We start from the raw sequence: 69,504 nt of genomic DNA on the forward strand, positions 1-69,504 counted from the left end.
GGGTGGCGCGCTGCGCCGCTCGCGCTGCCGGGCGCCGGTCCCGCGCCTTCGCGGGACCTCCCGCAGACGTGCCACTGGTCCCGCGCCTACGGTGGAGCTTCCGCAGTCATGCCTGCGGGAGGTCCACACGAGCCGCGGGACCAGCGCACCCGCCGCAGTCATGCCTGCGGGAGGTCCGGTCATCCCGCGGCTCCGTTGGACCTCCTGCAGGCATGACTGCGGAAGGTCCGCCGGACCCGCCTGCCGCCCTCCCGTTAAAATGCCGCCCCACGCACGCGCTTGGCGCGCTGGGGTCTGTAGCCTGCCCTGCGTGAACAGCAACAAAGCAGCACGTGTGGCTCTGTACAGAGGAAAGAACCCATTTGGAAGCATGTGGCTGCAGATGGGCACAGAATTTTGCTCCTTTGAACATAATTTGCCGTGATTCTCAACTTCCTGGCTTAGAACCTGCCTATGCAGTAGCTAGCACATTCTTTGCACTGGACAAATACTAAATAACAAAGCCAATACAATGCTAATGAATAACAGTGCACAGATATTGCAGTGATGGAAATGTAGATAGAGAAACTGATTCAGTCTGTGGCCCCAATCCTACAAGGAACTGCACTTGGGAGGGGCCCTGTGCCCATGTGAAGCATAAATAAAAGTGGATGGGGCTTTGCATCGGCTTGTGGATTTGCTTGCCAGGAGTGACTTTGCAGAACCAGGGCCCAACTCTTTATCCAACTTCCAAGCAGGTTCTAATGAAGAACCATGCAGGGAAAATTACTTTAAAATTGATGCAAATTACTCTGACTATATCTTTCCAAACAGTAAGAGAAGCTGGGACAGTGCCAAGAAGGGTGTCTTTCATCAGGACTAAAACAGGCAGCATTTTCTCATTTTTCAAATAGAGCTGGGGAATACGGGGCAGAACACCTGGGTTCTATTCCCAACGTTGCCACTGACTCCCTGTGGAGAAAGCGCTTCAGTGCCTCAGTGTCTGCATCTGAAAAATGGGGATACGAATTATTATTGTATATACTGGTGATTGACCAGGACCCCATTATGCTAGGTGCTGTACAACACATCACAAAGAGTGTGTCTGCTTCCTCCCTTTGGGGAAGCCCTTTAAGCTCTGCAGAAAAGAGGGGCTATTGTCATGCAAAGTGTAGTTATCATGCTATATCAAGAGAAGAGTGGAGAACAGGGTACAATCTCGGCTTCCCAAGGCTCTGGGGGTGGGGTGACAGACCAGAGCTCCTGTGTGGCTCGGCTTTGGCTCTAGGGCCAGGAAGGGAAACACTGGGAAACTTTTTTTTTTGGGGGGGGGGGGAGGAGGGGATAATGAAGGAGAGTCAAGAGACTGTGAGGGGGACCCACAGCCCTGCAAACTCTGCCTGGGCATTGCTCGGCGGCAGTCCCGCTCCTCTGGGCACACAGCAGCAGCTCTCCCCCTCGGTTTTCTTCTCCAAAGGCTCCCTCCCCCATCTCTTAGTAGAATATTGTGTCTGCCCATTTTTGGGAGCTCTTTCCCAGACTCCGGAAGGAGGCATGGGGGGGAGGGGGAGAAAAGGAGGTTCCCAGACACCAGCGAAGAGGGAGGAGGAAAAGAACCCCCCGAAACCTCCCTTCCAAAGGAGGTTCATGCACTTCCTACCGCCTCGGCTCTAGCTGTGCTGCTTTGGTGCTTGCAGAACCCAGAAGTGAACAGCAGGCGACCCGGAAGGTTTGAACTAAGCCTTTAACACACAGCAAAGCCAGAAAGACCATCCCAACCTCGGCTTTGGGGCGGGGGGTGGACTGGGGTTTCTTTTTTTTATGTCTATTTGCCAAAAAAACAAAACAAAATCCAAAAAACCTGCAGTTAAGGCAAACCAAGGTCTGTATGCAACAACCCTCCCCCCAGGAGAGCAGTGGTGGTGGTGGTTGGGGGCTCCCTGCTCCCAGCAAAGAAAGGAGCATGGAAGGGGGAGCCGCAAAGAGAGGGGGATTTTTTTTTAAGATGGGGTCGCAAGAAAAAGTTGCATGTAGTTTTCTATCGCTCTTGGTCTCCTTTGCAAATTGCAATCGCATGTCAGTTTCCAGCGAGCGCTGCTGGGTTCGGGCTCCGGCTGCTGGAGTCTAGCGAGAGGAGGGTTTTAGGGGCTTCCCCCCCTTTTCTTAAAATCCGATGCCTGCATTTGATCCCGATGAGTGTCGGCTGCGTGGGGGGCTCTGTCTTTTCAGTGCCCCCCAATACACTAAAGCCTGGGCGGGTTGAGGAGGAGGAGGAGGAAGAGAGGAAGCTAAAGGGGGGAGCCCATTTTCTTCCTTGCAGACGGATCGCTGGCTGGATTGCAATTTGCAAAGGGAGCATGATTGTTGGTATAGGAAGTGTCTGCTTTTTTTTTTTTTTTAAAGCCGGGTTATTCAAAAAACCCCTTTGGTGCAATTCTCCGGTAAACAATGATTCATGGGGCTTAATGCAAATAAACTGATTGCAAATGGAGCTTTCCCTTTGCACTTTGCAGCTGCCTGATTTTTTTTGAGTGGCCAAGCCTCAGATTTCTGTCTTTTTTTGCAGATCTGCAGAATATGGCGTCCCTGTCCTGTTTTAAAAATAAGCCAGGCTGCCATTTTTGTTTTCCTTTTGTCTGAAAATTTTAATAAAACTGTCTGAGAATGTGGGAGAGGCAGCTGAAAGGCAAAAGGGGCACCTAACGGGGTGGTTTTTTCTTTGCTTTGCGTTTTTGTGTTGTTGCAAAGATCTTGCGTGCACGGGGGGGATACAATGTAATTGGACTTTAAAAAAGGAAACAGTCAAACATTTCTGTGGGAGGGGGGTTAAGATTTAAAGTTAACTTATGCAAAAGTTTTTTTAAACAGCCTTTTTAAAACAAAAACGCAATGAAAAACCCTGCTCTTTATTTTCTCTTTCTCCCTTTGGATTATTTAATGGAAAAGTTAATTGAATCTGAATGTAGCTATTTTTAAAAAACAGACGGTTGTGAATGTTGCATGTTGGTTAAAAGGGATTCAGGGTTTTTTTGGGGTGGTGGTGGTGGTGAAAATGTGTTCTTTTATTTTGATAGAAAGCAGTATTATAAACGGAATGTTTAACCCGGAATATTTTGCAATTGCACTTTAGCAGGAATGTAGTGTTTTCAGAGTGTGGAATCTGCAGTTTTAGAAACTGACACAATTTTTCGTGCCGTTGTATAGAGAGGTCTGTGCATATGTGAACATGTATTTAGTGTGTGCTATCTATGTGCATCGGGTGTACATGCATTTACTATTTATTCATGCATAATGTTAAGTACATGTTGGATTGTACATACAGTCTGTTCTAGAATATTTAAAAGAGAGTCAGACTAAGAGAGGAGTATTGTAGGCTAGAAATGGTTTATTTTTAGAAAAGCTGCTCATTCACTAGTATTGTACAGAGTGTAGTCAAGAGCACACATCCTTTCAGATGCTATTGTATGGTTGGTGTTGCACTTTTATTTGCTGCCTGTCTTGGAAAAGTGAAGGACAATTTCTCAAATGCCTGTTTGAGCTGCTCTGTGACTGATAGCAGATGGGTCAGCCCGAGCCTCTTAAACAAAAGTCACATTTTGGGGAAGAGGCAAAAGGTTTTTAAATCCCGATTTAGAAGATTGGAGGAGGGTGGATGGAATCTGGCCCAGCCCTACAGCTGGTTCTGCTTTTGTCCAAATATTCCTAAATAGTTTAGTCCAACCCTGTTCCTGGGATAACTCCTCGAACTTCCATGGGCTACTACAGGAAGAAATTTGGCCCTTTGTTTATTTTCTGTAAAGAGAATGTGGCATTCCCACGGATGTGTTAGTTTGGAGGCAGTATCTGTTGCCCCCAGGTGTGTCTTCCTGGGCTCATTTTGGGGGTGTTTTCTGTGTATTTGGGATGTGTGTATTGGGGTGTGTGTGAAGTTGTCCTCCTTGTCCCCTATAGAACAACACCTTGCGTGCAACATCTGTGCTCTGCTAGCTCTGGAGATGGACAGATGTCAGGGGAAGCACCGACAGTACATACAGAGGTGGGCGCTCTGAGTTATGCTCAATGACAGATTTCTGTGTGTCTTAGTAACCCACCAAAGTGCATGAAGCTGTTCAAAAGTAGGGCTGTAACAAGTCAGACCCCATGTCCATGCTGGAGATCTTCCCAAGCCACCCACATGTGGACCTTGGTGAATGTCCATTGAGGGCTTCCTGCCGCTTGCTGGATCCAGCCCCTCTAGGAAACCTTTTCATTGTAAGTCTGTGGCTTTTCAAATCTTGATCCCAAAACAGTCTGAAAAACTTACTTGGAATGAAACGAAACAACAGCTTCCTCAGTAGCAGAAGTACATCAAACTGCAAGTTAGCCATCAGCACGTCTAAACATTACCCACAAGTGCATGTGTGTGTAATGTCTGTCGGACCGTCATAGAGCTGGGAATCAGTGGACATGGGTTCTAGTCCCAGTTCTGCTACCAACTTCCCGTGGGACCTGAGCAAGTCACTTAACTTCTCTGTGTCTCAATTTCCCCACGTGTAAGACTGATACAGTAATACTTACTTGTCTTTTTGTAAATTGCCTCGAGCTCTCTGGATGAAAAGGGCCCCTACAAGTGCTATGTGTTGGTGTTCCTATCTATACACTGTGCAGCTGTGGGAAAACTACTGTGCTGCGTCTACACACCCTGGTGCTAGATAACATGGCACCGTAACATCACCCGCTGTCCTGATTTCTGCTGTCTCAGCAGTGAGCATTTGGAATCTGATGTGTCCAAAAGACGCTTTCCTAATTAGCACAAAAACTCTGCGTATAGGGAAGTTTTTGTGGTGATCCAAATGGCTAACGAGGCCTGGTGCCCAGAGCTAGACACTAACGTGGTGTGGACTTCTTAGATGGCTTTGTTGTTGTAATGTTCAGGGCTTAGGCAGGAGTTCTGCCTTCACAGGAGTGTGATAGAAATGCCTGTGTGTGTGTGGGAGCACCCGAGGGAGAGAACAGGGCCGAACTGGAGGTTTGCTTTGGCAGAGACCTGCTTTGGCTGTAATGAAGGTTTCCCTTTGGCCTGTGCACTCTGATTACGCTGCTTTTACGCGTCATTGTTGGCGTGGGGTGGCAGCATTATTTATTTCTGTTACAGTAGCACAGAAATAATAACACCTTGAGCATGATACACCCTTGCTCTGCCATTCTGCTCCGAGTGTTTTACACCCATGTTGTAGTATAAATAAATCTATAAATCACAGCTCACTGGGGGGCAGCTTTGCTGATAGTAGCAGTGATGGAAGCACCAGCGTAGACAGGGCTTGGGTGCTTTTAGTGGCCTATTGTCTGACCTTGACAGTACGGCGGTAGCCAACCTTACCCTCTTCGTACCAGTGTCTGCTCTTGCCAGTGGAGATGCACCAGCAGTAATTGGTGCTGCAGCCAGGGGAGTTGGGTGAGGACTGGGATTAGGACGCAGTGGTTCTTGGATCCTTGCTTTGTGACCTGCCGGTCTGGGGTGGACAGGCACTGAATTCCAGTAACAGCTCTCCTGGTGTATGTCACTTCCACTCTATAAACCTTCCCTGGTGTGGACTGTGCCTCCAGCAGAGCTCGTTGGGGCCGTGCCCTGATCTTGTTAGCGGACATGCAAGTCGGCTTTGGGGCCTAGAGCTGAGACGGAGCTGGGCAAATGCTCTGAGCTTTGTGCCTTTGCTTTTATTTTAGTCTGATCCTCAGGTCTCGGGTTCCCCGCAGTGGTTGCTGAGTCTTGTGGCTATTGCAGGTCACCCCTGCCAGCCTTGCTCTGTCTGCTGGTACAAAGGGTCTAGTTAGTCCTCTGCTTTCTCCTAACTATTCACCACCTGTTGGGTGCCTCCTTCTGCCAACCCCAGTGCTTTGACACTGGCGAATTCAAGCCAGAGCGTGATGCGGCCGGTAAATGGATTTTAAACACAAGACCTCGCCATTCAGTTGTCTCTTGCGCGCTGAGCCTCTGCATTAGAAACCCCGCAGCTGCGTCAGCTCTTAGGATGGTCGCCCTGAACTGCGCCCTTGCCCTGTGTGCCTCCATAGCTCTGCTAACTAACCAGCTTCAGCCTCTGGCTGCAGATTTTCCCCGTCTTTTGAACGTCTCAGAAGCAAATGCAGGAATCATTTCCCTGGGCTTTGATTTTCCTAATACACAGTGTGGGCAGAGACCTGGCTGTTTCGCCCTGGGATTATTGTAATGTGCTGGATAGTCTCATTTTCCCAGTGCAGGCGCTGACACAATTTTCTATATACATGTTGTAAGGGAGGCTGTTCGCCTCAATTGCACCTTATTGTCTCATGTCCCCTTTGCTCCTCGGGGTGTGTGTTTGTTTTCTCTCTTTACAAAGGGTGAGAAAAGAAGAACTCGTGCTGACGGGGTGGGAGGGGGTCTGGTCACTCGCACCTTGTAAGATTCACAAGTCATCCTGGAGATTGCTGGGAGCCAGTCTTCTGCACAGCAGGCATCCCCTGTGGTTGTGGTGGAGGTGTTCCTGTATTAGCCAAAGAGGGAAGGATTGGTTCCTGCTCTAGAGGGTGCTCTTAGTCTCTCAGAGATTTGCGAGGTGGGCACGTGGAGAGGGAAGCTCTTCCAAGGCTCTGGAATTAGAGGTGTCAGGGCTGGTGTGACCCAGGATTAACACAACCATCAGTGATGGATGTAGCGTGGGCAATGCTGTGCAAGCTCCTCCAGAGTCCTTCAGTCCTGATCTGCAGCCTCTGCAGCTGTCCCAGCCTGGGCGCTTCCCGCTGCCTTGGGAACGTGGGCCTCTGCCTGCCAAAGGGGCATTGGTGGCTGGAGCTGGAGTATGGCCCGGTGGTGAGGGGGCCAGCCTGGGGCTTGAGAGACACGAGTTTGATTCCTGGCACTGCCACAGACTCCCTGGGTGGTCTTGAGCCTCTTTGTGCCTATTATCAGAGGGGTTGTCGTGTTAGTCTGGATCTGTAAAAAGTGACAGATCCTGTGGCACCTTATAGACTAACAGACGTATTGGAGCATGAGCTTTCGTGGGTGATGCATGTGTCTGACGAAGTGGGTATTCACCCACGAAAGCTCCTGCTCCAATACGTCTGTTAGTCTATAAGGTGCCACAGGACTCTGTTGCTTTGTGCCTATATTCCCCTCTCTGCAGCAGGGAGGGTGATAGTGGCCTGGCCCTGCCTCCCAGGGGGTGTGAGAACAAATCCACTAACGCTTGTGAGGTGCTCAGGGATTGCAGTGATGGGGGGGCCATGGGAGTGCCCAAGACAGACAAAATCAGTGCCTTTTCCTAGTCCTGAGGGGCCATCTGCAGCAGGTGAGTTTTCTCACTAGCCGGTGTTTGTGCTGTGGCTGTTAGGGTTGTGGAAGGCCTCACGTCTGGTCTTTTTTTTCCCCCCCCCCCCCCCCGAGCTGCCCTGTGTGTGTTTGTTTTTAAAAACTCTCCCCAGAGGTGCTGGAGGGCTCTGGCAAGGACTTGAGGAGCCAGTATGCTGGCAGCAGGCTCACGGCTGCCCAAGGAGATGGCTCCAGCTTTGGGCTTTCCTGATCTTGTATGGTCCACTTGTGGTGGTGGCCTCCAGAAGTAGAGGAGGGAGGGTGGGTGACAGGGTCCCCTTGCTCCTTGTAGGGGAGCTGCTGAAGACCTCTACATTGCCCAGGGGCTGGGAATGCCCCCAGCTGTCAGGGAGGAGGTGGGCACATGACAGGGGGAGGGAGTTTGTTTTGGGGCTTTTGTCAGTTTTGATCAGGAAAGGAAATTGGAATGAAAACATCTTCAGGAGGCAGAAACACAGGCCTTAATTTGGTTCCATCTTCCATGAATTCTTCTGGTGCAGGATCCCCACGATTGTTCTTTCCAAAAAGTAAGATCTTGAGGCTGGGTTTCTAGACTTGCCCTCCCGGGTTTTCTGGCTGGGATTCTATTTTTGGTTTTGGGGTGGTTGTTTTTTGCCTCTGTGGCTGTTATTCTTTCTGGTGTCTCTGCCTTGGTATAAATTCCTTCTGCATGGGAGAAGTAGGGTTGGGGTGTGTGTGTGTGTGTAGGAAGAGGACCTCACATGTGATTTCACAGCCATTGCCATGGAGAGCCGCACGGTGTCCCTCATCAGCTGCTTTCAGGAGGCCACGAGTTCCCATTGCAGAAAGGGCTTCCCAGTGCCAAGGCCACCATAGCTGAAGGCTCCCTTGGGAAGGCCACTTCACTCCCAAGGTGAACCATTCCTCCCTGTGCCTGTCCGCAGGGACCGTGCAGCCTTGTCAAATGCTGACTGCCAAAATCATGGCGCTGTGCAAAAAATTAAAACCCTGATACAAATCCCCATCAGGAGAGTAGGCCAATTCCCCCTCCACTCCCCATCCCACTCACGTCTCACTGGGGCAGAACTCTCAACGGGGCAAGCGGGGCGGAGAGTGATATTCAGCCCATTCTTCCTGAGGTTCCCCTAGTGCTTTTCATGGAGTGAGGAGCTGGAGCCCCACAACGGGGTACGGTCACAAGCGTTATCCCCATTTTATCAATGGGGAAACTGAGGCACGGAGCAGGACAGTGACTTGCCCATAGTCGCACAGTGAGTCAGTGGGAGAGCCGGGAATGGAACGAGGAGTCCTGATGTCATAACCACTGGATCAGTCTCTTCTTGGGTAGGGTGAGAACTTGTGGGGGGGAGAGAGAAGGGACTGAGCTGATGGATGGAGTGCAGAGAAAGGTGTTGGCAGCGCCAGGGGGACACCAGCTTTGGGATATTCGGAGGCCTGGCTCTGGCTGGGAGCCCAGTGCTGCTGTGGAGGGGACTGGGGCGGTAGCCCGCTTGGCTGCCCACTTGGCTGTGGTATTGCTGCTGGCTTCTGGGGCTCTTCTTCACCCAGCTGTGCCCACAGCAGGGGGCAAACAGGAGCATCTTTGGGAGCTGGCGGGTGGTGCTTTGGGCACGTGGCATTTTAATGGAGCATGATCAGTGAGTTAGCCCAGTTCCGAGTCCCAGAGAGAAGCCGGACCAGTGCTTGTTCGGACCAGTGCTTGTTCAGACCTGGCATCTCAACGTCTCCACAGATGGGAGTCCAGATTCCATTCCCCCAGCCCTACAGTTTTACATCCTCCCTTCTTTCCCTGGATTGGCTGTGGCCTGGGGTTGCTGCTCTCTAGCAACTCAGTAGGTGGCTCACCCCCTCCCCTCCGGAGCGCTGTGCCGCAGGAAATCGCGTTGGCTTCTCTGAGTCCGTGATGACCAGCTCCTGCATGGTGCACGGGGATGCTCTGTTAGCACAGGGCTGTCTTTTGCATGGCAGGCTAAGTTCTGACTCCTTCTGCCTGTCAAAGATCCCATGGCACTTTCCTCAAGAGTCCAGGTGTCCTGGCCAGACTGCAGCTGGGATAGTTTCTCCCTGCCTCCCTAGATCCCCCTGCAGTTTAAAACAGATACAGTCCCTTCCTTCCTTGCCCCAAACTGTAGTGTAGGGCTACTGGGTGCTGTTAATCAGCTGCCACATTCCACCCCAGAGGTGGCTGCATGGGTCAGTGGTACTGGTGTCTCGGCCTCTACTGATGTGATGACTCTGCTGGCCAGGAGCGTACGCAGCCACGTGCTGCCTTGCCGTTTCCATGAAAAGAATCTCTTGTTTCTTTTTATTTCAGCAAAGACGAGACAGAGGGGGCTGCCAAAGTAGAGGAGTCCCCGATAGAAGTGTAGCTTGTGTTAACGGCAGTGGTAGGAATTGGTGAAGGCTAGTGTGCTTCTGGGACTGGGGCTTTTGCCCGCCTGCACCAGGAGGGATCGTCCACCTCCGCCAGCCTGGAGCATCATCTACACGTCTCCCCAGGCAGCTGCGGCCACCTGGCTTCTGAGGCCAGCCTGTGAGTACTGAAACGCGAGTGCACATAACGTCTTCCCTTTGCGAGGCCGTGACAGGTCCCTCTGCTGCAGCTGCCTTCTGAACCCCTTACCGGGGCTCCATCCCCTGCCCTCCCCTGGGGCCGTGCAGATCCCCTTGTGCCAGCTGCTTTCCACGCGCTCTTGCCTTGGGGCTTCTAGTCATACCAGCACCCTAGGGCTGCAACAGGCTGAACTCCCCTCCCACCCAGGCTCCATAGCCTGGGGCCACCACGGGCCCTCTCCTCCGCCCTGCCTACAAACCATGCTCCTATCTCCGGGCCTTGTCAATGCTGTTCTCCACGCCCCTTTTCCCTGCCACCCAGAGTGCTTCCAAACTCCCTGCGGCTACCCTAGGCTCCCTCTCCCCAGCTGTTGCCCTGTCCTGAGGGCTGGTTTTGCTCTGTCTGTTATCCCTGATCCTGGTGATGCAGGTAACAACCTTGGGCTTGGGGTCGTTAGCTCCCGGGGTGTTTCCCCTATCAGGGTCCAGGCCCCTTTGCACCAGATTCCCCTCTGATGAGATGGAGCCTGACACACGCCCCCCCCACCCCTCCAGTCACTGATTGAAGACCCGGGAGCAGGTCTGTGCCCTTGTCCCCCTGGGTGTCTGGGTGAGGCACAGGGAGGCGAGATCTCCTGTGCCCACCTGTGCCAGGCTTGGGGCAAGAATCCATGCTCTGGACTCTGGGCTTGAATGTGTTTTCATCCAGCGATTTCTACTGGCCCCCTGCTTCAGGAGCATCCCGTCCCCAGCTTCCCTCTGTGCTCAGCAGAAAGATCAGCCTCTTTCTCTGAGGAGCAATGCTGGGCCCACTTCCCCCATAGGCTAGAGCCTGCAGCCTCCACCCCAGCATGAGCTCACATCTCCCCTGCACTGCAGCTCTCAGGAGCCCCTTCCCCTGCCACTGGAGAGTGCCGGCCTTGCCCGTGGCCCCTGTCTGGGAGCATCTCACTGGCAGCAAGGACTCCAGGGCCCCTCCTCCTGTGTGTAGGGAGGGGCAGGAGCTGAGCTCATAGATGAGCCATGGGTGAGGGACAGCTCAGGTATCCCTGGTACCCAGGACTCCCCCGCAGGCAGTCCCCATGTGGCTCTCTTCTGCCCTGGCTGTGCCTTCCGTGAGGGTAGTGTCCTGCGCTGCTCTCTCCTTTATTCCTGCCTCCCGCTCTGGGGAACCCTGGGGCAGCCGACAGCCAGCAACCCCGGGGAAAGAACCGCTCGGCACCAGCGTTGGCCTTTCCAGCAGCAGGGCTGTTTCCTTCTGTGCCTGGCTCAGATGCAGGCTATGGGCGGTGGGGATGGCTCGGGGTTGGGACTCCAGTTGGGAGTGAGGAGGCGAGAGCCAGGGTCCTATTGGGTGCGCTGAGGTGTCAGCAATGCTCTGTCTGCCTTGAGAACAGGCAGGGTGAGGAGCTGATCGCTCGGTGGGTGTGAGCTTGCACGCCTGTCCAGGCCTCGCTGTGCACACCTAAGTGTGTGCGTGCTTGTGTCTGCTTTGTGTTGTGCGTGACTCTGCCTGACTCTGTGCCTGATTGCCTGGACTGGGCCCTGCGTGTGTCTCCCTGCCTGCCCGCTCCCCTGCGCATGGTGTAGGCAGAGCGGACTTGGTGCCGGGCGCGGGCCATGCCAGGCATTTGGGGCTCTCTTGTGGAAAGACGCCGCCTTAGCCCATCTCTCCTGACTGCCAGTGGCAGGAGTCGCTTTTCAGGTTTTTATCTGAACCTGTGGCCCGGAGCTGGTGGCTGGTGTGCCCTGCCTGCGTGGTGCTGCCAGCGGCGGCGCTGGGTGTGGGCGAGAGAGGCCGACGGGGCGCTGTGAGCCGCGGCATCTCCCGCAGGCCTGGGGGAGGTATCCGCTGCAGTGCTTCCCACCCTTCATCATTGCCGTTTTAATGGCTTTTTTTGCTGTGTGTCAGCTTCCATTTTTCATATTTAGCTGGAAGTATAAAGAGGGAATTCATATATTTTCCATCTGTTTTATTTCCCTCTAGCCCCCCCAAATTGCCCCCTCTCCCCCAAACCTAAGCTGAGCCTGAATCTTTTCAGCCTGTGGGGGAGGGAGGGCAATCCCATCTGTTCCAAATGAAATACTGTCAAATAGAGCTGGGACAGAAATAGATTGCTTGACATCCTTGTTCTTTTCTTCTTCTTCTAGGCAGGTTTGTAGATCTCCAACCATTGCAGGTTTGGCCATTGTAGCAGCAACACTATTAAAGAGACCTGCCTTCTGGTGTCAGGCCCGTACAGCAGCCCTTCTGGAGGGTCTTTCTCTGTTTGCAAAGGCTCTGGCTTTCTTTCTGTGGATTTTTTTTTTTTAAAGTTGCATTTTAATCTTTAAAAAGCTGCCACCAACCCCAGTGTTTACAACCAACCCTACAATAATAAATGCCAGTCTGTGCAGCCTGGAGGTCATTGGTCACCCCACAGTAACATACTGGTACGCTCACTACCAGCTGCCTTGAGAGATCCTGCACAGCCAAGCCAGTGTTTTGCAGCTTGACTCCTGCGAGCCACCCTGCAGTAATAGATTGGTGGAGGTGGGGGAGCGGGTCTTGGTGATGGAGACAAGTTTCCATGTCAGGGTTGTATGGTGGTGGGAGTATGTGAGTGTGCAGATCAGATCCTGTAGTGTGAGCCTTTCCATTCTGACGGGCTGATGCTGTCCTCAGCCATTCACTGTCTGCCCAAAGGTGATTTTTATTGTGGTTGAAAGTTTGGGCAAAAATGGTTTAGCTGTTTCTGAGTCATGGAAAAATTATACAGTTTGATCCTTGTTTTTAAGAGGCTGTAATGATGTTTATTTCTGAACAGTGTTGGCACATGAGCAGATTGGGATGAAAAAGTGAAATTTGACCGGGAGAGAGTCCCTAGGTCTGACTTGTGCCTTTCAGAGGTGTGATGAAAATCCATTTTGATTTGGCTCAGTTATAAAGCATTGAAAATACACATGACGCATGCGTGGCAATCTTTTAAAAACAAGGGTGGTTTGACAGTTGTCCTCTCTTGGCCCTGTGCATTGCAAAGCGGAGTGAACTCTCTTAGGTCTGGGAAGGTGCGGATGGCATAAGGCAGCATGATGTGAACGTGTGCCGAATGAGATGCAGCTCTTATTAGTATTATGGTGCCACCTAGAGGTAGCAATTGAGATCAAAGCCGTGTTGTGCTAGGTGCTGCATAAAGTACATGGTGGTCTTGGCTCCCATGAGCTTATAGTCCATACAGACAAAACAGGCAAAGGAGAGAGGAAGGAGTAGTATTCCTGTTGTGTACATGGGAATGAAGGCACAAAGCCCTTATTCTGCAAAGAATTTAAACACGTGTTTAAAGTTAAGCCAAGAGATTGAAGACTTGATCCTGTGCTCATTGAACTCACTGAGAAAGCTCCTATTGACTTAGGTGGATCAGGATCAGGGTCTAAGTGACTTTCCCAAGGTCATTAAGTCTGTGGCAGAGCCAGGAGTTGTGCCCAGGTTTTTGGAGTCCTAGGCTAGTGCTTTAACCAAGATAGTCCTCTTTTTGAATTGTGCCGCGATTCCCAGAATGTAAATGTCCTTCGGTGGTGAATGCACATCTTGTGCTAAGCAGAATCTCCTGCTGCTCACTCGCAAATCCTCCTACACTGTAGACTTCTTTGAGTGGGCAGGATCAGGATGGGGCGGGGGTGTCCTTTTGGAGGCAGAGAGCTAGGAAATTGACTAAATGAAAATCTGTTTGGAGGATGTTAAGATTGTAAAGCGAGGCCTCAGCAGTCAGGGAATGTCATTGTAAAGGTTGTCCCTGCTCCCTAAACTCTGCCCGTTATGATAAAGGCTTTAATCGCATAACCACGTGCCATTAATTCCTCAGGACCCCGGCACAGGGAATGAAGGAGGACACGGAGGGAATGAAGCACAGGGGGGCAGTGGATCTGTGCCTTATTTTGGGCCAAATTCTGTGTAACAATCTGGAGTCAAGGTAGCAAAGCTAAATGCTGGTATAACTGAGAGTGCATCAGGGCCCTCTGCAGACAGGGTGAGCAATGTGTTTGGGGTCTGGCTAAGTATTCATCAGCTGTTCCATTCGGTGCCTCTCCTTCCCTGCTGAGCCCCGAACGGTGATGTCGGCTTTCTGCCTGAGGTACAGCATAGACCATTTCAGCTCCCGATAGGGCTTTCTGAAAAGTCGTGCCCAGGATTGAAAAAAGTGCACCAACTATCCCAAAGGCTGAGGGTACGTCTGCACTGCAGTCGGGGATGTGACTGCAGCATGTATAGACATACCCGAGCCAGCTTTCATCTAGCGCGCGGGACTTCAGCATGGGACCCTGGGTACCTTCCCAGGCAGGCAGCCTCTGCTGTCCTGGCTTCACTGCTGTCAGTACCCAAGCTAGCTAGATCAGGTCTATTGCCTGTGCTGCAGTGACACTGCTGATTGCTGTGTAGACATAGCCAGAGTCTACTAGCCAGGGTGAAAAGTACCCGTGAGGCCACTCCCCTGCAATCAAAAGGAACAAGGGTCTAGCCCACAACTTCCCTTGCATGAGCTGTCCCATCGAAGCAAATGGGCCTAACTCACGTAATTAGTTGCTCTGGTGCACGGGTGTTTGCAGAATCAGGCTAGGGAGAGCTGTGCACTGAGCTGTAAGAGTGTTTAATAATTCCTGTTACAAAGCGTAACCCCTGGGAGGGTGGGTTGGACAGTCGGCCGACGTGTTCCCAGTACAGGGGCTGAGCGATGTGCTGATGAGCTGCAGAGCTGATGGAATCCCTATTTTGCCAAGTAGATTATTTGCTAATAACAGTGCAATTGGCTGAGTAATATATGAGAGCACTGCTGGGCCATCCCCCTGTCCTGTGTCCTCTTCTGGCTTCACTCCATTCTCTCCTGTGAGTATCTTCCAGCGGTGCCCTCAGTGTCTCTGCTTTTCCATCTCTCTCCTGCTGATCCCTTATGGGCCAGTTTCTTAGAGCCCCAACCAGGTGTGCCCGGAGCAGCGAGGCATTAGCTTCTGTCGTGGGGCCCTGGGCACTCTCATAGAATCATAGAATCTCAGGGTTGGAAGGGACCTCAGGAGGTATCTAGTCCAACCCCCTGCTCAAAGCAGGACCAAACCCAACTAACTAAATCTCTGCTTGCCTGTTGTATATTACACTGGCTGCCCGGGCCCCCAGGGCCATTTCTTGTGGAAACGAGATTGCCAGTGGTGTAGGGAAATGGTAACTGGGCTGCCTCTCCTTTGGCTACATCTCCTGCCTGGAGCCCAGGAGTGGGGTTGGCATAGGAAACACTGTGCAGCCTTTGTGAAACTCAGGATCTGCTCCCCTGTTTCCCTCTCTGCCTTTTCCCTTCTCTACATTGTGCATGTTCCCTCCTCCCTTAGTGGTAGTGTTACTTGCTTGTGTTACGGTTGCACCTAGCGGGCCCAGTCGGGATCAGGTCTCATTGTGCTGGATGCTGAACAGACACAGGGTACATTGGAGTTACCAGACTGGATCAAACCCAGGGTTCCACCTAGCCCAGGAGCCTGGCTCTGAGAGTGGCCAGCACCAGCTGCTTCAGAGGGAAGAAACTTTGCAGTAGCAGCTATGGAGTAACCTGCCCCCAGGGGAAGCTTCCTCCTGACCCCCAGTAGCTCATACCCCAAGGAAGGAGTGTTTGTGTCCCTTCCAAGCATTTTTTAGTATTTTTGGTTCTAACTCTGATTGTCCTTTTATCCCTATAAATGTCTAGTCCCTTTCTGAAGCCTTCTAAGCAACTGACCTTGACAATATCTAGTAGCAGTGAGTTCCACGGGCTAATTGTGTGTTTGCAAATATGGTCCCCGCCCCACAGCAGTTGAGTTACGACAAGTCAAACAAATGGGCTAAAGAAAAGCAGAGCAGAGTGATTATGGTCACTAGGGGACAAGATGAGACCCAGTCCATTTTTTTAAAAAGTCTTTTTTTTTTTTCGTATTCCAACACCCTCTGTTTCTCTGCTGTTCTTCTGTCTGCTTTATCCTGCCTGTCTCTCCCTCCCACTCTCATGCCCACTCACGCAGAGGACTGGGAAATGTTACCAGACACCCAGTAGCCACAGGATTAAACCTGCCACCCTCCCGTTCCAGGCCCTTTTCGCTGTTGTGAGGTTAGGGTGGTGGCTTTCTGGTGGCTGCTTAGGGCAGGTAGTAGAGTGCCTGTGTCCCTAGTACTCCCTGCCCCTCCCAAGCAGAGTGAAATTGACCTGATTTCTGTCAGTTTCACAGCTGCCCAAGCTGCCTGCCCAGTTCTTCTTCGAGTGATTGCTCCAATGCATTCCAGTTAGGTGTGCGCGCCGCGCATGCACGGCATCTCGGAACTTTTTACCCTAGCAACCCCGGCGGGCCGGCTGGCGCCCCCTGGAGTGGCGCCGCTATGGCGCTAAATATATACCCCAGCCGGCCCGTCCGCTCCTCAGTTCCTTCTTACCGCCCGTGACGGCCAGTTGGAACTGTGGAGTGCTCTCTGTCCTCCACAACCCTAGCTCTCGCTACTTCTTGTTGTACATAGTTTATTTAGTGTTAGTATAGTTAGTTCAGTAGTTAGTTAGTTAGTATTTTAGGTAAGGATAAGGGGGGTATTTCCTCCCTTCCCTTCCCCGGTGCGGGCTCATGCCCAAGGCACCGGGCTTTAAGCCCTGCGCAGCGTGCCAGAGGCCTATGCCGGTTGGTGACCCCCACGGCTCCTGCCTCCGTTGCCTGGGCGAAGGACACCGCACGGACAAGTGTGCTATCTGTTCAGCATTCAAGCCGCGGACCCGTAAGGAGCGAGACATTCGCCTAAAACAGCTCCTTATGGAGGCGTCCCTCCAACCCCCGGCACCGTCCGCGCCGGCACCGAGGGCTTCATCGGTGCAGAGTGCACCCGCGGCACCGAGCTGTTCCGGCACCGCGGCCCCGGTACCTAAGCCTGCGGCTAAGAAGACCCGGCACCGCTCGCTTTCGCCCTCCGACAAGCAACAGCTGCTGAAAGCAGTGGCAAAAGCCCGCACGGAGGACGCCGCGAGAGTGGCTGCGGCCGTTCGTAAAGCGTGCCCTGGGCCCTCGACTCCGGCACCGCAAGCGCCGTCGAGTCCGGCATCGCCGCGCTCCCCGGCACCGTGGTTGAGCCAAGGCTGCCATCGACGCCGGAGACATTCACCTCCGCGCGTGAGCTAATCCGGCTCATAGAGGCACCGAGCCTCCGGCCCCCGGCACCGCCGGTGCGGGCTGTCGCCTCAGTGGGGAAACCGGCCAGAATGACGCGGCCGCCCTCTCTGGACGAACGGCACGGAAGGCGCTCCCGGTCCCGGTCCCGGTCCCGGCGCAGGTCGCCGTCCCGTCGCTCGGGATCTCGACGCCGCTCCTCATCCCGGCACCGAGCACCATCCCGACGCCGGTCTGAGTCCCGGTACCGCTCTCAATCTCGGTACCGGTCGTACTCCCGGCACCGATCCAGGTCCCGGTCACCGTACCGTCGGTACCGCCGGAGGTCTCCATCCCGGCACCGTTCACGGCACCGCGACTCTCGAAGTCATTCCCGGCACCGCAGATCCCGGTCCCGGTCGAGCTCCCGGCACCGGTCGAGCTCCCGGCACCGCGGTGGCCGACGGTCACGATCGCCGTCCCGCCGGCGATACTCCTATCGACCCTCGGCGCCGTCGGCAGAGGGACTCCCGTCTTCAGCGGTTCAATCCCTCGGCGCCTCGGCACCGCCTTGGCCATCCCGCCCAGCATCGGTGGCCTCCGGTGCGGATGATACCGCCCACCCGTTGCCGACCCCGCAAGGACTCCATCATGAACAGTGGGGCTACTGGGTCCCCTGGGCGCATCATGAGGCGCAGGGCATCCCATTTCCCTTGCGGGATGTGACCACCGGGACTAGGGTCCCCGAGGCGACAGTTAGCCAGCCGCCTCCCTCTCCTCCGCACGAGCCCTCCGCTCCTCCGGATCGCCATTCAGCCGCACCGCACGCCTCAGCGGAGGCTCAACCACCAGCCCCGGTGCCGGAGCCAATAGCGCAGGGCACATCTTCATCGTCCTCGCCGGACGAGGCGGTGGCAGGTGCTGCGGCCAACGAACCCCCGCCCATTGACCTTCGGGCCTTCCAGGACCTGCTTCGCCGAGTGGCGACGGCCATGGGTCTCCCCGTCGCGGAGGTCCAAGAGGACGAGGACCCGATCACCAATGTGGTCGGCGCGGACACTCCCGTCCGAGTGGCATTGCCCTTTGTAAGGACAATTCAAAAAAATGCCACTACACTCTGGCAGACCCCCGCTTCCATTCAGCCCACAGCACGCGGGGTCGAGCGTAAGTACTCAGCCCCCCCAACGGGCTATGAGTACCTCTACTCCCATCCAACCCCGGACTCCCTGGTCGTTCAATCCGTCAACGACCGCGAGAGGCACGGCCAACCTGCCCCTGCGCCCAAGTCCAAGGACGCCCGACGCATGGACCTGCTCGGCCGTAAGGTCTACTCCGCAGGGGGCTTACAAATGCGGATTGCAAACATCATGGTCCTTCTCGCCAGGTACGTCTTTGACATCCTGACGTCCCTGGCGAAGTTCACGGAGCTCCTGCCATCAACATCTCGCCAGGAGTTCTCGGCCTTGTTGGACGAGGGGAAAAAGGCCTCCAGGTCCTCTATCACGGCCGCCCTCGACGCCGCGGACTCCGGGGCTCGCACCTTGGCATCCGGCGTGACGATGAGGCGCATATCCTGGCTGCAATCCTCCACCCTGCCGCCGGAGGTGCAGTATACTCTCCAGGACCTCCCCTTCGACACCCAGGGTCTGTTTTCCGAAAAGACGGATTCTCGGATCCAGACCCTGAAGGACGGTCGCATCGCCATCCGTACGCTCGGGATGCACACGCCGGCGACACAGCGCAGACCCTTCCGGCCGCAACCCTCCCGCTACCAACAGCGCTATCGGCCGTATGCTAGCCGGCGACCGGCCCAAAACCGCCGTCGCCCGTCAGGCAATCGGCGGAACAAGGGGCAGGCCTCGTCCAAGGCTCCCCAGGGGGCCAAGTCTGCTTTTTGATGGGACGCTCGAGGACGGCCCATCACTCTCCCTACCAGATCCTTCCCTGTTATTTTACAACCGCCTTTCCCATTTCTTTTCGGCGTGGTCCCAATTGACAACGGACAACTGGGTGCTTCAAACAGTCCAGTCGGGATACCGCCTGCAATTTGTTTCGCCCCCTCCTTCCCACCCACCCTCCCTGTCCCTCTTCAGGGACCCCTCTCACGAGCAAGTCCTCTTACAAGAGGTCCAGACTCTGTTGAGCGTGGGTGCCATAGAAGCAGTGCCTCAAGACAGGCGGGGCAGGGGATTCTACTCCCGTTATTTCCTTATCCCCAAAGTGAAAGGCGGGCTGCGTCCTATCCTGGACCTTCGCGAGCTGAACAAGTTCCTGCTCAAGCCCAAGTTTTGCATGGTCACTTTGGGGACCATCATTCCCTCTCTGGATCCGGGAGACTGGTTTGCCGCCCTCGACATGAAGGACGCTTACTTCCATGTCGCCATCTATCCTCCTCATCGACGTTACCTCCGATTTGTGGTCGGCAGCACCCACTACCAGTTTGCTGTGTTGCCATTCGGTCTCTCCACCGCACCGAGGGTCTTTACCAAATGCATGGCGGTGGTCGCCGCAGCCCTCCACCGTCGTCAGATCCACGTGTACCCGTATCTAGACGACTGGCTGGTTCGCGGACAATCTCGACAACTCGTGATGGGCCAGATGGCAGAGATCCGGTCCCTCTTCCGGCGGCTCGGCCTCCTCATCAACGTCGAGAAGTCCACTTTGATCCCTTCTCAGCGCGTGGAGTTCATCGGAGCGGTCCTCGGTTCCTCTCACACGAGTGGTCCCTCCGTCCAGATGTCGTCCACACAATCTTCCGGAGGTGGGGGTTTCCCCAGATAGACCTATTCGCCTCCAGGGAGAACAGGAAGTGCCACCGGTTTTGTTCATTCCAGGGTCGCTCGCCAGGCTCCCTGTCCGACGCCTTTCTCTACCCCTGGACGGATCGCCTCCTCTACGCCTTCCCTCCAGTTCCGCTCGTGCACCGAGTGCTCCTGAAGCCTCGGAGGGACAGTGCCCACGTCATTCTCATAGCGCCGGCCTGGCCGAGGCAGCACTGGTACACCCTGCTGCTCGAGCTCTCCATTTGGGACCCCATCCCCCTCCCGTTGTGGTCGGACCTCATCACCCAGGACTTCGGCAGACTCCGCCATCCGAACCTGCAGTCCCTCCATCTTACAGCTTGGTACCTGAGTGGTTGACCCACGCAGAGAGGGGCTGTTCCGTGGCAGTTCAGCAAGTCCTACTTGAAAGTCGAAAGCCTTCCACTCGCTCCACTTACCTTGCGAAGTGGAAGAGGTTCGCGCTTTGGTGCGATCAGCGATCTCTGAATCCATTCGTAGTTCCGGTACCTACCATCCTCGACTACCTTTGGTACCTTAAGGAGCAAGGTCTTGCAGTCTCCTCATTGAAGGTTCACCTGGCAGCAGTGTCCGCCTTTCGTCCATCGCTGGAAGGTCGGTCCATCTTCTCCAACCAGATGGTTTCCCGCTTCCTTAAAGGCCTGGACCGCTTGTACCCGCCGGTGCGGCATCCTGCCCCGTCCTGGGATTTGAACCTCATCCTGGCCAAGCTGATGGGTCCCCCCTTCGAGCCCTTAGCCACGTGTTCGCTACTCTACCTCTCCTGGAAGACAGCTTTCCTCGTCGCCATCACATCCGCGAGACGAGTTTCTGAGCTTCGCGCACTAACGGTGGGCCCACCTTACACCGTCTTCCATGCAGACAAGGTACAGCTTCGGCCACATCCGGCCTTCCTCCCTAAGGTGGTATCGGCCTTCCACCTCAACCAGGAGATCTTCCTCCCGGTCTTCTTCCCGAAGCCGCATGCCTCGCCTCGGGAACAACAGCTTCACACCCTGGACGTCCGCAGGGCGCTTGCCCTTTACGTCGAGCGGACGAAGCCTTTCCAGCGTTCGACCCAGTTGTTTGTCGCCGTCGCCGACCGCATGAAGGGTGAGCCGGTCTCCTCCCAGAGAATTTCGTCCTGGGTCACTGCATATATTCGGACCTGTTACGAGCTTGCTCGCGTGCCGCCATGCCGCCTCACCGCTCACTCGACGAGGGCGCACGCCTCATCGGTTGCCTTCCTGGCCAATGTTCCGCTCCAGGACATCTGTCGAGCGGCCACCTGGTCTTCGGTCCACACCTTCGCCTCCCACTTCGCGTTGGTGCAGCAGTCTCGAGACGACGCAGCCTTCGGCTCTGCGGTTTTACACTCCGCCACGTCTCACTCCGACCCCACCGCCTAGGTAAGGCTTGGGAATCACCTAACTGGAATGCATTGGAGCAATCACTCGAAGAAGAAAAGACGGTTACTCACCTGTAGTAACTGTTGTTCTTCGAGATGTGTTGCTCCTATCCATTCCAGACCCGCCCTCCTTCCCCACTGTCGGAGTAGCCGGCAAGAAGGAACTGAGGAGTGGACGGGCCGGCTGAGGTATATATTTAGCGCCATAGCGGTGCCACTCCATGGGGCGCCAGCCGGCCCGCCGGGGTTGCTAGGGTAAAAAGTTCCGAGATGCCGTGCACGCGCGGCGCGCACACCTAACTGGAATGGATTGGAGCAACACATCTCGAAGAACAACAGTTACTACAGGTGAGTAACCGTCTTTTCTGAATAGCGGTGCAGCTTTGGTTCGTTTGCAGTCAGCTGTAACTTGGCAGAGTTCTGAGCAACTGCAGAGGAACTGGAGCTGTCTGTCCAGGGCCGTCCTCGGGATTTATGGGGCCCTATGCAGTAGTATTAAACTGCTGCCTCTGTGCTCCACTGAAAGTGGTCCCCAGCCGGCACTGCTGACCCCAGTGTGTGGAGTGGGCCACCTCCCCTGCCTGCGGCCCCCCAGAATCCCCCACCCCAATGCTGACACACACCGGCAGTGGCTCAAGGCAGGCTTCACCCTGTCACATGGGGGCTGCATCTTGCCATAGCCCACTGGCTTCCTGCAGCCCCTCGCCACTCCTGGCTCACCGCGAGCATTTTGACAGGAAGTACCAAGCAGTAATAGCAACAACAACAATACAAGTGTGTGTGTCTATGTATGTGCGAGAGAGAGCCAGTGCGTGTGATAGAGACAGTGTGTATGTGTGTGTGACAATCTGTGTTGGGGGAGTGTGTGACCGAGTGTGTGTTGGGGGAGTGTGAGACCGTGTGTGTGTGATAACCTGTGTTGGGGGACTGTGGGAGGCAGTGTGTATGTGTGTGTGAGAGAGACAGTGTGTGTTAGGAAAGTGTGAGAGACAGAGCACTGTCACTTTAAGCCCCTCCCCTCCCCTCGGCCCAGCTCGTGCCCCCACCCCCATTCACGTGAAAGTTTTGCTCCTGTCCTGGCCCCGGGCCCCGCCAGAGACCAGGTGGGGCAGGCAGGCAGGGTCCAGGGAGGGACTCTGCTTTGGGCAGCTGTGGGCCTGGCTATCGCGCCGCTCTAGGCTCCCTGGACTGGGGCGACAGAGCCAGAGGAGTGTGTGTGTGGGAGGGTGTTGGGGGGGGGGGGGGGGGAACCCCACCGCCACCGTGGGGGGAGGGGCAGGAGAAGAGAGGAGTCCAGCCGCGGCCAGTGAGGGGAATGATGCCCCAAATTTTTGGGTGCCCTACACAGCCGTGTGTGCTGCGTATGCTTAAGGGCGGCCCTGTATCTGTCTGCACACTCAGGCAGACATGGCTGGATTGGTTGGATTTGGTTCAAATTTGGCAGGTTTTCTTCACAACCACAAAGAGTAATTTTCATAATGGAATCTGAAGTTCTGCAGCAGTTTATGGTATTGCCTGGGAAAGCTTCTGACTCAGTCTGTCTAAGCGTCTGAAAACACTCTGTGTGCGTCCGTGTGTGTGTGTGTGTTGGGGGGTGTTTGTCTTAGTAATTTTTAGCTGTTGCCTGGCCACCAAGCAAACGTTACAGTTATAATGAGTGGGCCTGGTTCTGTGATCCTGGTCTGAAAGCAACTCCTGTGGCAATGTTGAAAATCACTTGATAAGCTCAGGCCCAGTGGGGCAAATACATTGGTGTCAGCTCAGAGTAGCGCCACTGAAATCAAAGCCAGGATCTGGCCCAGAAAGTCTGGTTCCCCCTTGTGGGGCCCGATACCTGCAGCCCCCAGTGCCCTAGGTGGGAGCTGCACGTAGAGGGTGAAGCTGAGCAGGCCCTGCAGATGCATTCAGCACGGTGCGAAGTGGTGCGTAGGGCTTGGGCACTGCACTCAGGATTGCAGGGCTGTGCCCACACATACTGTTAGGGTTGCAGATGTTCTTAGTCTCAAAAGTGCCTCTGAAGCCCTGAGCGACCACAGCTGCCACTGGCTTCTGCGGTAGAAGCTCAGGACTGTGGATATTTCAGCAGTAGCAGGGCTGGGCCCTTGGGCTCCAGTGTGTCACGGGTGCTCAGCAGTTCCAGGACCGAGTGCATAGAACAGGGGTCGGCCTTTCAGAAGCGCTGCGCCGAGTCTTCATTTATTCACTCTAATTTAAGGTTTTGCGGGCCGTAATACATTGTAATGTTTCTTAGAAGGTCTCTCTATATAAGTCTATATATTATATAACTAAACTAGTGTTGTATTGTAAAATAAACACGGTTTTCAAAATGTTTAAGAAGTTTTATTTAAAATTAAATTAAAATGTTGATCTTACGCCACTGGCCTGCTCAGCCTGCTGCTGATCTGGGATTCTGTTCACCTAGGCCGGCAGCGGGTTGTGTGGGGCCTGCGGCCAGGACCCCGGCTGGGAAGGGTCCGGCAGGCGGAACTCCAGACTGGCAGCGGGCTGTGCGGGGCCAGCAGCCGGGACCCCAGACCGGCTGAGGGCTGAGCCGCTCAGCCCACAGCCGCTCAGGGGTTCCATCCACCGGCCCCTGCCAACCGGGATCCCGGCTGCCGGACCTGCTCAGCCCGCTGCCAGTCTGGGGTCCCGGCCCTGCCCACATACAGTGGGTACCTACCTTCTCCCTGGTTCTGGCCCATTCTCTTCCTCTCTGCACTGAGCTGAGGGTGGGAGTGGACCGAGCACAGGGCTGGGGGTGAAGGGTCTGGCCAGGAACTAGAATGAGGGAGGGGTTGGGGCAGGAGGTTTGGGTGTGGGGCACTTACCTGGGCAGCTCCCATTTGGTGCGAGGGGTACAGGTGGGAGTGTGTGTGTGTGCGCGCGTGCATGCAGGAGCTCCCGTTTGGTGCTCAGGGTGGTGGTGGGGATGTTGGGGGTGCAAGAGTCAGGATGTGGGGGTGCATGGGGATGGGGAGTGCAAGAGTCAGGGCAGAGGGCTGGGGGCATGTGGGAGGTGCAGGTGTCAGGGCTGGGGTCGTGGGGGGGTGAAGGAGTCAAGCAGAGGGCTGGGGGCATGTGAGGGGGATACAGGGCTCAGGGCGGGGACCTGGGGTGTGTGCGGGGCTGCAGGGCTCAGGGCAGAGGGCTGGGTGTGTGCGTGGGGGGGGGGGTCAGGGCAGAGGGCAGGGGCCTGTGGGGGGGCTGCAGGAAAGAGGGCTGGGTGTGTGTGTAGGGGGTATCAGGACAGAGGGCTGAGGGTGTGGGCTGGGGTCGTGGGGTGCTCACGGCAGGGGGCTGGAGGGGATATGCCCCAATTCCTCCCCCTTCCCCAAGGCCCTGCCCCCGCTTCTTCTCTGCCTCCGTGGGGAGCACTGACTCCACTCCTCCCTGGCCCCCTTTCTCACAACGCCGATCAGCTGATGCTGGCAGGGAGGAGGAGGAGCAGGAACCCAGCACACTGCAGGAAGAGACAGGGGAGCTGGCAGGACCCCGCGGGAGGGGGCAGAGGTCAGAGAAGAGCGGGCTGGGACTCTGGCAGGCAGCAGCGTGTCATTAGAAATCGGCTCGTGTGCTGTCGGTTTGCATAGAGCAATCGGAAAGGCATAACCTGGGCAGAGCGTTTACAGCTGCAGTGCCCCCGGGGTGTGTAGGGATGGTGAGGTCATGTGGGGCTGGGGAGCTGGACTGTGGCTGGGATGTGGGAGTGCCTAGAACTGCCCTTTCCCGGAGGAGTCAGGTTTGGCTCTTTGGTGGATCATGGCTGGCTGGTTCGGGCGAGGCTGGAGATGGGCTGTCAGGTGAGGTGAGACCCTCCAGCTCCATGATGACGCAAGCACCAATGATGGAGGAGGAGGCTGATTTAAGGCAGCCCAAAGGGGATGTAACGGGGTGAAGATGGGAACCAAGCAGACGACATTTAGTGGGGGGCTACTGGGAAAAGCTTCCCAACCATCTGCCCAAGAGAGGGGCTGCGAGTCCCATCACTGGAGTAATTTCAAGCTGGTCTGGAGAGAGCCCTGAGAGTAGGCTGTAGGGGCAACTCCCCGAAGGAGAAGGGATCCCAGCAGAGGGTTCCATCTTCAGCCGCGTCTGTAGCAGGGGTTGGCTGCTGCGGGGCTGCTACGGCAGCACTGAGCATTTGTTTTCCCCTCTGGCCTCCGGTCCCTGCTTCTGCCAGGGTGGAGAGATTAGCCTGCTGCTGTGCCAGGGGTACACGGGCATAGTGGGGCCCCCAGGAGTGGCCAGTGGGTGGAGAGGGGCCTAGAGAGAGGTGGTGGGCAGCAAGAGAGAGATTTCCCAACCCTGGAGATGGGAGCCAGGTGAAGGCCAGGGACCGACGGACTCCGTCTCTGCCCCAAAGAGCCGGAGAGGAAAACCGAAGGGGGCTCTGACCAGCTGACACATGTAATGAATCCCCAAACTCCTCCCTTTGCACTGCCCCCAAAGGACTAGCACAGCAGGCCTTGTTCGGTGGAGCTGGCATAGCCCTTGGCACGTCATCTACAAATCGATATGGTGTGAGGTCAGAGGTGGTGACATGCCAGCGCTAGAGACTGCAGCCTTCTGTCCACACGCTTTCCTGGCATCCAGCCTATGGACCTCAACCTTAATGGATCACGAGGCTGTGGTGCTGCATCTCCCTGACTTGTTTGTTCTTCTGCTGAGGCACCGGCTAGTGCCTGTGGATACTAATGCACCAGGCTGAGACCCACTTTACATGGGCCACTGAACAGACGGTGACCAGGGCTGGCTTTGAACCAGGGACCTAGAGAGGGCGTCCCTAGCTTCCTGAGACACTTCTTGAGAACACCATGTTGTGATGTTCATTGCAGAGCCAGCCTGGCCTGGCAGCACCAATCTCTTTCCTTTATGTGGCTCCTTGTCTTGGAGAGCGAGGGGCAAAAGGAGCGGAGGGTGAAATCCTAACGCTCGAGCTCTCCTCTGTACCTTGGCAGAGCACTAGGAAGGATGGCCTTGTGCTGAAGGCACCAGGCTGTGGCTCAAGAGATCCGGGTTCTCTCTCCTGCTCTGTCATGGACCACCTGGGGGAAGGCCCTCAGGCCCTCCGTTCTCCATCTGTGAAATGGTAGCGATGCCTTAGCGTCAACAGGGCGGGGAGCTCACTGTGGAGCCTGATAGGTTTCTAGGTAGTTAGTGGGGTGGATCTGCAGGGGCAAGGGGCTTTGCGGAGCCGCATTCCCCTCTGGGGAAGGGATAGGAATAATGTCAGAAGCTAGTGGCTGAAGTGGGGAAGCCCAGGGGCTGTGTGGCAGAAGGGGTGATTTTTTCTGGTTGGTGTCTCCTGCCACGTACTGCTCTGCAGTTTGGTTTCTGTGTGTTTCACTCGTTGGGGATTTTGCAGGGCCCAGCTGCAGTTTGAGTCGTAGCCCCGGTAAATCTCTATCTTTATGATAGATTCGGGGAACAATCAACACTCTTGTAAAAATCCGATTTGTGAAACTGGTGGGCGGTGCAGTGGCCTGCTGCTGAGCTGGCAGCTAGAAGTGTGGTTCCTGAAATGGGGCTTTCCCTCGCTTCTGAGTTGTAGGATCCAGGGGAGGGATAGTCTAATAACCCTGGCAGCTGCCAGGGACAGGACAAGCAGGCCTTGTGATAGTACTCCCACAGAAAGCTCAGCCAATGCATCTCCATCCTGATCTGCAGCACCCCTGCTATTCCAGTCGCACCCACCCCAGACTCTCCTGGTGTGCCTCAGATCTGAGCAGCAGGACCCCGTAGTTGTCCTGCTCTGAGCCCCACACGGTGAGTCACTGATCCTCCAGCCTGCCCTGCAGGCCCCCAGCTACAGAGGTCCTGGGCCTTTGCAGCACACAGGTGACTCATTTCACGGCATTGTACGAAGCTGTAGGCTTGGAGGATGCAGACAGATGCTCCATATTGACCTTCCGAGACCCACCAAATTCATTTCCTGGGTGATCTCCAGGGACAAGCATTTAATAGACACCCTGTCCTCCTCAGCTGCCCCTTGCCTAGTTTGCGAGTGCCATGGCTGGGTAACTGCTAGGGTGCCTGTGGCCCAAGTGACACCAGGCAGTGCAGGGAGGTGCACAGCAGGCTACTGTCTCTGTGTGCTGGGTCCTGGGGAAGAATGCAGGATGCAAAGCAGACAGGCTGCGACCCTTGTCGGGTAGGAGCCAGTTGGCATGGCTTGAAAGGAGGCCAGAGAGTGCAGGGAACTCGCAGCCCAGACACCCCAAGTTGAAGGGGGAGCAGTGGGGGTGCAGGGCAGTGGGGCAGAGGAGTATGGGGGGTGCAGGGCAGTGGGGCGGGGAGTACGGGGGTGCAGGGCAGTGGGGAGGAGCACTGGGGAGATGGGGTGCAGGGCAGTGGTGGGGAGCACGGCGGGTGCAGGGCAGTGGGGCAGGGGAGTACGGGGGGTGCAGGGCAGTGGGGAGGAGCACCGTGGAGAGAGGGGTGCAGGGCAGTGGGGCGGGGTGTTCAGGGGTGTGCAGGGCAGTGGGGAGGAGCACAGTAGGGACGGGGTGCAGGGCAGTGGGGCGGAGGAGCACAAGGGGTGCAGGGCAGTGGGGAGGAGCACAGTGCGGAGAGGGGTGCAGGGCAGTGGGGAGGAGCACAGTGGAGAGGGGTGCAGGGCTGTGGGCGGGGAGTTCACGGGGGTGCAGGGCAGTGGGGAGGAGCACAGGGAGGGTGCAGGGCAGTGGGGAGGAGCACAGTGGGAGAGGGGTGCAGGGCAGGAGAGTATGGGGGTGCAGGGCAGTGGGGAGGAGCACTGGGGAGAGGGGTGCAGGGCAGTGGGGCAGGGGAGCACGGGGTGCAGGGCAGTGGGGAGGAGCACTGGGAGAGGGGTGCAGGGCAGTGGGGGGAGCACTGGGGGTGCAGGGCAGTGGGGCAGGGGAGCACGGGGTGCAGGGCAGTGGGGCAGGGGAGCACGGGGTGCAGGGCAGTGGGGAGGAGCACTGGGGAGATGGGGTGCAGGGCAGTGGGGCAGGGGAGCATGGGGTGCAGGGCAGTGGGGCAGGGGAGCATGGGGTGCAGGGCAGTGGTGGGGAGCACGGGGTGCAGGGCAGTGGGGAGGAGCACTGGGGAGAGGGGTGCCGGGCAGTGGGCCAGGGGAGTATGGGGGGTGCAGGGCAGTGCAAAGGGCAGAGGAGTGGGGGGCATGGTGAGGACCCGGGGGACAGGATGTGGGGCGACACCCAAGGTGAAGGGAGCTGGAGAAGCCCTTCCTGTCCTGCTTGGAACGTGGCTCCTTTCCCTGGGCAGCTGGCGCCCCAGCTGGCACTCGCCGGGCGGCGGTGGGTGGGGAGGAGCTGGCTCTGGCATTGGCTCTGGGAATGGCTCGACTGAACTCCCCTCCCCAGGTTCCCTGCAGGCCCTGCACTGGGCGGCGGAGGGGGTGGGGACCGTGTCTCCTCACTTCCCATGTGGATAAAGAGCGAGAGGCCTGGCCTGAGCTCGGTCCCAGCAGGACAGGGCCTGTGAGCTCCAGGCTCCGAGCTAGGCCCAGCCTCATGGCAGACTCCAGGGCTGGGCCTAGATGCCCATCAGAGGACGGGGTAGGGGACTCTCTCTCTCTCATGGAGGCCAAAGGGGGAGGGAGGGAGCTGCCCAGTGGCCACTTTTCATTTTCAGAGTGAACTTTCCTTGCACTGGGATTCCTATATCCTGAGGCTCCGCAGGGGACTTTTAGGCTGTGGCTCAAACTCTGGCTTTGTCCCTCGTGGACCTGCCAGGGCTGGAGAGCTCTCAGGAGGGATTTGCCATTAAACTCCATTGTAACTTGCTGGCCTAGGAGCAGGACTCATGCTATGTATAAAACTATGGGGAAGGACAGATTGCCTAGTGGTTACAACACTGGCCTGGCACTCAGGACCCCTGAGCTCAGTTCCTGGATCAGCCACAAGTTTCCTGTGTGACCTTGGACAAGTCACTTAATCCACTTTGTGCCTTCTCTCCAGCTGTAAAGCCGTGGTAACCCTTCCCTGCCTCCCAGCGGGGTGGTGAGGAGAACATTTGTTAGTGCTTCGGAGTCGCCCGACGCTACGGGGCTGAGAACATTGGAACTATAGAGGGAGAGGATCTTTCTGATGGGACAGAGGAGATGGACACCCAGAACCAGCCCAGCGTGGTAGCCCAGTTACAGTGATGTGGTTAGGGTCCGTCTACACTAATTGTATGTGTTGTAACCAGATCCCCCTGCTTTGGCTATAGTTGTCAGGCAGACAGGATCTTAGGGGACGCCCCCTCCCTGCCCTGAGCTGAGCTGATGGATTTCAGATTCTCAAACCTGCAAGACTGATGTAAATGTCTAGGGTAAAATCCTGGCTCCGTTGAAGTGAGTGGCAAAACTCCCATTAAATTCAATGGGCCAGGATTTCACTGGGGTAGTTTTCAGTGTGCGTGTCCCTGTGCTTCCTCTCGGGGGCGGAGGGGGGTGTGTGTGTGAAAACGGACGGGTCTCCGTTCCTTTTGTTTCAGTGTCAGGGTTTAGATGATTTTGCTTTGTGGCTTTCCAGTGCTTGCGGCCGCAGCAACGCTTGGGTTGAAAGTGCTGCAGGAGGAGCTTTCTCTGCATCCATTGGAACTCGTTACACTTTGCAGAGCTGTTTCTCTAGGTCTTGGATTCCTTAGCACCTTGTTCTTACCAAGCTTAAATTATGGGGCTAAACTTGACCCGACAGCTGCCCTTTAAATAGGGCTGGTGCGTGCGCCCCAAGAGGTGGTTGGCGGTTTTGCTGTGTGAGATAGTTTGGCCAATACAAATATGTGTGTTTCATGCAATGAACATACTAAAGATGCCTTTGCATCTTCCCTGGTGATCCTTGCATCATCCATGCAGGAGCCTTGCAATTTTGCCAGCCCAAGTCTGTAGCACAGCTCAGGAGCATGATTAAAACCCCGCACGACCAATCTGTGTTTTCAGTCGTGTTGGAGAGGAATGGGCATAACCATGTTCACAGCATGGTAGAAATAACAGGGCTGGGCAGCAGGATAGGGGAGAGGGCTGCCTTTGGGTGAGGGGCAGTGCAGGGCTTCTTTGTGCCACAAGGAGAGGCGTGTGGCTCCGTCACCTGCTCCTCGGGGGAGAGGAGCTGATGTCCAGCCCTGTTAGCCTGGGCTGGTTCCAAGAACCTTTTCTAATCATAGCCCTGGCTTCCTGTTTTCCAGAACCTGCGGCCTGGGCTGAGGAGGGACCCAGGGGCATTTCAGCTTCCCGTGCTATAGGCCTTCCACTCACTGGGCTTCAATGGGGAGCTCCAGCAGCTGAAGGGGGGTGGTTAGATCTGGGGGTTGGGGATGTCCCCCTCTCCCTAACCCAACCTCGGGGACACTTTCCCTCTGCTCGTGTGAGAAACCATCATTCAATCAAATAGTATGTCCCCCAGATTTCCAGTCTGTGACCCCCTAAAAAGAGTGCCCTGCGTCTCACTAGGGCTTTGTGCTGCTCCAGTCTCTGCTTCTCCTCCTCCTCCTCACCTGATGCAGTCTTGTCATGTTGATTCAGTGCATCCATCCATCCATCTGTTCGTTCTCCCCTTTACGTGCAGCATTTACTCTCTCCCTCCTTCTTCACGTGATGGGTGCCGCCTGCGGCCCAAACGTGGGTGCTGGGGCGCCCGTGTGTCACTTTCTGTTGCTGGAGGAAGCAGGTGAAGCCGCAGCCGAACGAGCTGTGCAGCATCTGGAGGAGGTGGCGCACGGAGGTTGTCACTCCAGCTTTGGCTCCCTGCAGTTGGTGAACAAGCCTGTCTTGGCCACCAGCTGCGAAGTGGATGGGATGCCAGCCCTTTGAGTAAAAGTAGCTTGTGCCCTGCAGGCTCTGTTTGCTGACAGTGACTGGATCCTGGTCCTAGGGAATCTCGGGGGGGAAATGCCTGTTGGGTTGCGGGGAGCAGGCTGGATCCCTGCTAACCTGAGCGCTTGTAGCAGCAGCAGCATGTAGGCCTGGGCTGGGGGAGACACACCACGGTTCAATCGTCTGCTTTCCGCCCTTGCCCAGGCATGGCCAGCCGGGGAGACTGCATCCTTCTGTCTGGAGTCTCCTTTTATGTTTCTTTGCTTTTGGGGCCAGGGGTGCTGGAATGAGGGGGTCAAGGGGCCACGGCTCTTCCACTTTTCACCACGGGCCTGGCCCCCTGCCTTTCCTCTTCCCCCAAAGGCCCTGCCCCCGGCCAGGCTGGAAGCTGGAGCCTGGCCCAGGGAGCCCAGACAGCTGAGGAGAGCTGCAGACCCTGCACCTGCCCTAGGTGGGGGCGTGGGGACACGGGCCATGGGCTGCTCTCGGGGGGGGCCCCCCACCCCAGTCTGGCTCTGGCTTTCAGCTTGGCCAGGGTGCAGGACCTCGGGGGTGGGGGGAGAGGAGAGGGAGGAGGGACAGGGTGGGGCCATGGAGGGGGCAGGGCCTCATAGCTGCGCCCCCCCTTTTAGAAAGAATCCATCACCCCTGTTGGGGGTGCCCTTCTCCACTGCCCCCCAATAGAAAGGGCTTGCCTCCCAGGGCTTTCCTAGCCAGATTGGGTTGTGGGGACACTTCAGAGCTCCCTCATGCTCCTGAAAGGGGTCTGCTTTAGCTAAATGCCCAGCCAGGGATCTGCTTCCGATTACAAAATATTAGGGGTCCCCCTTTGAGGAGGATGGGGGGATGCAGGAGGGAGTGAGGAGGATGGGGGCCAAGGGAGCCTCATCGTTTAGGAGACTGGAGAGGCAGAAAGGGTCTCCCCCATTTAGGAAGGGGTGGAGTCAGGCTGGATTTGGCACCTGAGCTGCGGCTGAATTTCAGGGGTTGGTTCTTTCTCTCCTGTCCTGGTTTGTGTCGGGCTTTTCAGCTTCCCCGGCTTGTGTGTCTGGCTTGGGGAGAAGCAGGAGGGAAAGTCAGAGCTGGTTCCTCTCCCTAGCGCTGGCGCTGAGACGCGGTGGCAGGGAGCGCAGTGTAAGAAGAGAGCAGCCAGTAGACGTGCATAGGAACAAATCTGTGCCCAACAATTCATCTGGGAACATAGGAAGTGACTCAGCAGATCTGCAACTGCCGCTGCTGCCCTGGGCCTTGAGTCAGGTGGATGTGGGAGCCGAGGCTAGGACCCAGCTATTGCACACCTGTGGGGAGGGCTGTGGGGCTCAGCACCTCCCAGGATCTGGCTCTTCTGGGATGTTTATTTTCACACTTACTTTGTGAGGAGAGGGGTTTTTTATACTAGTTTTTTTGTAACTTTTGTTTTGAAATTCTGTTGTATTGTCCATAGTCACTATTGGGTATTTATAATATTTCATCCTGACTGGGAATCAGAGCTCCTGGGTTCTGCTCCTAACTTTGCTACTGACTCACTGTGTGACTTAGGGCAAGTCACTGCCCTGCTCTGTGCCTCAGTTTCCCCATCTTAAATGAGGAGAGTAATACTAAATAAAGGGCAGGAACTTAACAAGATTCAAACAAGGGATTGGGCATTTACATGGATAACAAGAACGTCTTGAGTTGTCATAATTAACAACAATTGCGGAAGAAATATTAACCCTCATGCTTTAGGGCAGGGGTAGGCAACCTATGGCACGTGTGCCGAAGGTGGCACACGAGCTGATTTTCAGTGGCACTCACACTGCCTGCGTCCTGGCCACCGGCCCAGGGGGCTCTGCATTTTAATTTAATTTTAAATGAAGCTTCTTAAACATTTTTAAAACCTTATTTACTTTACATACAACAATAATTTAGTTATATATTATAGACTTAGAGACCTTCTAAAAACATTAAAATGTATGACTGGCACGCAAAACCTTAAAGTAGAGTGAATAAATAAAGACTCGGCACAGCACTTCCGAAAGGTTGCCGACCCCTGCTTTAGGGGTTAAGCCAACCTCTAATATTAGCGATCAGGATGAGAGTTACGTGGGGGCAGATTATCCCACATCTGCTCCTGTGGGGTTCTTCTATCTTCCTGTGAAGCATCTGGAAGTAGGCACCGTCACAGACAGGATACTGGGCTAGATGGACGCCAGGTTGGATCCATTCGGGCAGTTCCTGTGGGCCTATCCTCGCAGAGCTGCCATGACCTTTCATGACCCAGGAGTAAAATCTCCTTGGACATCCTTGATGATGGTGGGGAAAACCCCTCTGTTCCAGCCCAGGGAGGGAGTGGAATTCTGCTTGGCTGCACTGAGACTGTGTTGCGCGGCGCCATGGCATTGCCAGTGCGCGCATGTGCCATGCCATGCCCCCTCACCACCAGCCAGCCAGCCCAGTCAGTAGCTGTAGAGCTGCATTGTTGTAATTTGTCTAGACTCTAATGACTCTTAATACATTTGGCTGGCACTGGGGAATGGAATGAACTGGGGGAATCTTAATCATAGCCCCACCAGCCTCCAGTTCTCCTTCCTTCCTGCTCCAGGCCTCACTGCCTCACCAGGAGCCCCTTCCCTCTGCTCTCAGGGCTGCTGGCATGAGGTTCAGCAGTGCCCTCAGCTGACCTGCTAATCAGGAAAAGCATCTCCGCAGCCTTCCCCATCGCCCCCCGGGATCTCTCGCAGACGGGATGCATGAGTCGCACAGCAGACGGGTGGGAGCTGGGGAGTTATTAATGGGACTGGAGGGGGCTATGTCAAGAGCCACAGTTGCTCTGATGACTGGGATTTAGAGTGAGGATGCAGGGGCCATTGGGGGAAAACGAATGCTTATTACTGAGACATTACTGGAAAATCATTGTGTTCCTCAGCTCCCCCCGGAGGTCAGCACAGAGCCAAGCTGCTGTGCCAGGGCATCCCAAGGCAGCAAATGTCTAACAGAACAGGGATTGCTAACGTGCGACTCCGAGACTGAGATCCTTGGAGCTGTACAGTACAGCCTGCAGCCACCTCCGTCTGCCCACAGACCTCCCTTCCAGATCACAGTCATGTCACGCTGGGATCCAGTCTCTCTGGCATGCGCGTTTGTGCTACAGGTGAGGGCAGCTGGAAATCTGTTCTGTGCCAGCTGGGTCCAGGAAAGATGCAGAGTTGGTCCCCAGCTGGGCAAAGTTAGGGCACCTTGCTTCCTTGGGATTGACCTATTGGAAAGTAACTTAGATCCAGGCCTCCCTAGCATTTGAACACCCTTTGATGTCATGAGAGGTGTCTCCTTTGCAGCTCTCCAGGCTGGGAGCCAGGAGTGCCTGTACGCTAATTCTGCCTCTGCCACTGACTCAGTGTGTGGCCTTGGGGCAGTCACTTCTGTTTGCATTGCCCAGCGCCCAAAAGCCCATTATGCAGTGTCGGTACAAAAGCAGATGAAGACATAGTCCCTGCCCTGAAGGGCACATAATGTAATTTAAACCAGGACTCCACAAGGTGAGTGTAATAGACAGTAGGAGAGAAGCACAGAGGACAGTGATAAGGTCCCATGGATGAGCTCTGTGCTGAATCGTTTGAAAGCACTTTCTCTTTCTATTGCTAAGTAGCTAATTTCAGTTGTGCCCAGCTGCCCTGCAAGCTGGCCAGTGTTAATGGGAGATTGTAGGCATCTGGGCACAAGTGGGTTTTGGGGAGGGTAACAGTTGTATAGATCGGGGTGGCACTTCTGGCATAAGGGTAGTGTGGGAGGAAACAGATGGTGGGAGAAGCTGAGAGGTGGTGCTCAAGGCTGGCATCGCTGCGGGAGTTGAGGGGGCAGATAAAAGACCAGAGCAGAGTTAGGCAGGGCCTTGATGCTGACGGCAAGAAACCTGAATTTTCTGCACAGTGGAAGGATTCACAGAAGGGGTGACATGGGCGGTGTGATGGGCAAAGAGGGTTATTTTATCAGCATCATTTTTTACGGACTGGAGACAAGGCCAGGTGTCCGCGAGGCCTCAGACTAGAGTTTGGCTGCCTGGGTGGGAAAGCATGGCTCTCAGAGATGCTGAGGAGCAGGAAACAGCAGGACTTGGACACGGCTTGGATGTGTGAGGAGAGGGAAGATGACTCCCAGGCTACAGGCCTGAGTGACAGGGAGGATGGTGGGGTTTGAACAGTGATGGAGAGGCTGAGCTGAAAGATTAGTTTGGGGCATGTTAAGTTGAACCTGACAGCGAGACATCCCGGAGATGTCAGAGAGCCAGGACTGGATGGAGGGAGACCAGTCAGGAACGGGAAGGCAGCTGTTGAGTCATCAGTGTAAAGATGGTAAATGAAACCATGTGAGTGGATGAGATCACTCAGCGAGAGGGGGCAGGCATCCTGATTGGCCATGGGAATGGATGAGATCACTCAGCGAGAGGGGGCAGACATCCTGATTGGCCATGGGAATGGATGAGATCACTCAGCGAGAGGGGGCAGACATCCTGATTGGCCATGGGAATGGATGAGATCACTCAGCAAGAGGGGGCAGACATCCTGATTGGCCATGGGAATGGATGAGATCACTCAGCGAGAGGGGGCAGACATCCTGATTGGCTGGAGTGACCCACTGTCATTTCCACTGGGGAAATGACACATTTTAGCTACATTTTTAACATCCACAAATGGGGCTTGGGAGTCCCATTGGCAATAAATAGCCATAGCGGGATTGGAGTGCCCAAGTCACAGGCTAATGGCCCTAGTGTCTGGGGTGGGGGGTATGATTTCCACCCAAGGGGCAAATGTTGGGGAACAATCCAGCCTGTCGGTTGGATAGCTGCCCAATGTCAACTATGATTTTTTTTCTACTGGAGAGGCAGTATCGTCTAGTGGCTAACGCCCAGGATTGTGACTTGAGAGACTTGGGTTCTGTTCCTGGCTCTGCCACTGATTTACTGGGTGCCCTGGGGCAAGTCAATTCCCCTCTCTGTGCGCCAGCATCCCCACCTGCGTGGTGGTGATGGGCTCACTGACCCCTTTGGAAAGCACTCTGAGATATGCAGGTGAGACGTTGTTCACTAGATAGTGGTAGTATTTTTTTTTCAAACCCAGTTTCTGAGAGTGCCCCCTTAATAGTGAGGCTTCAGCGAGGCACTACCTGAGAGTCTGGATAATTTGCACATGATAACCCTGGTGATACCGGTAGGGCCGTCCCTACCAATACGCATACTCCAAATTGCCCCAAATTTCCTGGTGCCCTACGCAACTGCATGCTGCATCCAGCTCCAGCGGCCAGCACGATCCCCTGGGTGGCTGAGCTGGCCCCTTGTGAGCTGCGCACAGCAGGGCCTAGGAAAGCTGCCTCCACCCCTGCCCAACCCCTTTCCCTCACCCCTGCTCCGCCCACACCCTGCCTCTTCCTGCCTCTGTTCCACCCCTGCTCCACCCCTTCCCCCCCCCAAACCCTGTCCCTTGATCCATGTGTCCCGGGGGACTGCAGCAGGGGCCAGGGTCGGGTCCGCCCTGTACTCACCGGGTGGTGGGAAGTGGAGTGATCCTGCCCCAGCCCACTACGCTACACTGGCTCCCAGCCGCGCTGCCAGGGAGTGCTGGGGGGTGGTTCCCCCCTTCCTCCAAGCCTGGGAGCCGGGGGAGCAGAGCCGAGCAGGCTGGGGCCAGGTCACTCCACTTCCCGCCGCCCTGTGAGTACAGGGGCAGGTTGGACCCCTGCTGCCTTCCTGCACTGGCTGCTCCTGCCTCCCAAAGCCCTTGGGTGCAGCCCCTCCCCCTTGGAGGCCCAGGGCCAGCCCCCCTGTAGGAGGGCTGTGTAGGGCACCACAATCTCTAGGGACGGCCCTGGATACCTGTACTTGGCGTGCTCCTGTGGTTGCTGATTCAGAGCCTCTTGTATCCTGTGTTCCTTGAGGAATCCAGTTATCACCTTTTTCTCCTGTGTCAGCAGGTATCTGGCACATCTCGGGTATTTCAGGAAAATCTCTCTTTCTCCGGCCCAGACAGTCTGTTTCCAACAGCTTGTAATTGTGTCTCTGCTGTGGGGTAACAGTTTTTGCTGCCTTCTTGCTGCTCCCAGGTAGATGGCATGTCCTGACGGCAGCGTGGACAGTGGCTTTGTGTGTGTGTGTCCTAGGCAAGTTTCTGTCTCTCTTGTTTTCCTTCCACTGTGTATTTGTCTAGTCTGTTCTTTTTGTAGCTTTGAGCAACGGCAGCCTTATGGGAGGCAAAACCTTGTCTGGCTGGTAGCAGGTGTGCTGGGAAAACAGATCCTTCACTCTGGATATTTCTGAGTTCCAGCAGGGCTGGACACAGACCTCTGTCTTGGTTAGTTTCTTTGAGGGAGATTTTCACTGTCCGGATAACTCTCTTGGCTGTCCCGTTACCCTGGGATACACTGGCAAGGAGGTGATGGCAGGTCAGGGCAAATTCCTGAGATTCTGCGCGTGAGAGCTGGGTCGGTAATTAGGGGCTTTGGTAATTTCAGGTCTTGCTGATTGTGATGGGATCTGAGTAAGCACTGAGTGCTGCTTGTGTCTGAGAGTTTGACGTTTCCATGAATTTGCTAGTAATGAATAAATGGGTTTCTTTGCCAACTTGAAATAAATCTCTCCCCAGCTTTTGCTCCAGTCGCTTTGGCATGTTTTGATCCTGTGTTGCCTGATTTTGGTTTTGCTCTTGGGAAATGATTACATGCATTACAGCCAGCAGGCGTGTCTCTTATTTGAGCAATTGTTTCAGGCAAGAACAAAATCTCTCTTGGCCTTTGCTTGCATTTCTTGATACCTCAATGATGGCAATGTGTGTTTGTTTGTTTTTTACTGAGCATCTTTTCTCAGAGTTTCTGACAGTCAAATCTTTTTCCTTGCCTTCCCTAACTGGCCAGTGGGGTTTCAGTTTCAGGTCTAATACTGCTGGCCTTTCCTTGTAAAACTGGTGATTCATGTTCACTCTGTTTTAATGTGAAATTTTGCTAATTTTTGAAATACTAATAGGCAGATGCCTCCCTACTTGACATTTACGTTCATCAGTCTTGGCATCAGGTGATGTTGATCTGTTAACTTCCCTAGTAAGGGAATCCAGTTCTTGACTGATTTATATTCCACATGGAGGTCACCACGCTGTGGATTGTAGGTAGTGCAAAAGAAACTTTGTGATGAATTCTACACTATTATTTCCTTTCTGATGCAGCTAATCTAATCCATCCTGTCTGCGTATGAATTTCACAGCCAGTCCCAATACTCAACCTCGCCTTTTCAATCTGGACAATTTCCTTCTCCTTTGTTTAGGGTTCTCAGTATAAATGCAAGTGGCTACTGTTCTGGTATAAGGGGCCTGCACTCAGTCTGGCAGAAGGGGCAGCTGCAACTGGCTTAATTAAACCCTTTTTTTTTTTTGGTCTTTAACGTGACTTTATTATTTCAGCAAAAAGAAGATTTAAAACTAGTAGATTAGTAATCAGTGATGCAGGCCTTGATCCTGGAAAGAGTTACGCATACATTTATCTGTTACCCATGTGAATTGTCCTGTTGACTTCAGTGAGACCTTGTTAAGCACATGTTTAAGAGCTTCACAGAATTGGGGCTTTAAACTGCTGTTTATATCAGGTCATTATGTTCTTGCCACTTTTCTGAGCTTCCTTTAAAATGTTTTTTATTAGCCAATGATAGATTTGGAATGAATTTTTCCAAATAATTTATCATCCCCGTAAATATTTGCCTCCACTTTACATTGTGAGACAAGACATTTCAGATGTGGCTTCTAGTTTATCTGGATCAGCCATTAAGGTAAATTTCAGTTGGACTTTGGTTTTTGACCTTTGAAAGGGTTTTTGAGTTTTGGTGTCTCGCCCTCACTGTCTGCCAAACTTGTCCAAGTCTTTCGTTGCCCAGCCCAAATGAAAACGTTATTCGCTTCATAACTTGAACACCTTGTAACCCTCGAAAAGTCTGGGCAGTAATTCTTTGAAATACCACAGGAGCAGAACTAATACCTGCAGGGGGAATTCACTTCAACTTCTAATATCCAAATGACACATTAAAAGTCACTAGCTTAGTGCTTGATTCATCTGACTCCTCTTGCCAAAATGCATGGCCTGCATCTAACACTGAGAAGGTTGGGTTTTTTTCTTGAGAGAGTTTAGCTACTGCTCCTTGACCAGTTTTCAGTGGATCATGTTTCCATTTATGTCTTTATTTAAATCATATGGCTCAGTGCATATCTGCACTTATATTTGGCTTTTCAGTTACAGCCCTAGAATGAATCCGAGATGTAGGTTATTTGGATTTTCTACAACCCCAAGCGTTTGCATTGTACAAAGCGCAATTTTTATCCTCGCATTCAGGGATTTTTTATTTATTTATTTTGCGGTGGATGGATCACCAGTGTTGCTGATTCCTCTGTCTTATCCTGTCACATTCAACCCATATGTGATACTGGGGCATTTGCAGCCAACAGCCTTGAAACTGAGGCCTGGTCTATGCTAGAAAATTAGGTACATTTCGTCAGGCAAGGATGTGAAAAATCCACACCCCGAACGGCTTAGTTAAGTCAACCTAAGTCCCCATGTAGACAGCAATAGGTCGATGGAAGAATTCTTCCTCTCGGGGAGGTGGATTCCCTGTGCTGATGGGCAAATCCCTCCTGTCAGTGAAGGTATGTCTACACTGAAGCACTACAGAGGCACTGCTGTAGTATTTTAAGTGTAGACAAGCCCTAAGTTTATGGTTTTTAATCCTGCCCCAGCTGGAACATCAGTATTAACGGCTTGGAAAGTTATGAAGTGACCCCCGTTCTTAGAACAAGCTGTCATTGTTCCGTGTCCTGGGATTTTAGGTCCAGGATAGGACGTCAGCTTTCCTTTAGGTTGCTAGGCAGGATTCTTATCTACTCTCCTATGTAGTTTACTTGCAATAACACTGCATTTTACTCCAGCGACCAGTTTAAAGGCTGCTGCTCTTTCCTCCCGCTTGCTGAGGCCATCCCTTCAGGGTGGGGCTTAGAGAGAGAATTATTTGTGGGTGGAGCTAAAATGTGACTCTCTGGGAGTGCAGATGTGTGAGATTGCCCAGTTTCCAGGGATGCTCCTGATTCTGGCCTGCTCTCCCAGGCACCGAGTAACTGCCTCTCACGTTTTGTTTTTTAAGGAAGGGCAGCTGCTTGGTTTCCCCAACAGGGAGCCGAATGCAATGGAGACTGGGTTTGTGAGAGCCGTAAAGAAAAGGGGGGTAGAGACAGCAGCTGCAGCATGGTCCCTTCAGCGGGAAGATCCAGAGTGCTGGTGGGAGTGCAGCAGGCAGACCCAGTGTCGGGAGCGGGTCCCCGCAGCTCAGGAAATGGGGCAGCTGGAAGAGGTGCGGGTACAAGGCAAAGGGGATGGTTTGACTCTGAGCAGGACACACAGCACAAAACAGTCACAAGGGGAAGGCAAATGCCCTGGAGACCACAGGGATGGATTTTAAGAGGAGTTGGGGTCGGATTAGCTAGGCTGGGAGACCTGGGTTCATATCTTGCTCCTTGGGCAGAAGGGAGTTAGAAGCCCCACAAGATATTTAACTCCCCCCATATATGTGCTATGTAGAAGCCCCATATTGCCGCCCCCTGCAGTTACATGTCATGAGCTGGGCCCGAACGTGAGATTAAATCGTGTGTTTTAGTCTGTGTCTGAGCTCCCGCCAGGGTGTGTGCCATGGGGCCAGTGCTGCTAACTCTCTTACGTTCATAGTAACTGAGCCACTCCCATGTGGCCCCTGCTAAGCCCAGGCCCGTTGTGCTAGGCACTGCACAGACATGTAGGAAGATACCAGGCCAGCCTCTCGGGCAGTCCTGCTTTTGCAGGGTCTGGCAGTCTCATAGAATCGGACCGGAGGTTGTGTGGTATCGGACGGGATGCCATTTTAAAGAGTGCGCCACTCCGCCGCAGCTGGCGTGACCTCGCACACATGGTCACTCTGGTGGGAGCAGAGCAGTGAAAAATGTCCCCTCCCTTCCATGTGGCCTGCGTGCGAGGTCCCACTGCATGGGAGGAGGGTGTGCCGCCCTACTCCCACATAGCATGACCTCACATGCACCGTGCGTCTGAGGTCACCCAGGTGGGGGTGGGGTCTTGGCAGGGGCAGGCTCACACCATTCCCAGAGGTACCAGAGTCTCTGGGAATGCGTGAGGGGCCACCTTATAGGAGACAGACCCTGCCCCGAAGAGCTTGCAGTCTAGTGCAAAGCATGGTGGTGAGTTTGGGATGTGGGAGCTGGAACAGATCCTCCCCAAACAGCTGTGCTGGGTTTGCTGGGCTGGGTTTGCACTGGTGACCTACAGGCCCAGGGTTCTCAGTGCCCTGAGGGATCCACCTTGGGGAACAAGACTGCTTGGTGGGAAAATGAATGTATTAAATCAGGTTCTGCCCTTAGTGGCGCTGTCACAGGCAGGGTCTGCTCCTCTCTGGACAGAGGAAACATCTCCTGCACCCTCTGCTCTGTCTCCAGCTGGTTCTGAAAGGGACAGCTCCCGCTGATGACAAACAGATGCAATAGTGAAACACCTTTTAATAGACCAGCCGAATTCACTGCTAAAAGCAGTGCTTTGCCATATGAAATCCTTCCCACAGCTAAGCCAGCTTCCCAGATAAATATATTTTTTTCTCCTGCATAGTGGATCATCAACAGGGTTTAAACCAGGGACGGGCAAACTTTTTGGCCTGAGGGCCACATCGGTTTTCATAAATTGTATGGAGGGCCAGTTAGAGGAGGGGGTCATGGCCTGGCCCCCACCTCCTATCTGCCCTCCCCGGGACTCCTGCCCCATCCAGCCCCCCCATTCCCTGACAGCCCCTCTGGGACCCCTGCCCCATCCACACACCGCCACTCCCTGTCCCCTGACCACCCCGGGAACCCCTGCCCCTGACTGCCCCCTGCTGCCCCATTCAACCCTCCCCCCCCCCCTTCCTGACTGCCCCCCGGGACCCCTGCCCCCATTCAACCCCCTTTTTCCCTCCCTGACTGCCCCGCCCCCTATCCACACTCCCGCCCCCTGACAACCCCCCGAACTCCCCTGCCCTCTATCCAACCCCCTCCCCGCTCCCTGCCCCCTTACCACGCTGCCTGGAGCACCAGTGGCTGGCAGCGCTATAGTCGCACAGCCCGGCTGGAGCCAGCCACACCATCGCCACCACGCAGCACAGAGACCAGGTCAGGCCGGCCCTGCAGCTGCGCAGCCCCAGGAGCTCAGTCCCGCTGCCCGGAGCTTTGCACCGGGGGCAGAGTGAGCGAGCCGAGGCTGTGGGGGAGGGGGAACAGCAGGGGAGGGGCCAGGGGCTCGGGGACCCGGCAGGACGGTCCCGCGGGCCGTAGTTTGCCCACCTCTGGTTTAAACTCTCACTATTCAGATCCACAGCACAGACCTGTTTCCAGTTAGCTCTAGGAGTAACTGCTCAGGAAGGTGTGTTATTCCCCTTGCATGGACTGGCCCGTACATGGGGAGAAGCACACGCCCTGCCGGTGAGTGACACGTGTGTGAGCTGGCAACGGCTCACCCGGGCAGCAGGAATCCTGGCTCTGGGAGCAGACGGTGGTTTAGTGATTCCAGACTCCACAGCCAAATATCACAACACTCCCCAGTCGGGTTAGGAGCTCTGAGTGCAAACACAGGGCTGTACCACTGAAGCTAGCGTGGATGTACTAGCAGAGTCACACATAGCGACGTGCTTCCCTTTGTTACTGTGGGTTTAATTTGCCATGTTCCCTCTAACAGTCTGGGTCTGTCTTCACTGCAGTTATTCCATATGATTGGCACTTGGGTTAGCCTAGCCCAGGTGTGAGCAGCAGCGCTGCAAAACCCTACCTGGCTTACCGTGTCCTCACGGGTGCTGCACTCCCCTGTGTGTGTCGCTAGGACATCGGGAGCACATCTGCATGGTTCTTTGTGCTGCAGCAACCTGAGCCACTCTCCCATTCTTCCCCAGGGAGTTGTGGGAGAACTTCTCTGTCCTGGCACGTGAGGGGCATGGTGGGAAGGCATTAGAGGACTGGTAGCACCTGTGTGGCATCCTCATCGCAAGGTGGGCAGGTTACCAGTGTTAGCGGAACCTGGGTTCTAACCCTTCCCCGAGCTGGGCCAGCTACCCTGAGGTGGAAGCAGTGCCACACTCAGGCCAAAGGAATTTATGGGGGGGATGGGGCACGGGGAGGGGGAGGGGGGTGGCAGGCAGACACCCTGGTAAGAAGCCAGGCTCAGGCTTGGTCTGCACTACAGAGTTAGTGTCTACACTACAGCCATGCTCCCGCCGATGTAGGTGCTCTACTACACCGACATAACTCCTCCTCCACGAGACGTGTAGGGCTTGTGTTGGTGTAGATAGGGTGAGACCTGCGTTCCTTACTTCAGCTGGTGGCTCCACAACGCCCCCGTTCCAAGCCCGGGGGAGGGGGGGCCAAGAAGCTCAGGGGCAGCTAGGCTCCTGGCATGGAGCTGCCTGGAGCTGAGAGCCTTGGCTCTCAGCTTCCCACTGGGCCCCTCTTCAGTCAGTGGAACCACCAACAGAAGAAGGGTAGCATGGACATCACCTAACGTAGGTCGACTTAAAATTGTAGTGCAGCCATGCCCTAACTCCGCAGAGCAGACAGCCCCCACGTGGCAAAGTGGAGGAGACTTGGCTGTGTTACTGATCCTGTTCCTAGCTCTGCCTGTAGTGACACTGTGCAAGTTCTTACACTAGGTCGTAACCGTTCACTTGCGTGATCTACCATTGAGTTAATGCAGCTCAAGTTAACCTAGCTCAAGGGAGAGCGGCCATGCTGTGAAGTCACACACAGGTGGCCCGGAGTGATTGGATTAGTAGCAGTGTGGTTGTGTTCACAGCTGAGGAGTTGTGCTAACTTGTGCGATAACCCGGACCCTGATGGGCCAGCCAACTGGAGTTAAAAGTGCCTTCATACTCACGAAGGGGTTTTGTGCGTGTACAGGACTCAGGGGCAGAAGGGGAGTGAAAATGAGCCCTCGTGCTCAGTTATCTGTGGCCATGTCTACACTACAGGGCCTATGTCAGCATGGCCCCTGGTATGTCAACAGGAGCTTTTCTGCCCAGTAGTAACACTGCCTCCCTGACTGATGTGGTGACAGAAGCACTTTTTTCTGTTGGCTTAGCTGCATCTGCACTGGGGGCTCTGCCAGCATGTCACCTAGGGGTGTGAATAGCCAACGGAGCTCTGCTAGCACAACTTTTTAGTGTCAACCTGGCCTGTAAAATGGGTGAATGTTGGTTACCCCAAGGTAGCCGTATGAGAGTTGGGTTCAGAATAAGGGTGAAGAAAGGGCATAGAAATAGCAGCAGCAGGCAGCGGAGGAGCTGTGGCTAGAATTGGTGTCTCATGTTTGAGAAGGATGAATTCAAACTGGAACAAGTTCAGAGAAGGGCTACTAGGATGAGCCAAGGAATGGAAAACCTGTCATATGAAAGGAGGCTCAAAGAGCTTGGCTTGTTTAGCCTAACCAAAAGAAGGTTGAGGGGGGGATATGATTGCTCTTTATAAGTATATCACAGGGATAAATATCAGGGAGGGAGAGGAATTATTTAAGCTTAGTACCAATGTGGACACAAGAACAAATGGATATAAACTTGACACTAGGAAGTTTAGACTTGAAATTAGACAAAGGTTTCTAACCATCAGAGGAGTGAAGTTCTGGAACAGCCTCCCAAGGGAAGCAGTGGGGGCAAAAGGCATATCTGGCTTCAAGACTAAGCTTGATAAGTTTATGGAGGGGGTGGTATGATGGGATAGCCTAATTTTGGCAATTAATTCATCTTTGACTACTAGTGGTAAATATGCCCAATGGCTTGTGATGGGATGTTAGATGGGGTGGGATCTGAGTTACTACAGAGAATTCTTTCCTGGGTGTCTGGCTGGTGAGTCTTGCCCACATGCTCAGGGTTTAGCTGATCGCCATATTTGGGGTCGGGAAGGAATTTTCCTCCAGGGCAGATTGGCAGAAGCCCTGGGGGGGTTTCGCCTTCCTCTGCAGCGTGGGACACGGGTCACTTGCCGGAAGATTCTCTGCATCTTGAAGTCTTTAAACCATGATTTGAGGACTTCAGTGGCTCAGACATTGGTTTGATACAGGAGTGGGCGGGTGAGATTCTGTGGCCTGTGTTGTGCAGGAGGTCAGACTAAATGGTCATAATGGTCCCTTCTGACCTTAAAGTCTATGAGTCTAACTCACGGTCTGAGCTTGTATTTTAGTGGCCCTCCCCTAGTCTCCTGAGCATGGCACGTCGGCGTTTCACTCACTGTACTTTGCTTCCCTGAAATCATGTGAAAGCCAGGATTTCTTACGGCCTCACAGGAATCATAGAATCTCAGGGTTGGAAGGGACCTCAGGAGGTATCTAGTCCAACCCCCTGCTCAATGCAGGACCAAACCCAACTAAATCATCCCAGCCAGGGCTTTGTCAAGCCTGACCTTAAAACCTCTAAGGAAGGAGATTCCACCACCTCCCTAGGGAACCCATTCCAGTGCTTCACCACCCTACTAGTGAAATAGTGTTTCCTAATATCCAACCTAAACCTCCCACACTGCAACTTGAGACCACTGCTCCTTGCTCTGTCGTCTGCCACCACTGAGAACAGCCAAGCTCCATCCTCTTTGGAACCCCCACTTCAGGTAGTTGAAGGCTGCTATGAAATCCCCCCTCACTCTTCTCTTCTGCAGACAAAATAAGCCCAGGTCCCTCAGCCTCTCCTCGTAAGTCATGTGCTCCAACCCCCTGATCATCTTTGCTGGACTCTCTCCAGTTTGTCCACATCCCTTCTGTAGTGCGGGGGGCTCAAAACTGGATGCAGATGTGGCCTCATCAGTGCCAAATAGAGGGGAATAATCACTTCCCTTGATCTGCTGGCAATGCTCCTACTAATGCATCCCAATATGCCGTTAGTCTTCTTGGCAACAAGGGCACACTGTTGACTCGTATGCAGCTTCTCGTCACTGTAATCCCCAGGTCCTTTTCTGACGAATGGCTGCTTAGCCAGTCGATCCCCAGGCTGTGGCAGTGCATGGGCTTCTTCCTTCCTAAGTGCAGGACTCTGCACTTGTCCTTGTTGAACCTCATGAGATTTCTCTTGGCCCAATCCTCTAATTTGTCTAGGTCACGCTGGACCCTATCCCTACCCTCCAGCATATCTACCACTCCCCCCAGCTTAGTGTCATCTGCAAACTTGCTGAGGGTGCAGTCCACGCCATCATCCAGATCCTTAATGAAGATGTTGAACAAAACCGGCCCCAGGACCGACCCTGGGACACTCCGCTTGATACCGGCTGCAAACTAGACATGGAGCCGTTGATCACTACCTGTTGAGCCAGACGATCTAGCCAGCTTTCTCTCCACCTTACCGTCCATTCATCCAGTCCATACTTCTTTAACTTGCTGGCAAGAATACTGTGGGAGACCGTATCAAAAGCTTTGCTAAAGTCAAGGTATATCACATCCACCACTTTCCCCATATCCACAGAGCCAGTTATCTCATCCAATATCTATAGCAGGGGCCAAAATCCTGTTGCTTACATGATTGTTGGCAACATTAACATCTCATCAGACAGCACAGATTTTATTTATTTACTTGTGTCATTTTTCAATCCAACTTCAGTTGCCACAAGGTGTCCAGGTGCCGCTTGGGCCCACAGCCGCCTCCATGCGGGTATCAGGTCACCCCATGGCTGCCTCCTTGCAGGGAGGAACTTACGACTGAGAGGGGGAGAGAGAGAATTCGTTCAGGGCAGACAGGCAGTGGGTGGTGTGTTATGAACCTGAAAAATTATAACTCAGTGAATTTCTGGTCTGCATGTAAATGAAGAAATGCATATTCATCAATATGCAAATTAGACAGTGCCATTTTCATTAATTCTCCAGCTTTCTGGCTCTTCAGCCTTACCAGGTATTGACATGAAGAACCACGTTTTCAAGTGGCCTCTGATTTTTGGGTGCCTGCCTTGATTTCTGGTCCCAGCATGAGACATCTATGGCCAGACTTGCAAGTGCGCTGACCCCCCACATCTTCAGATGTCAGTGGGAGCTGTGAGCGCTGGAAATCCGGCTCAGGGGTCTCATGTTGGGCAACGCAGAGGCCAGGCACCTAAAGGCAGAGGCCAGGTGCAAACAGAGGGTTTGGTGCTGTGTGTGCGAGGGTGAGCGTAGATAGCATTGATGCCTGGGACTGTGAAATCCTTCCCTTCCTGTGTCCCCAGAGGGACTCCCTGGTAAGGAGGGAGAGCTGCTGCGATCTCAGCTGAGCATCGCCTGGAGAGAGATGGCCATGGTGACCCTGCACAGGCATTCGCGGGTGTAAAACCCAAGGAGGGAAGAGGAATGATTGTTCCAGCTGGCGGTTGCGGGTAGGACCTAGGCCCCCCTGGCTGACTCCTCAGTCCCTACCAGGGGGATCAGTGTAGTGTAGAGATGGGGGGCAGGATTAAAGAAAAACACGTGCCGTGGCCACCCGTGTGCTCCCATGAGCAGAGGTGAGTTAGGGGCCCGAATGTTGCTGTTGAGGAATGGGATGAGAAGCAGGAAGGCGAGGCGTAGCCTCCGGGCTAGCCTAGCTGTGTTAGCCATGGGTAGACAGCTAGGGAGAGAGGAGGAGCGCAGGGCCAGCCCCATGGAAATCCGTCCTGCTGAGGGAGTGGGAAGACCGTTAGGGGTCTGTGCTGTAAGGAGAGGGACCGTGTTCCTCCTAAATGGGTTGAGCGGCTGTGCATGTCTGGCTGTCGGAGCTATTCAGCTGCACCATCGTCTCCCTGGGGATGTTCTGGGAACCTGCTTGCTGGGGGCGCTTGCACAAAGCCCAGGGAGCCGATTGCAGGGGACTCTTCTACCTGATCTGCCCCCCCCCCCCCCAGTGCTGGATTAGATGGGCCCTAACTAGTCTCTGCTTCTCTGCTGAGAGGAGCTGGTGAGTTCTGGTGGGGCGCTGGGTTCCTGTGAGCCACGAAGGGGTATGAGGTGGTGTGTGCTGTTGCTTCATTATCTTCCGGGTCTATTGTGATCCTCCTGGGCAGGGATGGTCTGGGGAAGGCACCCTCCATCTGGGTTACCCCCTGGGAGCCACAGGGCTTAGGGGTGCCGTCCTCATCCCACTCGGAGCCCTTGGGGACTCCTCCCACCTGGCCTTGCTTTGCCTTCAACCCTCAAAGGTTGTGTTGTTGCCACCATCTTTCCAGCCAAAAGGGTCCTGGAGCAGCTGCTCCTTAGCACCCCCCAGCTCCAGCAGGGTCTGGGTTTGATTGTGCTGCGCCTCACCCCAGCCAGAGCCGGAGGTGGATGGCTCCAGTGAAGGGAGCAGTGGGTGGTCTCTAGGGAGTGAAGGGGGAATCCTTACAGCTGTGGCAGCCCTGCTGCCCGAGATGGCGACCACACTGCTGGTGTGGGGGGAGGGGGCGCTCTGCTGCCTCACGGGCCCTTTCACGGACCATCGCCCTTCCTGGGGCAGGAGGGGCAGCCTGCTGCTGCAGTCAGCCGGCCCCTGGGGGCAGGACCCCCACATTGTCTACAGGGGACAGAGGCCCCGACACTGATTTCACTTGTGCACTAAGCGTGAGGAGATGGGCCGGGGCGTGGGACTGGTGTGCGGAGCGGGGGAGGATAAACCATGCACAGATGCGCTGAATAAACCCACCACATGCGCCCCTGCCCCATGGAGTCGGTCCCAGGCCCCTAGCGGTGTCCGGGAGCGCAGGCTCTGGATGAAGCTCCCGTGTCATCTCAGAGTTGCAGCTCTGGCATCGTCTGTTCTGCATGGGGAGGAGGCTGGGCCTGGCAGGGGGTGGGTGGGTGCGTGACCAGCAGGCCTGGCCAGGCCTTGCCGTGTGGCACCTACTGAGCTGTGGGGAGGGGGTAACAGAGCCCAGCAGCAAGTGCCACCCTGTGACCCTCTCTCTGTTTGCCTCCTTGCAGGATGGCGGAGCCTCGCTTTAACAACCCCTACTTCTGGCCGCCCCCTCCCACCATGCCCAGCCAGGTAAGACCCCCTCCCTACCCTGCAGCAAGAGAAGCGAGGAGGGGCAGCTTTTTGCAGTCGTGGGTGAGGTCCGGCTGCAGAGCAGCGCAATCCCAGGTAGTGGCTGTTGGGGGCTGTGGCAGGGCCAGCCGAGACCCCGGGAAGAGCAGTGGGCAGGGCCGTGGCCGGGAGGGACTGACCCCGGGGAGAAATGAAGGTTGCTAAAGTCCTGTGGCAAGTGGTGATGAGGAGGGATCTGGACACTTAGACCACGTCTCAAGACCCACGGAGCTGTTGGGCTGGGGAGCGTCATGCCAGGGAAGGGAGGCCCCTTGTGAGGCTCAGGGGTAGGTGAGAAGGGACAATCTGGCCCTGAGCTCCTGGGGGGCAGGGGGCAGGTGAGTGCATTAGATGAGCTATTACCTCTGTTCGTCTGCAGCGTCTATGGTAGATACCCCAGCTGCAGCTGGCTGGGAGAGGGGCAGCTTTTGGCAGGTGTCCCAGCGCAGAACAGTGTGCCAGCTAGCTTGGTGGGTGGGTGGAAGCCCAGTGCCACGTGCTGGCATGGGATCTGCTGGTGCTGAGGGCCCCACTGCATGTTGGGAAGCATGCAGCTCCAGGAGTCTGGCCCCTCTTTCCCCCAAGCAGTCACAGAGGTGGGGCCGTGGGTGGGGGCACCTTTCCCCACACCACACATGGACCTGCATGGGGGGGCCATGCCCCAGAACAGTGGCATAGTTGGGGGTGGGAGCCAGTGTCTCCTCACCTGCGCTGTGCCAGGGCTGGCAGCTTCCCCGTGGGGCCGGTACCTGCTGTGCTCCCGTGCCTCTGGCAGTGACGTGTGCGTCTTGCTTTCCTCGTCCCAGCTGGACAACTTGGTTCTGATCAATAAAATCAAGGAGCAGCTGATGGCAGAGAAGATCCGGCCCCCTCACCTGCCCCCCACCTCGGTCTCCTCCCAGCAGCCCCTGCTGGTGCCCCCCTCGCCTGCAGAGAGCAGCCAGTCCATCATGTCCCTCCCCAAACTGCAGCAGGTCCCAGGGCTGCACCCACAGGCCGTCCCCCAGCCTGATGTGGCCCTGCATGCTCGGCCGGCCACCAGCACGGTCACAGGTAACCACAGCCCAGCAGCACCATGGGGGCTGAGGGGGGAAGGGAGGGGCTTCCAGGCAGGGTTAGAGGGGCAGAGGTGTCCATCTCTGCACAGGCAGGAGGGGACAGGACTCCGGAGGAGGGGGGGCCCCTGTGTTTGAGGGAACCCAGATTACCTGGCAGGATTCCTAGGCAGAGGCTGGCGCTGCCCCCCACTCCTAAGCCATGCGCTCCCCCTTGGCAGGATGGTCTGTTTCACCTGCTGCCCTTTCTGCCGACGGGGTACGGAGTTGGAACCCTTCCGTGCCATGCTGCAGCTGCAGGGAGTCCCCTCCTCTGCCTCGATTCTCAGGGGCTGGGAGATTTGGGGGGGCAATGGGTCAGCCCCCTTCCCCTAGCTTGGGTCTCCTAAGTGGGATCAGCTGTACTGGGGAAGCCACGCCTGTCTGGGGAGCTTCCTGCGATGGGGGCTCAGTATCCCAAAGCCAGCTGCCCCCTGGGGGAGAAGGGCGAGCTCCATCCCTGCGCCGCTGTGTGCCAGTGACCCCCCCCCCTTTACCTTTCAGGTCTGGGGCTGGCCTCCCGTGCCACTGCAGTCAGCACCTCGGAATCCAGCACTGGCACTAGCACCCCCTCCACCCCCACCTCCACCAGTCAGAGCAGACTCATCGCCTCCTCGCCCACCCTCATCTCAGGGATCACCAGCCCCCCACTCCTGGACTCCATCAAGACAATCCAGGGCCACAGCCTGCTGGGGGCGCCCAAGTCAGAGCGAGGGCGGAAGAAGATCAAGGCGGAGAACCCGTCGGGGCCGCCCGTCCTCGTGGTGCCCTACCCCATCCTGGCCTCGGGCGAGACCGCTAAAGAGGGCAAAACCTACAGGTTGGAACATACGCACCTGAGTGCCACTTGGTCAGCCCCAGGAGCCCTGGGCTGGGGCGCTGCCCCCACACCAGCCAGGCACTCCCAGCCTGGCTCTGCTGGCTGCTCCCTTCCCTCTGCTGAAGGAGGGCACCTGGCATGGGAACATGGCAACAGCCCCTTTCTGTTCAGGTGCCACCCTACAGCCTTCATTTGGCCAGACCTCTGCTGGGTGTGGCCCCACCCTCCATGCACGACCCTCTCTGGCAGTGTGGGGGCATGAGCACGGACTGGCACGCAGGACTTCTGTGTTCTAGTCCCAGCTCTAGGAGCGGGGTGGGAATCAGGGTGGCTGGGTTCCTTCTGTTCCTGGTTCTGACACTGATTCCCTGGGTGACCTTGGGCAAGTCGCTTCCCTTTTCTGTGCCTCAGTTTCCCCATTGGTGGAATGGAGGCTCACAGTTGCCTGTCTTGTGAGGGACGGTTGTGTGGACTGAAAGGTCAGATGATGCCCAGTGCTGGTGAGTGGAAGCGGTGCTCAGTCCCTGCATTGCTAGCTTCTGCAGACATGTCCCTGCTGTGGCTCCCCACAGCCTACAGAACAGTGTGTGCCCATCGCCGGGCTGGGCAGGGCGGGGGGAATGGGACAAGTCCTGGGGTGGATCTGGCCCGTAGCAGCCAGGCCGGAGTTACTCCCGGGGCAGGCTGGGGCTGTAGCGGCCTCATGTCCCGCACTGTTCTCAGCCCCTGGCCCCTGCATGCTGTCCTAGAGCTGGCAGCATGTCTCCAAGGTGCGGGGCCTGGCAGGGGGGCTGGGCCTGAGTGTGCTGCTTGCCATGCCCTTGCCTGATGCCCCCTGGGCCCTTCTCGCTGTCCCTCCCCAGGTGTAAAGTCTGCCCCCTGACCTTCTTCACCAAGTCAGAGATGCAGATCCACTCCAAGTCGCACACAGAGGCCAAACCCCACAAGTGCCCGCACTGCTCCAAATCCTTCGCCAACGCCTCCTACTTGGCCCAGCACCTGCGCATCCACCTGGGCGTGAAGCCGTATCACTGCTCCTACTGTGAGAAATCCTTCCGCCAGCTCTCCCATCTCCAGCAGCACACCAGGTGAGGGGCGGGGCTGCCCAGGGAACGGGGAGCGATGCAATGGCCAGTGCCTGGCTGGCTCTGAGCAGGTGCCACCTGCACGCCCCATGGAATCCCAGAGCAAACAAGCCTCTGACAGTTGGACCAAGCCTGGAACTCCTGTCTGGCTGAACTGTTCTGTCCCACAGCCTTTGTCCCAAGCAGCTGGGAAGCTGTAGCTGCACCGGTTCCTCTGTCCTCCCAATGGTCCCACAGTGCAGTGCTCTGTGTGGGGAAATTACCCGTAACCACCTGCACTCACCAACAGTGCCAGGCACCATGGGTAGGGCCCTACCAAATTCATGATCTTTTTTGGTCATTGGATTTTAAAATAGTAAATTTCATGATTTCAGCTATTTAAACCTGAAATTTGATGGTGTTGTAATTGTAGGGGTCCTGACCCAAAAATGTGTTGTGAGGGGCTCACAAGGTTATTGTAAGGGAGGTTTGTACGGCTACCTTTCTGCACTGCTGCTGGCAGCGGTGCTGCCTTCAGAGCTGGGCAACTGGAGAGCAGTGTCTGCTGGCCGGGAGCCCAGTCTGAAGGCAGAACCATCCACCAGCAGCAGCAGCGCAGCAGTAAGGGTGGCATGGTATGGTACTAGTGGGGCACTGCCTTCAGAGCTGGGCAGCTAGCCAACAGCTGCCCACTCTCTGGCTGCCAAGCTTGGAAAGTAGCGCAGAAGTATGGGTGGCAATAGCATGACCCCTCTAAAATAAACTTGCAACCCCCCCCTGCAACTCCATTTTGGGTAGGGTTACCAACTTTGGTTAGATGAATTCCTGCATGACATTATCTTTAATTAAAGATTAATCTTTAATTCCTGGAGAGTCCAGGACAATCCTGGAGGGTAGGCAACCCTATATTTGAGAAACGCTGGTCTCCCCCTTGGAATCTCTGTAGTCTAGGGTAAAAGCTCACAAAAGACCAGCTTTCACAGGGGGAGACCAGCTTTCACAGGCCGTGAATTTGGTAGGGCCCTAACTATGGAGTCCCAGAATGCACTGGGATAAGCACAGCATGGCCATACCACCACTGTCCTGTCAGGAGCCAGACTGCTGGTGGCCCCTATATCATTGAGGTATGTCCAGCCTTGAGCGCCCCAAGAGCCAGGTAAAAATTCACCAGCACCTATGAGACCCGGCTCTTGTGGCCACGCCAGTGGCGTAGGTCTGCGCCCTTGCACCAGTGTTTGCATGCAGTGGGCATGTGGTCTCACATGCCCAGGTGCCAGATTTTGCCTGTGAACAGGTGCCCAGCCATCCTGTTGCATGGAGCTGTGGAATCGAGCCCAGGCTTTCTCATTGGACCTGCCTGGGAGAGCGTTTCTCTGGCCACCTCAGGACGCCTAGAGTGATGCAGGGTTTGACTCCTATTCCCAGCCTGGGCTTCCTCTCCCTATGCCCCTGGATTCCTGCGCTGACCCCCAGCATCAAACGTGAAGGAGCAGGTGGACTTCAGGAAGCACCTGCTGGCTCCTATACTCTGGGAGCCTGTGTGGAATGAAGCCAGAGGGACAATTGCCTCCTGTGAGGCCTTGGGACAGGCCAGCCATCCTCTGCCTGCCTCCATGGACTGACCCTATAAACCTCCCTCCCTCTTTCCCTTTCCTGCCACCTCTCCAGGTTTGCCCAGGATCGACCCTCTTTTGAGGTAGCTGCGCTGGGAGATCTGTCAGGGTGCTCAGTACGTGGCCAGCTGGCCAGTCTGACGGGCCCAGGAGCATCCTGGTTGTCCTGGGTTTTTGTACCTCTGCCCTCCCTCCGGGCTGAACAACTCAGACTCCATGATCTTGCGGAGGAAGAAATAACTGTGGGTGGTGCCAATGTGTCTTCACCACGGAGTTAGCTAGAGTGACTCCTCTCGAGCGAGCCCACCTCCAGTGAGCACGGCCACCTTGTGTCAGGGCTCTCCCACTGCCAGGTCTGCACTGGCACTGCCCGCGCTTGTGTGAGGTGCTAGGACTTCTGGGGGCACAGCCCAGGACGTTGGCACGGAGGGGGCTGGGTGGCTCCGTGATACTTTCCCAGTGGATTGAGGGAGAACTCATCTCTCCTTCCAGGAACAGGGGGCATGGTAGGAAGGCCCCGGCAGATTGGCAGCACTTGAGTGGCACTAGCCTGTGTCCCCACAGCAGGGCAGGTGACGAGTGGTGCACGTCTCAGGCCAGCCAACTTGTGCTAAAAGCCCCCTGCACTCGAGTGAAGGAGTTTATGTGCGGATGGGACATTTGAGTTATAACTCCAATGACGGGGCTAGGCAGCATGCTGGGAGCCCATTGCCCTGCAGCTGGGGTGGTCCGCCTCTGTCCTGTTGCTGGAGGGGGCTGGCTCCTGCTTTTGTGTACCTGGCCCCTGCAGGGCTGGAATCCAGCATGCTAACAGAGGCAGCCCTTTCGGGGACAGAGCCACCTTGCACCCCCCTGCTCGCTGAGTGGGGCGGGAGAGGAGAGGGGCTGTCCAGGTGCCCTGTGTGTGCTGCGGCCTTAGAGGGCTGCTGCACCCCACAGCAGAGTAGGGCATGGGGTGTGATCCCGTTCTAGGCGGTGCCTGCATTGACGTGCCTGTTGCTGTGTTGCAGAATTCACACTGGTGACAGACCCTACAAGTGCCCACACCCTGGCTGTGAAAAGGCTTTCACGCAGCTCTCCAACCTCCAGGTCAGTGCCCTGGTGGGGCCCGACAGGTTCCCAGCCCAGCGGGGTCAGCCCACGGGGGGCAAGCCCTTGGGGAGGGGAGACACAAGTGGTTGTGGGGTGGGGATGGGGGGGACAGAGAGCTCTTGATGGGGGTGGGGAGCAGAGGAGTAAATCTCTGACCTAGGTCATGGAGCTGGGCAGTTGACGGGAAGGGGGAGACATCTGGATGTGATTCCAGGGAGCAGCGTCAATGTCTGAGGGCCTAGGACTGGGGAAGGTGGCACCGATGCCCTGAGCCCCTCAGGGGGCTGTGGGGATCGACAGTCGTTGGCCCCTGTCCCACAGGGGTGTCTGCTCTGCCATTGGTGTGGATCCTGGGAGCAGAGCAGGCTGCTCTACGTGGTCCTCCAGCCGCTGGGCTCCGTGTCCCCATGGGGCAGGGGCGTGGCCCAAGAGCTGCCAAGGATTGTGCCACGTAACGCTGCCCCTGCCTCCTCCCGCCCTCGCAGTCACACCAGCGACAGCACAACAAGGATAAGCCCTACAAGTGTCCGAACTGCTACCGGGCGTACTCGGACTCGGCATCGCTGCAGATCCACCTCTCTGCACACGCCATCAAACACGCCAAGGCCTACTGCTGCAGCATGTGTGGGAGGGCCTACACCTCGGTGAGTGGGGCAGGAGGCGTGGGGAGCCAGGCACTGGCCAAGGCAGGGATGGGGCCTGCGACGGGGCCAGAGGTGCCACGGGACAGGGTCTGTTCCAGACGGCTCATGCCCCCAGCCTGTGCCAGCACAGCCACGCGGGATGAGAAAGGGAGGGGGTGTCTGCCCACAGCCTCATTGGGTGAGGAGCTCCTTAGCACAGCCGTCATCCCAGCACTGGCAAGGGAGGCTCTTACGGTGCTGCAGGGATCAGGCTCCAGCCAATCGCAAACCAGCTGGTAAGAGAAAATTGCTTTCTATTGGCTAGAGCCTGAAGCCTGGGCTTCTTCCTGCCAGGTGGAGGCGGATTCCGTGGGAGAGCAATCAGCTTGTCACCTCTGAGTTGTCCTGTAGTGCTCCCGGGCATGTGAATGAGGATGGATTCTGGGGGGGGCATGGGATGGGGGCTCCCTTCTGGGCACAGGGGGCGACGGGTCAGTTCCATCCCTGCTGGAGGCAGGCAATGGGCCCACCCCTCCTAGCTGCAGCACTTACCCTGCTGCCCGGCTGTCTCTCCCCCCACAGGAGACGTATTTGATGAAGCACATGTCCAAACACACCGTGGTGGAACACCTAGTGAGCCAGCACTCGCCTCAAAGGACGGAGTCACCCGGCATCCCAGTGCGGATCTCGCTCATCTAATCGGGGGCTTCCTCGCCCACCCCTACCCTGCGCAGCTCTCCTCCCCCCAATTCCGGATCGCCAGGGGCCAGGGGGCGGCTTGGAGACGATCACACAGACCACCCCCCAGCACCGCCACTGAGTGCCCGCGCCTGCCAAGCCACGGGGAGCGACTGCGAAGACACTCATCTTTTGGGAGAAATTAATGAATGAATTAATGTTTGGAAAACACCCCTCGGCCCTGGCCCCGCCCCCAGCACCCTGCCGGGAGAGCCAGGGACTCATCCACAGTTTTGGTGACATCCAAAGACTATTTCAGAGCACTTTGAATCTCTGTGTTTGGTTTCTTCATTTTCTTTCTTTTTTTCCCTTCTTTCTGCCCCCGCCCCTATCCTCCGTGCTCCTTCCTGCTCTCTTTTGGATACAAGTAGATATATATATTGGCCAAGAAGTTGGTGCTGCTAAAACCGAAAACCCGAACTGGACAGAGAAGTGCTGGATGGCGTGGCGGGCAGGATCCAGGGCCTGGCACTCGGGCTCCTACAGCCTCAGGATGAGACTCTGGGATGTGACCAGCCTGGCGCTTGGTATCAGCTGCCCCTCCTGGACTCTCCGTCGGGAGCCAGCGTGAGAGGGGAATGGGTTAACCTGTTGGCTGGAGAGGTGAGATCTGGTGGCTCGAGCAGCAGCCGCAGGAGGGAGACCTTTGTTCCACAGACGTGGCCGTTCCCCGCTGGGGCTCGTCCCTCTGCCGCTTTGTCTAACCTCCTCGTTGGGACGTTTTGGTTGTTTCCTTTTGTTTGTTTCATTTGTCCTCGTTCGAGCTGCACAGGACTGGCTGGCCCCGCGGCCACGCCGTGGTCCGTGCACATTTCACCCGCGCCCTCCCCCGGTGGTGCGAGGAATCGCTGCTGGGGCTCGCCCGGCTGGGGTAGGTGTGGGGGCTGCCAGAGGAGGTGCTCAGCCTACGACAGGGACACAGCCGGGGCTGGCCAAGATCATCGAGGGCAGGGCTGGCCATGCCTGTGCGGAATCGAGATGTAGCCCATGGAGACCACAGGTCCCAGCATGCCGTGCTCTAGGTTGAGCTAAGCAGTATCCCACCAGATCAGGAAAGCGCATTGCCTGCTGGGAGCTGTAGTCTGTAGGATTGGGACAGCGAGTCAGGCAGACTGGCCAGCCCTGGTATAGTCTCAGCTGAGGGTGCCCCTTTCCAGACCCCAGCTCTGCTAGGCCAGCCATGGCAGATGGGAGTGGAGGGGCACTTTGGCCATGGTGCTGAGGATCGGGGGATGGGGGGGCATGACATTTCACAGCAGGAGTTTGGGAGCCTCAGCTGCCCACAGTCCGCTGCCTCCCCACCCCACCCCAAGTCCACCTGGTGCTAACTAGGGATTGTCCTGAGCTATGAAGGGGCGTTTGCTAAGGAAGAGCGAGTGTGAGAGGGGGGAGGGGGGCACTCGCCGCAGGTTATGCTCTTTGACGTGGATTATTTTTCAATCTCTCTTCCCCACTATGGGCATCTAGTGCTGCTGCTCTGGAACCCGGGCATCACCGCAGCCCAGGCTATCAGGGTTTCCAGAGTGGCAGCAGCCAGGGGCAAGGGGGCAGCCTGGGGTCTCCTCTCTCTCTCTCTCTCCGTTACCTCCTGGATCCTGTGTTTGCTTATCAAAGGGCTGGGCCCCAGGCAGAGTGTTGCGTGTGGGAGAGGGGAGTCCGCCCCATGGCAGTACAACGGGCCCCTGCCCCCCGGCTCTGCCCCTCCCTCCAGGTTCCCAGCAGGGCACTGGCAAGCGCTTTCTGCACTGTCACAGGATTCACATAGAAACCCCGTGTGGTCCCTGAACCCTGCAGTGAGGCTACTGCTGGCTCAGCCCCTGGGGCTTTGGAGCAGTCGGTTGCTGTGGCACCAGTCAGCTGCCGTGAGAATTTCCCTGTCTCCTGCTGTGTCTGTGCAGGATGGTAATGAAGCCACCTGCAGAGCACCTGTTGGCTGGCACCGTAACACCTGGAACATCTGCTGGCTGGGCACAGCTCCCGTTAGCCCTATGCACACTAGGGCCTGTGACTGGCTCCATTTCTGGCCCAGCTGTAACCCCACCCATGCACAGAGCACCTGTCAGTTGTTCTGAACTTGGCTGACCCTACCTGGGCTCAGCCGGGACCCTGGTTTGGCCTGTAGCTTGTGCTCTGAAACAGGGCCGGTTAGAGTCAGGTTTGCGGGTCACTTGCACACCGGGCTGTACTGAGCACAGGGGAGATCAGCAGGAGAGTGCAGGGGAAAGCCTGTGTTGCCCCCACTCCCTGCTGCTGGCATCGGAGGTGAGCTGTGAGCACCGCTTGGATCTGAAATTCTGATTCACTGAGGTCTGATTCTGCTGCCGTGACGAAGCTCTCCCAGAGGTTAGTGGGGCAGGACGAGGCTGTGAGCCCCCCGGCTCCGGGATGCAGGGAACAAACCAGCTCCCCCCTGAGCAAACTAAAACACTAAAGAGGAAGAGGAAAGCCGGCGTGCGCTGGGGGCTGTGCCCAGTAGCAGGGACTGGCAGTGCCTGAGGGGGTTGGCGTGCTCTGTCCTGGGACCGGGGGGCTGGTCAGACGGGCGATGGGAGAAACGCAGAGTGGTCTGTATTCCCGGAGCAGCGTTCCTTCCCCACCTCCCCGGCACCTCCTGGGAATCAGCCCCCCAGCAGTGCAGTCCCATGGCAGGGAACCTTGGAGCGGGTTAGGAGGGAGAAGTCCAGCAACAAGACATGAGGCCCTTCCCTTCTCTGGGGTCAGCCCATTGGGTACAGTAGTGGTACCACCGGCATGGATCCCACTGCCCTCCATGTGATTCCCTCGGGTCACCTGGGGCACCAGCTTGATCTCTGGCCTTTGGGGGACTGAGCTGTTTTGGGAGCTGCAGAGCCTGCTCTCAGGCCAGATGGACTGGAGGGGGATTCCGCCAGCCGAGGGTGCTGTGGATCTGCCTCTCTGCCCTGCAGAATCCCATATACCAGTCACCGAGAAGCAAATGCAGCAGGAAGAATGATTTGCAATGTGTAAATACCTCCAGTGCAGCAGCTTTGGAGGGGCCTGGCCCAGCCAGAGTCAACGGCAGCAGCAGGCCTTGCAGGGAACAAATACACTAGGGTGGGAGCTCAGAGCTAACAGCTCAGCAGGGCCAGGATAGGGTCTAGGTAGGAGTTGGGACTGATGGAGACCTCACCACTGCTCCAGCTGGTAGCATTGGCTGGCTGCTCATGCACTACCCAGCTTCTCCCAGCAGGAGGCGCTGTGAGAGAACATTCTCCCAAGCAGGAGGTGATACAGCCACCTGTGGCCACTTAAGCCTTTCACTGCCAGAACAGAAACCCTCCCAACCATGAGAGATTTATAAAAGCAGAGCGGATCCATCCCATCCCTCTCCCCCCCACCCCAGCAGCAAATCATAGATCCCTTCCTGTTGGGTGAAACCAATTCAATATAGTATTAAAAAAGCAGCAAGCAGATGGGCTTGCCCTCCTTGCCAGCCTCCCTTTGGAAAGCCATGCCCATGCCTGTGTGTGGATGGATACATGGAGTTATATATATATATATATATACACACACACATACACATATGTGTGTGTGTGTGTATATATATATAACACCTACGTATAGAGAAGGAAGAATGCCCCACGTCCCCCAGCCCTCCAAGAAAGACTAGACAAAAACTCATATATATTATGTACTCTTTGGTTCCGTTTTGGATATTAACTGTTATTTTTATACACTTTTTAAGCCTTAACTATATCATTGTTTTACCAGGTTGTTTGTTTATTGCCTACTCTGTTTATTAATTTGATTCTCTTTTTACCCTGCCCTCTGCCCTGACCTTTGTTTCTGAATCGATGTTGTACGATATTCAATATTGTAACCTTTTTGTCAGCATGTTAATACTGTGTAAATATGCCTCTTATACATACTGTTAACACACCTTTTTTTTTCTTTTTTTTTTTCTATATGAAAATCCAGGCCACGTGTCTCTAGATCTAGTTATTACCTTATTAAAAAAGAAAAAAGGAAAAAAAAAAGGATTCTCCCTCCCCCTTCTCTCTGTCTCGCATTGTGGTTAACGGAAAGACATGAGGAGGCTGCGGCTTCCGTATGGAAAGTTTGCATTATGTTTAAAGAAAAAGAATTTAAAAAAAAAATCAAAACAATTTTGCTCTTTGTATTTCTGTTGTGAAACAAAATAAACTGTACATGCAAACTTCTGAAGGCCTAGCAGCTGTGAGGCTGGTTTGTTCTGAGAGAGCCAGGGTGGTAACTGGGTGGAGACAGGCCATAGTATGGCAGTGGAAATCGGAGCTCCTGGGTTCTCTCCTCTTTGCTGACCCTGGCAGAGTCACTTTGCCTCCACATCAATTTCCCCATGTGTAAAATGGGGATGATGAAACTGAGCCACTGTTGAACGGTGCTTTGAGATGCACGGCTGAAACTGGAAGAGGAAGTGTGATTTGACCTTGCTGGGCACTGTGCAGGGTGCAATACAGGGTCGGGAGTGTAATTTACACCGGGTGCAAGAGGCTCCCATTGGTGTGAGCAGAGAATGCAGATTGGGTCGTATTTTATACCCCCTTGCACGGGTGTGAATAATGACACAAGGTGTGAGGCAGAGGGAATCAGCCCACAGCCATCCATCATCCCTGCTCCCCTCCAGTCCTGGCTTGTAGTACTAGAACTTGCTGTCTCTCAGCAGCTCACCTGGCAGAGAGAACCCACTCAGCAGGCTCAGGGGAAGGTGTGCGCTCTGCAGATGCAACTGGGACCTGGGGCACCTGTAAGGCTTCGTTACTCTGAGAGGGCTCTCAGACAGTGAGTGCGTAGAATCGCAGAACTCTCAGGTTGGAAGGGACCTTGAGAAGTCACCTAGTCCAGCCCCCTGCACGGAGGCGGGCCCAAGTGAACCTAGACCATCCGACAGGTGTTTGGCCAACCTGTTCTGAAAAGCATCCAATGACGGGGATTCTGCAGCCTTCCTGGGAAGCCCATTCTAGAGCTCCACTACACTTAGAGCTGGCAAGTTTTTCTTGATATCTAACCTAAATCTCCCATGCTGCAGATTAAACCCATTATTTAGCCCTTCCTATAACACAAGAACTAGGGGTCACCCAGTGAAATGAACAGGCAGCAGGTTTAAAACAAACAAAAGGAAGTATTTCTTGACACAACACACAGTCAACCTGTGGAACTGATTGCCAGGGGATGTTGTGACGGCCAAAAGCATAACTGGGTTCAAACAAGAATTAGATAAGTTCATGGAGGATAGGTCCATGCTCTGGGTGTCCCTAAACCTCTGACTGCCAGAAGCTGGGCTGGATCACTTGATAATTACCCTGTTCTGTTCATTCCCTCTAATGCTTCTGGCACCAGCCACTGTCAGAAGACTGGATACTGGGCTACATGGACCATTGGTGTGACCCGCTAATGGCATTCTTATATACTTCTTGTCCTACTGCCAGTGGACATGGAGAACAATTGATCACCATCCTCTTGATAACAACATATGATGATAACGTGACTGGATTACTAGCGAAGTTACCATAGACAATAAAGGGGAACTGATGCAGATCAGGTTAAGTAAAGATCTTCCGACCAATTTGAATGAATACAGGTCAGTGGGCCTGATGTTATTCATCCCAGGGAACTGAAGGAATTGGCTGAAGAAATCTTGGAGCCACTGGCAATAATATTTGCCAACTCATGGACGACAGGAGAAGTCCCGGAAGACTGGAGAAGGGCTAACATAGCGCCCATCTTTAAAAAGGAGGAATTGGGGAACTACAGACCAGTCAGCCTGACCTCGATATCTGCAAAGGTACTAGAGCAATGTCTTAAACATTCAATTTGTGAATACCTGGAGGATAAAGGAGTGATCACTAGCAGCCAGCATGGATTTACCAAGAACAACAACTGCCAAACCAGCTTGATTTCCTTCTTTGACAGGGTAGCTGATTTGGTGGATAGGAGGAATGTGGTGGGCATAATATTCCTGGACTGCAGCAAGGCTTCTGACACAGTCCCACACGACATTCTGATAAGTAAGCTGGAGAAATGCGGGCTCGACAAAGCTAACCTGTGACGAAGTGGGAATGTTCTTGCTGTGTTATGTGAATGCTGAGTGAGGAGTATTGAGCTGGGAAGGTTGCAGGGGAGTTTTGCTGGGACTGCCTGCCTTGGGGAAGGGAGGATACCTGAGCATGTAACCTGAGAACCCAGGAGGGGGTTGAAGGCCAGGTGACACCTCTGCCCGCGACACTGAACAAAGGACACAAACGAGACTGGGGGAGGCTGAGTGAGCGTCTGGAGGGAGTTTCAGTTTGGAGCTGCCTGGGAAATGGAGAGGGGTGCCCCGACGGGGCTTGGGCTCCCCAATGGGGCTGTGGCCTCCCTGGGGGCCCCAGATGGACCTAACTAAAGGGGATCCTGTTGTCTGTACCGGCAGTCCTGTTTTGGACTGTGTTCCTGCCGTCTAAATAAACCTTCAGTTTTACTGGCTGGCTAAGAGTCATGGTCTGACTGTGAAGTGGGGGTGCAGGACCCTGTGGCTTCCCCAGGACCCCACCTGGGCAGACTCACTGTGGGAAGCGCATGGAGCGGCACATGCTGAATGCTCCAAGGAGAGACCCAGGAGGTGAAGCCGTGTGAGCTTCTTGCCCTGCAGACAGTCTGCTCCAAGGGAGAGGAGGCTCCGCAAAGTCCTGCCTGGCTTTGTGGGGAGCAGTTCCAGAGCATCACCCGGGGACTCTGGGACATAATCTTAAGTGGATACATAATTGGCTAAACAACCACAAATGGAGTCACTATTAATGGATGTCAGATTGGAGGGCGGTTCCCAGTGGGGTTCCACAGGGAAATGAGGAAGTGTTGCTGTATTTCTGTCACTGAAATATGTGGCAAGTGGGAAGCACTCACAGCCTGCCTCTCAATGGCAAAGGAGCAGCTAACACTGGTCAAGCCAGATTTACATCGAGATTGGCCAGACAGGTGCTGATGGCCTATTAAGGGGAATCTATTCTCCCAATGGCTGTCCCAGAGACTCCTCAGAGAGCAGGCGCATGATGGAGGCAGCCTCGCCCAGTGACACAGCAAGGATCTTTCTAGCAGCTGGAAGTGGGACAGTGACATCACCACTTGGCCTCTCTCCTTCCCCACCTACTCCGAAGGCAACAAGAACATTTGGAAGGAAAGACTTGGGCCTGAGGAGATTGAACAAAGAATTCAGCCTGTGTGTTAAGAACTGTGACCTTCCCGCAGCATCGAGGGGTGGGGGGGAAGCTGTTTGATCAAATCTTGCTTAGTCCGATAAAGCTTAGAATTTAGACTGAGATTTCATATCTTACATAACCAACTTTGATCTCTGTGCCTAACACTTACAGTCATCACTTAAAATCCATCTTTCTGCACTTAATAAACTCATTTTAATGTTTTATCCTTACAAGTGAGTTTGTCTAACGTGCTTGGGGAATCTGCTCAGATTACAAAGGCTGGTGCATGTCTGCTATCCTCGGGTGAAGTAGTGAACTAATTAAGGAGCTTTCATTGTTCAAGAGAACGCCTTGCCTTTCTGGGGTGCAAGGCTGGGCTGAAGCTGGAGGTATTTGCTGGTGTCTCTGTATAATTCATGAGTGGCTTAGAAAGCATTCATGCAAGTTAGCTAAGTGTGTCTCTGCATGGTGGTAGTGGTTGGGGACTCCCTCCTAAGGGGGATGGAGTCATCCATCTGCCATCCAGACCGGGAGACTCGAGAAGTGTGCTGCTTGCCTGGAGCTAGAATTCAGGATGTGACGGAGTGTCTGCCAAGACTGATCAAGCCCTCAGACTCCTTCCTACTTCTCCATGTGGGCACCAGTGATACTGCCAAGAATGACCTTGAGCAGGTCACTGCAGACTATGTGGCTCTGGGAAGAAGGATAAAGGAGTTTGAGGCACAAGTCATGTTCTCATCCATCCTCTCTGTTGAAGGAAAAGGCCCAAGTAGGGACCATCGAACTGTGGAGGTAAATGCGTGGTTACGCAGGTGGTGTTGGAGAGAGGACTTTGGATTCTTCAGCCATGGGATGTTGTTCTGGGATGAAGGATTGCTAGGAAGAGATGGTATCCACCTAATGAAGAGAGGGAAGAGCATCTTTGCAGGCAGGCTGGCTAACCTAGTGAGGATGGCTTTAAACTAGGCTCGCTGCGGGATGGAGACCTAAGCCCGGGGGATATCGAAAGGAAACACGAGGAGTGTACAACAGGGGAGGCCTCCTGATTCATACGGAGAAAGCAGGGCAATTGGCTAGTTATCTTAGGTGCCTGTACACGAATGCAAGAAGCCTGGGAAACAAGCAAGAAGAATTGGAAGTCCTGGCACAGTCAAGGAACTATGATGTGATTGGAATAACAGAGGCTTGGTGGGGTAACTCACCTGACTGGAGCACTGTCATGGATGGGTATAAACTGTTCAGGAAGGACAGGTCGGGGAAAAGGTGGATGTATGTATTGCTCAGAGCTCCAGTAAGAAACTGGAGAAAAGCCTGTTGAGAGTCTCTGGGTTAAGTTTAGAGGCAAGAGAAACAAGGGTGATAGATCGCCAGCCCAGGAGGATGAGGTGGACGAGGCTTTCTTCGGACAACTAACAGATGTTCTTCTTCGAGTGGTTGTTCATGTCCATTCAAAGTAGGTGTGCGCGCGCCGCGTGCACGCCAGCCGGAAGATTTTCCCCTAGCAGCGTCCGTAGGGTCGGCCCTGGTGCCCCCTGGAGTGGCGCCACTATGGTGCCCTATAAAGGGGCCCGCCAACCCTTCACCCCCTCAGTTCCTTCTTACCGCCGGTGACGGCTAGCTGGAACTTATCTTGCGCATAGCAAGTTTGCAGTGTCCTATCCTTATGTTTAGTCCATGTATATAGTTGCATTATAGTTAGCTTACTTAGATTGTTGTATATAGTTCTTCGTAGTTGGGGGGTCCCCCCCCCAAGTTTTCGTCGCCCGCTGGGGCATGCCCGGGTCCCCCGGGATTAAACTCTGCAAAGACTGCGGGAAATTCATGCTCAAGAGAGACTCGCACTCGGCTTGTTTGAGGTGCCTCAGAGAGAGCCACCAAAAAGACCGGTGCTCTATCTCGAGAGGCTTCCGCCCGAGAACTCTCAAGGACAGAGCTCAAAGACTTAGAGTCCTCCTGATGGAGGCTGCCCTGAGGTCACCCTCGGACTCGGAACCAGCCGAGGCGGTGCCCAGCACGTCTTCCAGCAGGTGCCCAGCCCCGGCACCTGCATCGGGACTTAGGGCCCAGTCCAAGTCGTCAAAGACCCGGTACCAGATGGAGTCGGGTCATAGGAAGTCAGCCTCAGTGCGGCACCGCTCACCGTCGCCGGTGCCCACCAAGAAGAGAAAGCCGGTGAGGGAACGGTCACCCCACCAGGATCTGAGGCCGATGCCGTCCGCGGGTGCAAGTGGACAGGCAGGGCTACAGCCCTTGGCGGCTCCGTCGACTCCCGCACTGCAGAGAGGGCGGTTGAGTCCAGACCATCCTAGATCCCCAGACCTCAGCGGAGACTTGCGCCTCCCTTCGACACCGGAGGCGTTCGAGGTGGCCTCAGATTTGGTGGGACTCTGGGCGTCAGCCTCCCCGCACTGTAGGGAGTTGCCTACCGTGGCCCGTCCCCCAGTACAATCAAGGGGCAAGCCGGCCATGCTGTCGCCTCCCTCCCCGCACCGCGCCGTTAAGGCGGCACCGGACCAGATAAGAGGCTCCCCGCTGCCTCCGCACCGCTCTCCAATGGTACCGGGTGCTGCTCCCCCCAGGTCCTCGTACTCAGAGACTTCAGACTCAGAGGCAGACTCCTACCGCTCCAGCTGGTCGCGGAGCAGGAGATCGGTTTCGGGGGTGAGCCACCGGCGTTACCCACAGTGGCAGCAACAATGGCAGCCGCCCTCGCAGTGGCCGTTTTGGACTCCCTGGGCCTACCAGCAGTCAGTAGGCCAGGCGTTTGGTCCTCGATCAAGGTCGGCCTCGGTCTCCTCGGCGTTGGTGGCCCCGGCGCAGCTGCCTCCTCCACCGGCACCGTCGCCGGGCAGGGGTGTGCCATATCCTAGTTCAGCACCCCCTAGCCGGGCAGCGGCACCAGCAGCGACTACAGTTCGGGCTCCGCAGGCACCGCCCGATACGCCAAGCCGCTCACTGTCAACCCCGGTACCAATCGCGGTGCCGCATTTAGGATCAGAACCAGTACCGCAACCACAGTACCGTGTGCCGCAGGACCCTGAAGGGCTGCATGCACCAGAGGAAGGACTGATCCCTGTAATTTCCTCGTCTTCCTTCCCGGACGAAGCAGTCTCGGGCACGGCTGCAGCACCGGCCCTAGAGGACACTCGAATCCTCCAACAACTGCTCCGGCGAGCAGCTCAGAGCCTTGCTATCCAAGCTGAGGAAATCGAGGTGGACGCGGACCCTGTAGTAGACATCCTGGCTCCCTCAGGGCCATCCAGGGTGGCTCTCCCGCTGATAGTCTATAGCGGATACGTCCTGCACCTTATGGCAAACGCCAGCCTCACTGGCCCCCACTGCCAAGAGAACGGAGTGGCGCTATTTCGTCCCCTCTAAAGGGCACGAACACCTGTACACCCCCGGACTCCCTGGTAGTGGATGGGGCCAACCAGCGGGAGCGCCAAGGCTTTCAGGGGTCAACACCAAAGAGCAGGGACGCTAAAAGACTCGAGCTCTTTGGCAGAAAGGTGTACTCCACGGCGGGCCTACAACTCCGCATTGCCAACCAACAAGCAATTGTAAGCCGATATGGTCACAACACGTGTTCGGCCATGTCGAAGTTTGCAGAGCTCCTTCCCCAGGACTCGAGGTCAGAGTTTTTGGCCCTAGTGGAGGAGGGGAAGCTGATCTCCCGAGCCTCTTTCCAGGCCACCTTAGATGCGGCGGACTCAGCCTCCCGCACCCTGGCCACGGGCCTGGTCATGCAGCGGGGAGCCTGGCTCCAGGTCTCGGGCCTGCCCTATGAGGTCCAGCAGACAATTCAGGACCTCCCCTTCGAGGGGCAGATGTTATTCTCAGAAAAGACAGACAAACGTCTGCATAGCCTAAAGGACTCGAGGGCCACGCTCCACTTGCTAGGCCTGCATACCCCTGCGACCCAGCCCAGACAGTTTAGGCCGCAGACGGCCCCACGCCCTTACCAGCCTCAGACTCGCCAGGAACCGGGGCGCAGGCCTGGCAGAAATGGCAGGAGGCGCCACCAACGCCACCCCTCCGGCCAGGCGTCCGGTCAATCCAGACCACCATCGGGGCCTAGACCCCCTATTTGATGGTACAGTCGAGGGCGACCTACCTATCGAGACGCTGGATCCTTCTACCCCTACCTTTGGGTCACGTCTGTCCCCCTTCTACCGTGCCTGGTCCCAAATCACGTTGGACAGCTGGGTGCTCCACACGGTAGAGAGGGGATATTCTATCCAGTTCTCCTCCCTCCCGCCCCACCAGCCCCCCCTCCCCGTCCCTCTTCAGGGACCCATCTCACGAGCAACTTCTAACTCAAGAAGTGAAGTCCCTCATGGAGGCAGGGGCGGTGGAGGAAGTTCCTCGGGAGCTTAGGGGCAAAGGCTTCTACTCCCGATATTTCCTAATACCGAAGGCGAAAGGGGGCCTGAGACCCATCCTAGACTTGCGGCGGCTGAACAAGTTCGTGCGAAAGCTCAAGTTCCGCATGGTCTCCCTGTCCTCAGTTATTCCCTCCCTGGATCCAGGAGATTGGTACGCCGCCCTCAACTTAAAGGATGCTTATTTCCACATTGCCATAATTCCCCGACACCATCGGTACCTCAGGTTTGTCGTGGCCGATGCCCATCTGCAGTTCATGGTGCTCCCGTTCGGCCTGTCGGCCGCTCCCAGGGTCTTCACGAAGTGCATTGCAGTCGTGGTTGCCTTCCTGCGCAGGAGGGGCATCCAGGTATTCTCCTACCTGGACAACTGGCTCATAAAGGGCCACCCCAAGGAGCAGGTGGAGACCCAGGTGTTGTTCATCAGGCAGACCTTTCTCGATCTCGGCCTCCTCTTGAACGAAGCCAAGTCCACCCTGTCTCCGACGCAACGAATAGAGTTCATAGGAGCAGTTCTGCCAGAGCATACCTGCTGGAATCCAGGTTCCGTGCGATTTTCGAGCTCATCCTCGGACTGCACCGCGCCCCGATTACCATGGCGCGAGTTTGCCTCCGGCTGTTGGGTCACATGGCGGCATGCACCTATGTGGTAGACCATGCCAGACTCCGGCTTCGCCCGCTACAGTCCTGGTTAGCGACAGTTTATCGCCCGGACAGGGACCCCCTGGACTCAGTGGTGTCCATTCCCCGCTTGGTGCTAAACTCGCTGCGGTGGTGGCTCGACCCGCAGAAAGTGTGCATGGTTGTCCCCTTCGCTGCCCCTCAGCCCTCCCTCTCCCTGGTAACGGATGCCTCAAATCGGGGTTGGGGAGTGCACCTGGGACACCTCAGGACGCAGGGCTTGTGGTCGCCGGAGGACCTCAAGTTGCATATCAATGTCAGGGAGCTGAGAGCGGTTCGCTTGGCTTGTTTGACCTTCCGGTCCCACCTGGCCGGCAGATGTGTTTCAGTCCTCTCAGACAACGCGGCGGCAGTCTTTTATATCAACAAACAGTGGGGTGCAGGCTCCTCTCCCCTATGCAGGGAAGCCCTTGCAGGGTGGGATTTCTGCGTCCACAATGCTACCCACCTGACGGCGTTCTACCTTCCGGGGGAACAGAACGGTTTGGCGGACACTCTCAGCCGCTCGTTCCGGGGTCACGAGTGGTCCCTTCGGTGGGATGTGGTGCACTCAATTTTCCAGCTCTGGGGCTTTCCCTGGTTAGACCTGTTCACCTTGAGGGAAAACAGGAAGTGCCGATGGTTCTGCTCCCTCCTGGGCTGCAGTCGGGGGTTCTGTCGGACGCCTTCCTACAGTCTTGAGGGGGTTGGTCTGCTCTATGCCTTTCCTCCGATCCCCCTGATACACAGGGTGATTTTGAAGATTCGCAGGGATCAACGTGCGGGTAATCCTGATAGCTCCGGCGTGGCCAGCATTGGTACATGTCACTCCTGCACATGTCAGTTCAGGCGCCCCTGACGCTGCCCCTGCTCCCAGACCTGATCACGCAGGACCGGGGCTCCCTCCGTCACCCGAACCTCGAGTCCCTTCACCTCACAGCATGGATGCTCCATGGCTGAACCCGGTGGAGATGCAGTGCTCCCAGCAGGTCAGACAAGTGCTGCTCGGTAGTAGGAAACCGTCAACTAGGGCCACCTACCTGGCCAAATGGAAGCGCTTCTCCATATTGTCGGGTCAGCGAGGTCACAATCCGTTGGGTGTCCCAATTCCCATTGTCCTAGACTATTTGCTCCACCTAAGACAACTGGCCCTCTCCCTCTCCTCGATTCGTGTTCACTTGGTGGCCATCTCGGTTTTCCATCCAGGAGAGGGGGATACCTCGGTGTTTGCGAACCCGCTGGTCAGGCGTTTCCTCAAAGGTATGGACAGGCTATTTCCGCATGTT

The 69,504-nt window shown here is 55.5% G+C and overlaps 1 protein-coding gene across 11 annotated transcripts; it reads left to right on the top strand.

Annotated features, from left to right (window-relative positions):
- The first annotated feature begins 1,526 nt into the window (after positions 1-1,526).
- Positions 1,527-60,186, top strand: ZNF362 (zinc finger protein 362). Of its 11 annotated transcripts, XM_039509254.1 has the most exons (10): positions 1,720-1,861; positions 3,931-4,015; positions 9,603-9,821; positions 48,855-48,918; positions 49,764-50,010; positions 50,556-50,871; positions 51,735-51,959; positions 54,559-54,637; positions 55,126-55,284; positions 55,846-60,186. In XM_039509254.1, exons 4-10 carry the CDS (start codon positions 48,856-48,858, stop codon positions 55,960-55,962), a joined length of 1,206 nt encoding a protein of 401 aa, XP_039365188.1. In that variant the 5' UTR covers positions 1,720-1,861; positions 3,931-4,015; positions 9,603-9,821; position 48,855; the 3' UTR covers positions 55,963-60,186. The 11 variants fall into 11 exon arrangements, with proteins under 11 accessions (XP_039365187.1, XP_039365190.1, XP_039365193.1 ...); XM_039509253.1 differs by lacking the exons at positions 1,720-1,861; positions 9,603-9,821 and adding an exon at positions 1,527-1,708; XM_039509256.1 differs by lacking the exons at positions 1,720-1,861; positions 3,931-4,015 and adding an exon at positions 1,529-1,708.
- The last annotated feature ends 9,318 nt before the right edge of the window (positions 60,187-69,504 follow it).

The sequence above is a fragment of the Mauremys reevesii genome, linkage group 21, assembly GCF_016161935.1.
Source record: "Mauremys reevesii isolate NIE-2019 linkage group 21, ASM1616193v1, whole genome shotgun sequence".
In the NCBI taxonomy this organism is placed as follows: Eukaryota; Metazoa; Chordata; order Testudines; family Geoemydidae; genus Mauremys; species Mauremys reevesii.

Bases quoted from the DNA above. Each gene is read 5' to 3' on its own strand.
- ZNF362 (XM_039509251.1), top strand. From the start codon at position 2,172: ATGAGTGTCGGCTGCGTGGGGGGCTCTGTCTTTTCAGTGCCCCCCAAT. The intron at 50,872-51,734 runs GTTGGAACATAC...GTCCCTCCCCAG, and splicing joins AAAGAGGGCAAAACCTACAG to GTGTAAAGTCTGCCCCCTGA. The intron at 55,285-55,845 runs GTGAGTGGGGCA...CTCCCCCCACAG, and splicing joins GTGGGAGGGCCTACACCTCG to GAGACGTATTTGATGAAGCA.